The following is a 71,009-nucleotide window of genomic DNA, read 5'->3' on the forward strand; positions in this document are numbered from 1 at the left end:
CAGAAGGGGACTCAGCACAAAGCTCCAGGACAAACTGGCTCTCACTACTTGCAACAACTTTACTGATCTGGTTAATAAGGCCATCACGCAGGAAGATGCCACGCTGGCACACCAAGCTGACAAGAAGAGAAAGGCACCTGCTGGATCCTCCAGCAATGCACCCCAGAGGTACAAGCTAGTTCAGACAGGAAATCAGCAAGCTTCAAACCGTCCTCCACAGCAGGGCCGATGGGTCGCTAGACCACCACAGCAACAGCAGCAGTGGGCACCCCGTTTTCCGATACAGCAGCAGAGGCCCCTCATGCTACAAGCTCCACGCCCCAACAACTACCCATGTTACAATTGTGGTAACCTGGGGCACTTTGCACGTGACTGCCGTCTGCCCCCTCGGCAGAGTAACTACAAGACTCCTGCGCTGAGTCAAGGTTCCAGCTAGAAGGATCAGAAAAAGAAGGTTGTACCTGCCAAGACTGGTCGTGTGAACTACACCACTCTGGAGGAAGTCCCGGAGGGCACTCAAGTGATGGCGGGTACGTTCTCTGTTAATCATTGCCCTGTTACTGTGCTATTTGATTCGGGAGCATCTCATAACTTTATCAGTGAAGTATGTGTGGCACGACTTCACTTACAAGTAACATGCCTAGAGAAACCCTACATTATTCAAACACCTGGCACCCAGTTAAATGCTGGCCAAGTAGTTCGAAATGTTCCCCTTAACTTGGGTGGGAAAAATTTTCCACTCACTCCCATTGTTCTTCCAAGTCAAGGGATAGATATCATACTTGGAATGAATTGGATGAAGAAGCATGGCGTTATCATCAATACCTCTTCTCGTATCCTTCAGTTCAACTCTTCCATGTATGGTTCTATGGATATTCATCTTTCCCAGCATGCAATTCCAGCCACTGTTATGTACCATCTTGAAGGGAAAATTCTAGAAATAATTCCGGTGGTTTGTGAATACCCCGATGTGTTTCCGGAGGACTTGCCAGGCATGCCTCCCGATCGGGATATTGCGTTTGTCATTGAGTTACAGCCTGGCACAGCGCCCATATCTCGAAGGCCATATAGAATGACTCCCAGTGAGTTAGCTAAACTAAAAATCCAGTTACAAGACTTGCTGGATAAAGGCTTTATTCGACCGAGCACCTCACCCTGGGGTTGCCCGGCTCTGTTCGTGAAGAAGAAAGATCACGGACTAAGGCTATGTGTGGATTATCGACCGCTGAATGCAGTCACCATCAAAAACAAATATCCACTTCCTCGTATTGATATTCTTTTTGATCAACTAGCCGGAGCTAAGGTATTCTCAAAAATAGATCTTCGATCTGGCTATCATCAGATAAAAATCAGACCAGTGGATATACCAAAAATAGCTTTCTCTACTCGTTATGGTCTTTACGAGTATTTGGTGATGTCCTTCGGATTAACCAATGCTCCAGCTTATTTCATGTACCTCATGAATTCGGTATTCATGCCGGAGTTAGACAAGTTCGTTGTGGTCTTCATTGATGATATCTTGATCTACTCCAAGAATGAGGAAGAACATGCTCATCATCTTCGCATAGTACTTCAGCGTCTGAGAGAGCACCAGCTTTATGCCAAACTCAACAAGTGTGACTTCTGGCTGAAGGAAGTACCATTTCTCAGTCATGTCATATCTGCTGAAGGCATCTCTGTGGATCCCAGTAAAGTGCAGGATGTACTCGATTGGGAAGCCCCGACTTCAGTCCCTGGAATTCGCAGTTTCTTGGGCTTAGCTAGGTATTATCGAAGATTCATCCCAGAATTCTCCAGAATTGCGAAGCCGATGACTGAACTTCTGAAAAAGGGTGTCAAGTTCTATTGGAGTGCCCAATGTGAGGAAGCTTTCCAGAAATTGAAAACACTTCTCACTTCAGCTCCAATCTTGGCCCAGCCAGACACTACAAAACCATTCGATGTCTACTGTGATGCCTCAGGCACAGGACTCGGCTGTGTTCTGATGCAAGAAAACCGAGTGATTGCTTATGCATCTCGATCACTCAAGCGTCATGAAGAAAACTATCCCACTCATGATCTTGAATTAGCAGCTGTCGTCCATGCTCTGAAGATCTGGCGACACTATCTTTTAGGTTCATTGTGCAACATCTATACTGATCACAAGAGTGTCAAATATCTTTTCACTCAAGCTGATTTGAACATGCGTCAAAGAAGATGGCTTGAGTTGATTAAAGATTATGAGCTCGAAGTGCATTATCACCCTGGCAAGGCGAATGTAGTTGCCGATGCGCTAAGTCGAAAAGCTCACTGTCATTGCATTTCAGCTATACCATTAAGCGAGTCTATTTGCCATGAAATGGAAAAGCTGAATTTAAGCATCGTACCACATGGCACATTGGCTCATCTAGAGCTTACTCCTACTCTTCGTGACCTTATCATCACGGTACAAAAGCAAGATAAAGGGGTGAAGGAAATTCAGAGAAGACTATCAGAAGGAGATCCTAAAGTAAATTGCTTCCACCAGGATGCTGAGAATGTGTTATGGTTCAAGCACCGACTAGTGGTGCCTAAGAATTTTGAGCTTAGAAAACAGATCCTTGATGAAGCCCATACTTCACGACTATCAATTCATCCGGGTAGCAACAAGATGTACCAAGACCTGAAGCAACGATTTTGGTGGACTCGGATGAAAAGGGAAATAGCCAAGTATGTGTCAGAATGTGATATCTGTCGGAGGGTTAAAGCCAGTCATCTCAGACCAGCTGGGACTCTTCAACCCTTGAGTATTCCTAAATGGAAATGGGAAGACATTAGTATGGACTTTATAGTTGGCCTGCCTCGAACTCAAAAGGGTTACGATTCTATTTGGGTTGTGGTCGACAGGCTAACCAAGTCAGCACATTTTCTTCCAGTCAGTACTCGTTTTCCACAAAAAGATATGCTGAGTTATATGTTGAGCGTATCTTATGCCTGCATGGTATACCCAAGACTGTCATCTCTGATCGTGGTAGCCAATTCACTGCTCGCTTTTGGGAACAATTGCATACTTGCTTAGGAACTCGGGTGATTCGCAGCTCTACTTACCACCCTCAAACAGATGGCCAGACAGAGAGAATTAATCAGATTCTGGAAGATATGCTCCGTGCTTGTGTCTTAACCTATCCACAGAAATGGGATCAATGTTTGCCATTAGCTTAATTTTCTTATAACAATAGTTATCAAGAAAGCATCAAAATGGCTCCATTTGAAGTCTTATACGGTCGTCGATGTCGTACACCTCTCAATTGGTCTGAAACCGGAGAAAGAACTATCTTTGGACCCGACATGGTTCAAGAGGCCGAAGAACAAGTCCGCCTTATCCAAGCCAACTTAAAGATTGCACAATCTCGACAGAAGAGCTATGCAGATAAAAGAAGAGATCCACTCGTCTTTAAGGTCGGTGACCACGTCTATCTGAAAGTATCACCTTGGAAAGGCGTGCAAAGATTTGGAATAAAAGGGAAGTTAGCTCCCCGCTACATCGGTCCATATCCAATTGTGGAACGATGCGGTCCTGTGGCTTATCGGTTGGATCTTCCAGCGAATCTTTCTGCAGTTCATAACATCTTCCATGTGTCACAACTCAGACTGTGCCTTAGAGTTCCGACGGAAGCTGTAGAAAGTGACTTGATTCAATTAGAGTCTGATCTCACCTATCCTGAGCATCCTATCGAGATTATTGATCGCAAGGATCGAGTTACTCGTCGCACAACCAACCGATTCTACAAAGTTCAATGGAGTAATCATTCCGAAGATGAAGCTACTTGGGAGAAGGAGGAATTTCTGAAATCCAAGTATCCAGACTTTTTAAACGCTCATCCAGGTACTACATCTTCGAACCTTCTCATCTTATACTTTCTATCGTGTGTGAATCTCGGGACGAGATTCCTTTAAGGGGGGAAGGCTGTAACACCCCTGTGTTAATCGTCTCGCTAATCAGGAGTTAACTCGCTAATCGTGGACTCAAATTCGTCGTTAACGCTAATCGCGTTCGCTTAGTAAACATCTAATTAGCCGTGTTCGATCCTGTTTTTGTCCTTGATCTGAGCTCCAAATCAACTTCCGCCCAAAACGAAAGTTGTAGATCTTTTAATCCTCTGCAACTTCTATTTTGGCCAAATTTCAAGTTCTTATATGAAAATTTGAGTTTCAACTAGTCAAACTCGGGCTAAAATCTTTTAAACGAGCAAACAGTGCCCCTCTTGTGCTCGACACTGTGCCCCGACGCCCATACCGCCGCTGGTCGCCGGCGAGCGGCGCCACGCGTCGGCAATCTCGGTGATCCTCGACGTCTGAGCGCTGCTCGCATTCTCGCGGACGCTCTCGAAGCTTCCCGTTCCATCCCAATCCTCCTTTCTCCTTCCTCTGAGCTAGGTCGAGCTCGAGCGAGCAGAACCGAGCGAAATCGCCGCCGCTCGTCGCTCCGGCCAACCCTCGCCGCCCCACCTCAATCCGTCGCACTCCGAGCTGCGCGACCTCGCCCCGAAGCTCCTCCATCCCTCCACGAGCGCGGCCGTGCCCTACCCCGGCCGAAGTCAAGCCCCAGACGCCGTCCGGCATTGCTGTCCTCGTCAAGCTCCGCCCCAAGCTTCGCCCCTCACGTCGACGACCCTCTTCCGGAACTCCTCCGCTCAAAATCGATCCACGGTGAGCTCGGCCGCAACCCTATCTCACTCCTCGGCTTTCTCCCCACCCAAATCCACGGCCACCACCGCTGAATCACCGCCGCGCCGCCGCGGATGCGCTGAGCGCCGCCTGCGCGCGCCGCCGGGGCTCCCTGCTCCAGCCCGCGACCCCCTACCGCGCGCCCCTAGGCCTCTTGGTCTCCCTGAAGCTCGCGCCGCCCCATTCCTCCGTCGTCGTGCACCGCCGTAGCCGGAACGGCTCGGCCCGCCGCGTGCGCCGCCGCATCCCGCCGCCGCTCCGCGTGGGCAGAGCCCGCGCGCTCTTGGCTGCGCCCACCGCGCGCGCCGAGCCGCCCTGCCTTGCTGCTGCTGCTTGCTCCGCACCCTAGTACCCCGCCTCCCCTTCCCGCCCTCCTGGCCCCGCCCCGCGCCACCACCCCCACCCCTCCCACCGACCGCCCGCCGTCTCCCTGCCCCGCCCGTTCCCCCTGGCCCCCCCCTTCGCGCCGCCTTCCTCCCCACCCCCCCACCGCCGCACCCCCCGCCCGTGCCACGCTCAGCCGCATCCCGCCCCGCTGGAGCGCCGCCGCGCTGCCTTGCTGTGGGCCGGCCGCCCGGCGTGACGAAGTGAGAGGAGGGGGCTGGGGCTTGGCTCCCTGGCAAGTGGGGCCCGGCTGTCAGCCCCCCTTTTTATTTGTTTTTACTCTTTCTTATTTTGGCTGCAGCGTTTGAAAATTCCTAGAAATGCACAGAATATCCTAAAAATACAAAGTAAATTTTGTTAGGTTGCTAAAACTGAGATCTTCATAAGAAAAATACTTGTGCTCGTGTTTTGTCACTGTTGCCCTATTGAAAATTCAGTTTACGTTTAAGGTAATTTAATTTGTACCACTTATTCTGTTGCTCTAAAAATTATGGAAAATTCGCAGTGGCTTACTCATTTCATGTGTAGTCCACTGTAAAATATTCATGACCTGTTGCTTTGTACTTTTGTGTAGATCTATTTATGTTCAATTTACCTTGCTAGGGTTATTTAAATGCTTTGTTAGTAGTTGTTTTCGAAGGAAACACTTCAGGCTAATTTGAGTTAATCTTTTTATCGCATTAGGTTCTCATGCATTGCACTGAGTTCTAATTTGTTGCATGACATATTTTATTCGTGTAGACGCCACGAACGACGTTGTCCACGAGCTAGTTGCTGAGCCGGTCCAGGAGCCACGAGCAGGAGTGCAGTAGGAGGACGCCGTTGAGCACGCCCCCGGAGACCTAGTTAACCTCGTTGACCTGCAAGTCAAGCCCCGGAGCATAACCATAATTTAAATTATTCAATGTTTATTTAAGTATTGTACATTTATGTTCTAGGAGTTGAATGGAACCATAGTATGCATGTTTTCCCTAGGTACCGTGGGCCTATACTAGTATGCAGGTGGTGATAGCAATGCTCTGCTAAATAGGATTTCGGTAGAAGTCGAGTGATTACTATCACTCGCGAGTTTAGGATCTTGATTCCTTAGCTTGGCTTGATATGAGTTGTTGAGTAAAGGGAATTGGAGACCGGGCGGGAATGAGTAGGAATATTGGTATGGAATAGATGAGAAAATGAACTTCCGCCTGTGTCGATTGAGGACCGTACCGTTATTGGCCCTGATGACCGAGTTTGAATAGTACTAACCACATGCCGGAAGTAGGAGGTAGTCGAAACCGGTAAGCTAATTACCTGATTTGCAACGATACTTTGAATTGCAACTTGCTACTCTGGGAGTGGAATGATGGCGGGTGTTGGAGTGTATGTCGCCTCCTAGTTCTCTGGGAGTTTGCTATGAGGGACCCTTCACCCGGGTTTTGGCAGGCGTGATTCAAACGTCGGGGTGATGATGGGAACAGTTGACGTGTGTGGCCCGACGGGGTTTACGCGTGTCGTGTGAGTTAGGTCCACCTTGCAAGGTTAAATCGGATCGATTCGCCGTCTCTCTCGGTTAAGAGAACCTTGGTCACTGCGTCACATCGTAGTAAGAAGTGGAATAAGTATTGAAAGGTAGCGATGGAATGCATTACCTGTTGTTCTGAAGTTTAATCTAATCTACCTTGTGTGCTCTAGATGATTAGGCGAACTTAGTTAATACTTGATATACTAAACGGCGCTAAAATATTGAAAGTAAGGATTCACTCCTAGTAGCAGTTCAGCAAAAGAACTCCAGAACCAAAAAACTTCGCATGTCTAGGTAATGGGCTAAGTATACCCAGAGTCGGGTAAGCCTTGCTGAGTATTAGTATACTCAGGGTTGTTGTTGTACCCCTTTTAAGCAGGTTGTGTCCCCGCTGACTTCGAGGAGATCTGTGTGTCCTGGATTGGACAGCCGCTTCCTCCTGGGTGGACCGTCGAGTGGGCCCCGTCTTCCCCGTGAAGATTGGGCAGGTTGGCGCCACATCGGTGGGCAGGATGTGGAGCTCACCTTTTATCGTCGTCGTAGTTATCGTATTGTATTTCAAACTCAGTTTTAAACTTCCGCTGTGCGTTTGAACTCTGTTGTTTGTATTTAAACCTTTTATGTAAAACCTGTGTTGTAAATTAATTTGAAGATTTCTGTATGCTGGTAACACCTGTGTGCTCGTCTTCGTACGGATCTAAGTGCAATTGTGATCCTGGAGTACAGTAGTTTAATCGGGATTTTACCCGACAGCCTGTCAGGTTACACCGTTTTAAGTGCACAGTAACTTGATTAAGTATTAAGATGATGGTTAGTGCATTTAAGCCGGTTTAATTTGGACGGTGCTGCTACAGCTGCCGCATCAATCCAGCACCGCCACAATTATCCCCTCAACAAGACGACTCAGTTTTTCCGCTCCCCATCACCTGCCGTCCGCCGGAATGCCGCTGCCGCGAGCAGTGCCCTAACGGGTCGCCGTCGGCCGTCGACCATCCTTGTTCTTCTTTGCCACTGGTGAGCACCCCCGTGTGTCCCCCTCATCCTCATCTTCCATTCCCCCACCCCGGAACGCCGGCTGGCTAGCTGGATCCACCGGCAGCCATGGCCATGAGCGCTTTGAGCTTTTGTTTGGGTCCAATCCAATTTCATCCCATGAACACAAGGTGCTTGTGTTTGGGTCGAAACCAATTTCTCTACCCTATGGTGAAGAAGGCTCCGATAAATGCTGCTATAAGGCAAGTTCATCAACTACAAGGATGTTTCAAAATTTAATCTTGTATTTTGCTTGCAACAGTGATGTGTATGGCCTCTAACTATAATTGGTTTAAGACATACCAAACCTCTACTGAGCTTAAATTTCACCACTGGCAACAATGATATGTGATCAGTTGCCATATCATTTTGGTTAGAAAATTTTGGTTAGTAGTTGTGTAATCTGAAAACAGTTCATTCAATGGCATCTCTTGATTAGCATCACTAATTTGGGCAACAGTAAACTTTTGTAGGCAGATTTGAGAATTTAGTGTGGTCTAGCTGATACTGTCAGCAGCTCTTTTTATCAAGATATGTTAACCCTTTCCCGAAATTACTGAAAAACATTTTGGTTTATTGAAGAATGAACATATTGACGTGGTCTCAGTTGTTGCCAGGCTGCATATTCAAGTTGAACAATAGCAGTCATGTATTTTGTGGCCCAAATGTTGGGTCAAACTGATTGCATGACTGACTGAACAGTCTGCGCTTGACGTGAGGTGGTGCTTATATGTCTTCCATTCTTTGTAGACAGATGACCTAATATGTGTATATTGGGCTTATTGGCATCCATTTGCTGCCAATTTGGATAAGTACTAAAATGATTAGTATATTTTTGCATGTGTAGTGAGGCAAAAAAAAAAGGAAACAAGGTATAGCAGGAGCTAGATTCGCATCTCTCAGAAATTCAAGGTTGTTGAACATTTGTATTTCGTATTGTAGCTGAAACAAGTAATCAAACAATTCTCGGCACTTCAATTACAAATCGAGTTGGTTCAAGCAATTTGGAAATTTTGCATAGCCTATCTGACAATTTCTTGCCTGTGGTGGAGATATCTTTCTCTTTAATAACTTGGCTTGAACTAATTCTGTTGTTTAATTTTTATTTTTTTCTGAAACAGAGAATGTCAGCTTAAAGTTTGACTTTTCAAATACTAATATGTCTACTGATTTGAAATGGATGGAGTATTGCAATAGCATCCTAGTTAACCACACAATCCTCTAGCTACTGATTTGAAATGGATGGAGTATTCAAAAAATCATTTGTAAATAAGAAAACACTATTGTATAACAGAAAGGACTTAGCTAGAGAGAAAAGAAGTGATGTGAATGCATCAGTATGTAACTATGTTTGCGAGGTGAGAGTCCGGAGGCGAGCCAAGTTGTTCGGCTCAACTCCAACTTTGTAGTCTCGGAGGAATGAAGCATCTTTGGAGTAAAGTTCCTTGTCTCTCATCGGTATCTTGCTAGCCTTTCTTTTTTACTTAAGTTATTTGTTTACTTTCTGTCTTTGATCTGCGGGATCTCTAGTCTGCGTAAGCAACAAGTTCTCCTTATTTGAGAGTGCTCTCTGTCTTGCCAGGGAGGTAGGAGTACAAACTCGATAGCTGTAGGCGTGGTGCTTAGTCTTGGTTAGTTACCTCGGATTGTGTTCCACCACACAGTACCGCAGTGGTAGGCAGTAGGTGGTGACAACCCTGTTCATCCTTTGTAGTCCACCACGTTCGGTGATTTTCGATCATAGCAGTAGTTGTCGACTGTCGTTGGACTCCCTTCTCATTCCAGTCTGAGTCCTTCTCTGAGGCCGCCAAAGTAGATCAAGATAGTTTAGTCGCAAGTCTTCTAGGTAATGAGTTGACTAACCGACGTTAGACCCTCTACCCCATTTTTACCTCTCTTCTCCTGGTACGTCTGGTTGAACTAGATCTAGATCTAGCCGCGTTTATTGTTCTTTGGATTCGATATCCCAAGTGTACTCCCTAGTGAAAGCTACATCGGTGTCTATGCGCTTGCGGAATAGTTCGCATAGGCTAATGAGTGCCAACAAGCTTTCTGACGCCGTTGCCTGGGAACTGTAGCAACACTAGTTTTTAGAGCTTTTCAGTTGTACACATTTTCATCTTACCACATGGAGTCTTCTCCTAGTTATCCGGCGGTTCCATCCTGCGAGTTATGGAACCTCCACCATCCTACCACCCCATTTATGTGATGGTCACGAGATCAATTCCAATCTCGTAGCCATGGTTCGTGCATAGTCTTTCTCTAGGAAGAAAGACAAGAAATCCTATGCTCGCCTGCGAGAATTCGACTATACCCAATTTGAACCAAAACACCTTATGGAGAAAGCTTTCCCTGTTCTCTCCGGCGAGCTGGGGAGTGGAGGTGCGGAGGTGGGGTAGGCAGAAGATGGGGTGTCAGATCTTAACCCTTGATCTACAAATTCAAAGGCCACAAATTCACGTGTGGGTGTGTGCACACGTGTGGGTGGGTGGGGGTGGGGGGTACCTAGATGTGATATAGACAACCTTGAAGAATTTTATTAGACATCCTGCTTGTAGCATTTCCGTACTGTCATAGAGCTAGAACTACTTGTGACACATGTTTAGTTAGAAACAAAAGCTCATTTTCAATTTCAGAAATTGCTTTTTTATGTAATAATAAAAATGAAGATATCCATTTGTTTAACTAGAATGATTAAACAAAACATCGGACCTGCATTGAATTCAATACTATTTGATGTTATTATTTATTTGATTAAATTCATATATTTACAGCCGATCAATACCTACCAATTTTCTAAGTTCCACTAGTGAACTCAAACAAGCAAAATTGCATAGTGCTAAACTGCTTCCATCTCATGGGACCCGTAAAACTGAAAGGAATTGGTGCTCATATCCTAAGAGGAATTGGTGCTCGTAGCCTAACAGGGGAAGTTGGTGAATTAGACAAACTTAAAACTTTAAATTGTGGTTCCAACTAGTTTGCACAAAACATAAACTAAAACATACTATCTAAATATGCAACTATGGTTCATCTAGTATGAATCATCATCCCAAAACAAGTTTTGCTACCTATAGATAATTCTAGCTTGATGCTACTCTATGAAAGTAAAGGCACACAAATAGCAAGTATGAAATGAGGAAACATAAAGAGACGATGAGATAAAGCAAACTCTCGATACAAAGATTTATTCCATGGTATCGGTAGGCATTGAGCCACCCCTAATCCACGTTGTTGAAGCACTCAATCAAGAGTATTGCTTATTGGCAACCAAGTCTCTTCCGGGAACCCTTGGCTTGCCACAAAGACTAGACCACCAAGGCTCACGCCAAGTTCCCTGATCATCTTGATCCCGTTTTCCATTAAGGAGCTTCTCCACGAAGGATAGGGGGTCTCCACGTCCCCCACATAAGGTTGTCTACGCCGCTCCACACCAAGCCGGAGGGTCGAAGATGTGCCGGTGAGTCCAAGACTCTAAGGGGCCGGCTCACTGAGATACAAATTTGCGATTCACTCAAGCACAACACAAGGCAGCAATACCTTGCTGTCACTGTCCCAAGAGCTAATCTAGTGCTAATACTCTCAAAGATGTGCTAATAAGGCCTAAGGATGTGACCAAATGGCACTCATGTGTCTTGGAGGTGTTCTTCGGTGTGTGCGCGCGACTTCTCCTAACTCCAGCAGCCTCAAATGACCGGGTTTGAGGCGTGGGTGTGTGTGTGTGTGTGTGTATATATAGCCCAACAACTCCATAGAGTCGTTGCTCCAATGGCTAGTAAAAATGTAGTAGCGTTGGCTGAACCGACGCTCTACCTGGGTCGGTGTCAGTTCAACCGGTCACCCCGTTCAGCCACATATAGTTATTGGCTTCCCTTCTGACACGCCTGCTTCTGCATGCGTCATTGCACCGATGCACCGTTGATTCAACCGGTGTTTAAGGAATTTTCCTCGAACTCCTCTGTAGGTCGACATGCTCTCTGGACAATGTTAAGACCAATGCACCAAAGCTTTTATTGCACCGTTGGTTTAACCGGGGCAGCTTTGTTATCTTCACTTGGTCTTCACTTGCATTGTCCAATGCACCGACGCCTACTATTTTCATGTCATGTTTAACCGACGCATGCATTCCTGCTGTACTTGTCCAATTCGTCGTGGTTTTTCACTATGATTTGGACGTCATAGTTATGATTTGGATTATACATCCATGCGTCCTAAAAATCCTACAAACTAGAGTTCACAAACATTGTTAGTCCTATTACTTATGTTGTCAAAAAATCATAAAAATCATGAACTATAACCTAAATGGGGCCATATTCCTTAAAAAATGCTTTTTGGTCCGGTTATGCATAAGCGCCGGGTCGTTGATGCATTGGAACATCAAAAATAGAAAAAGAAAAGAAAAAACAACCCCATTGTAGCAAATCAATCCCGATAAAACGGACAGCTTGAACCTGACAAAGCCAGCAAGTAAACGGGTCTCGCTAATTTACGGTTGATCGTAGGGAGCGGCTCCCTACGGTCGATCTCCCGATCGTTTTTTTTCATTTTTAGTAATTTTTTTGTCGTTTTCTGATTTTGGAAAAAAATTTGTAAGAGAAATTTTGGAGAGAGAAATTTTTTTGACGAAAAAAAGTTTGAAACAAAAATTTGAGAGGCAAAAATTGAGAAATTTTGAAAAGAAAAATTTTACATTCAGAACAAAAAAAATTTTGCATCCGAAAAACAAAAAATACTTATAGAAAAAAAATTGCATCAAAATCAAAAAGAAAAAAAGTTTTGGTAAAATTTTTGGTTGGTAAAAAAATTTTGATATATCAAAAAAAAACCTACCTCCCTCGCCGACGCCGCCGGCCCGCGGCACCGCCTCCCGCCGCGCCTTCCCGCCGCCCGGCCACCGCCGCACAACCCAGGAAGGCGGATCCGGGCGCCGGCGGGCCAGCGAGGCAGATCTCGCAGGGGCGCTGGAGGGGGCGCGCGCGGCGGCGGGAGAAGGAAGCGGCGGCCCAGGGAGGCGGATCCGCGGCGCGCGGCGGCGGGAGAAGGAAGCGGCGGCCCAGGGAGGCGGGATCCGCGGCGCGCGGCGGCGGGAGAAGGAAGCGGCGGCCCAGGGAGGCGGGATCCGCGGCGCGCGGCGGCGGGAGAAGGAAGGGGGAGGGAAGGGTAAGGGGGCTCGCTGCCAGCGCGCGGGGGGAGAGCGGATCCGGCGCGCGGCGGCGGGGGGAGAGCGGAGCTGTCGAGAGGAATGGGAAGGGAAAGGAAGTAGGAACGGGGAAGGGGAAAGAAACGAATCAACCATAAGTTGCTGGAGTTACGGTCACCCGTAGACTCAGCATTGTGCAAGTAACTCAACCTGGTCCATGTATTAGACACTGAGTTGGGTCACGCGCAAAAGCTCTGTAGTGGTTAACAAAAAGTTAGGTACGTCACTGGAAGTAATGGTTAACAAAAGTTGACAGAAATTTGACAAATAGTTTCGATCTCTTGAAAAATTAGGCATTTTAATTTTTTTAGAGGATGAAAGGAGAGACTCTATAGAGTAATTGAGTAAACTCGCATAGTCGCATGAGGCGTGTGAACCCGCATCAGCCCCGCCCCTGCGCATGCATTCATGTACAACTAGTCGGTTACATGCTGAGCACTATGAACGTCATAGAGGTAGGTCATGCAGGTTGTACAACGGTTTCACCTACTGCACCCTATGTGCTCCCGTCCGCGGGCTGCAGCACAGCTAGTAAGACTGAAGAGCTCGCATTCACAAGTTTGACCGCGTCATAACATGGGCACCATCATGCATACCCGCTTGTCTGCTCAGCATTGCCAAACATACATTTCACTTTCTCGCGCAGCATTAGGGGTGCCAATGGGTGATTTTTAAGAGTACCTCCAATTTTTTTTAATTTAAAATTTTGTACTACTTCTTTAAAATAGAATTTTATTTTAAAAGATTAATATACTATTTTGAGCTAAAAAATATTGAAGGTGCACCCCTACAGGTACCTGCGGCTGGCAATCATGCCACCCAGACTCATGCCGACATGCACCATTGTACGCCGCATGACGTACCGAGCATCTGTGACCAGGTCACGGGTCACATTTTGTGTGCGCGCGCTAGCTATCCGCGTATATACAGCCTCAACCAACACAAGGACAAATTCAAGTCACGCAAAGCTCCGGAAAAAGTCAAACATCAGAGACCCCTCATCCATCTGTCTGTTTACATGATGATGCTCTCGTCGTTGGCCTATATAAATGTGGCCATGCACTGAATTGAACTCGATCACCTTTGCCTACCACAAAGACAACGATGGCGTACTCCACCACCACGGTGGCCATGCTGCTCGTGCTCGCAGCAGCAGTCGCCGCAGCTGCCTCCACCACCACCACCGGGTCCGCCGCCCACGTCAACACGTCGTGCGTCACGGGCAGCGTCGGCGCCACCGTGAGCATCGGCTACGGCGGGGCAAGGGCCAGCGCCGGCGCCGGCCTGTCCCTCGGTTCCGGTGTGTACCGGGCGACCTGTCCCCGCGCCGAGGAGATCGTCCGCGCGGGCGTCGAGAGGGCCGTCGCCGCCGACCCGCGCATGGCGGCGTCCCTCCTCCGCCTCCATTTCCACGACTGCTTCGTCAACGTGAGCTCCTGGCAGTCGCGTCGTCCGACCATTGTTTTGACACGTACTACGTGTCAATGTGATGATCGAGTTCGTTTCTGTTTCCTCAGGGCTGCGACGGCTCCGTGCTCCTGGACGACAAGCCGCCCTTCGTCGGCGAGAAGACGGCCGTGCCCAACGCCAACTCCATCAGGGGATTCGAAGTCATCGACGCCATCAAGGCCGAGCTGGAGCGAGAGTGCCCAGAGACAGTCTCCTGCGCCGACCTCCTCGCCATCGCCGCCCGTGACTCCGTCGTTGTGGTAATTGATGAGATCATCAGCACACACGTGCATACAATTATCATCCTATATAGATAACCTCTTCTCGAATCGAAATCACATGCGCCTCTTGATCAATGATCGCCGGTACGGCGGCGCATGATGCAGTCCGGCGGGCCGAGCTGGGAGGTAGAGGCCGGCCGGAAGGACAGCCACACCGCCAGCCTTCAGGGCGCCAACACCAACCTCCCGGCGCCGACGTCCGGCGTCGCCACCCTCGTGCAGAAGTTCACGAACGTCGGCCTCTCTGCCAAGGACATGGTCGCCCTCTCGGGCGCGCACACCATCGGGAAGGCACGGTGCACCTCGTTCGGCGCGCGCCTCTCCGGCGCCGGCGCCGTCGGGGCGGCGTCCAAGGACCTGACCTTCCTGCAGTCGCTGCAGCAGCTGTGCTCGGTGTCGGCGGGGTCCGCGCTGGCGCACCTGGACCTCGCCACCCCGGCCACCTTCGACAACCAGTACTACATCAACCTGCTCTCCGGCGACGGCCTCCTGCCGTCTGACCAGGCACTAGCGTCGTCGCCGGCAGGCGCTGTGCCCGGGACAGACGACGACGACGACGTCGCCAGCCTCGTCGCAGCCTACGCGTTCGACGCGCCCGTCTTCTTCCAGGACTTCGCCGAGTCCATGCTGCGTATGGGGAGGCTCGCGCCAGGCAGTGGCGGCGACGGCGAGGTCCGCGTCAACTGCCGGGTAGTGAACATCTTCAGCTAGATTCAGTGGTCAAGTGTGAATAATTTGGTGCAAGTGCGGCTTGCACCACCTATGCTATCTGCTAATTCTAAGTTTGTGTCGTTTCGCGGTTAGGTTTCAGCTTTAGGTTTCGCCCCCTGTATGTCACGTATGCCCGGCGCCATTGATGGCTCTCTACAATAATAACTGATATTGGGTAGGCCAATTTGAAATAATTTCAAAAAGGATTCTTTCCAGAAAGCATTTTAATCCGGCGGTCCAAGGACTGTACAAATCTTAAGCAAACAATTTTGATCACTTGGGTGAGATATAGCATTTTATCCCTCTCGGATGTTTTCTTTGGGACCCGGCCGACTCAAGTCGCCGTGCGCGCTGCGGTCCCCCCTCCCCTGCGCGAGCTCGTCTATCTCCACGCGCGCACGTTGTGCTACCCGGCCGGCGCCCGCCGCCATAAATAAACCGCGCGCGGCGGCCTGATTCAACGCACACCACCAACATTGTCGTCCCTCCCCTTTCTCGGTCGCCATGCATTCCCAGACGCCGGTGGCGAAGAGCAGGACAAGCCCGTGCCGGGGCCGCCCGACGCCGCCGGCGGCAGACCGGCACGGGCCGCCCACTACGCGACGCCCGCACGCTGTCGCTACCCCGCCGCCGCCATCGCCGCAGCTGCCCGCGCTGCCACCGAGCGCGCCGGCAGCCGCCGCGGACGCGGGTAACAGCGGCAACAAGGCCGCGGCCAAGAAGCGCGGCGTGCAGAAGCTCCTCAAGTCGGCGTTCAAACGCGGCGAGCATGCGCCGGGCGCGTCCTCTAGCTCCTCCGCCACCGCGTCGGGAGGCCACGCGGGTGAGGAGGCCTGCTTGGCGGCGGCGCAGGACCTCAGCCGGTCCTCGTCGTCGTCCGCCGGCGGAAGCAGCGGGAGTAAGGGCCGCAGGGGCGGGGCCGGAGACGACAGTTCCGCCGACGGCGACCGCTCCAGCCACGAGAGCTTCGAGCTCGAAGGTGCATTGCTCATCGCTCTCTCTCTCTCTCTCTCTCTCTCTCTCTCTCTCTCTCTCTCTCTCTCTCTCTCTCGTACAAGCATGCACGTTTCTACATTATATATGTGATGACAAAAATTGGTACAAACAGAAATACATGGTCGCGGAAGATAAAAAGTAAATTGAGCAAATCAGCTGCTTATAGGACCTGCATTTTCTTTTTCTACAATTGAAATATTTTGATAACTTTCGTGAAAACTGAGCCCTTATTATCCACGGATAGAGTAATTAGGATTATGCATGTTTGGAACAGCATTGGTCATACTCCATCCGTCCCAAATTAGTAGTTGTTTTGATTTTACTAAATACATAGTTTTTATATATTATGCATCTAGGAGTCAAAACAACTAATAATTTAGAATAGAGGGAGTACACAGGACGACTATCGGTTTGGAGTTGTATTAGAAAAAAATGTGAAATAGTGTTTCTCAGAGAAACTTAAAACTTTAGAGTGAGCTCTCTACTTACAAAAGACTGTGAAATTTCTATGTTTGGGGAAAAAAAATTAGTTTGTCCCAAGATTATTGATTATATAATTCCCAACACACATATAGAAAGTAGAATAATAGTTTTGAATTTGTCAAGCTTAGTGACACCATCGAAATATAAAACTCATGACATTATGAGTTGACCAACTTGGAATATATTGGGTTATCATTCTTTTTTTATCTGTTGTTTTCTAGATTAGAAATCATACTACCTTATTATTTGTATTGCCACCATCAATGTATCTAGTTGTAACATTGTAATGTTTATTTCTGCTGTCCTTGCTGGCATATACACGTAAGATGGGCACCATGATTAACAGTAGGCTGGAACACCAAGACAATTCTTTTCTCCAAGTAGGGATGTTCTTCAATCGATCTCAGTATCAATGAATATTTAATTCTCTTTTCAGATCCATTTGAATTTACTTGATTATACAATCCCTGATTTCAATGCAAGAGTATGAGAACTTAGCATTGACCGTAATGCCTGTTGAGCAAAAATAACAGAAAAAAAATATTCAGAACCCAATTCCTCTTCTGCCTCCAATTAACTAAAATGTAGATCAGCTTTGCAAGTGTAAACAGCTGGGCTGTATTTGTGGTCCAGTCTGCTTTGCATATTAGTGTGGAAATAATACAAACATATGTTCCTTTCAAGGGTTGTGCTATGTGATTTTCAGAAATAAAATTGTGCCAACAGAAATTAAGCTTAATTAGGTTCTTTTCTCCTTTGTGCACCACTAAATATGGTGCAACTGCTCTATGACATTTGTATGTGTTGACACCAACAGTATCACTAGCAAGAGCTTGGCAACAAACAATGTAAAGTATAGTGGAGAGGTATTGGTTAATACTATGATAGTACCATTTGGTTGTTATTAACAGAATCATGTTATTTCGGATACAATAAGTTCCAGCATATTTTTGACAATGCTATATATTTCTATACCTAACAAAAATATTACTCTACCAATAAAATTGCTAGGAAAATGTATTGTACTGCACATATCCCAAAATGGCAATTCTTTTATTGAAATTTAGATAATGTGTCACTTCAAGTATATAATATAGCTATAAACTAAAAAAAAGATAATGCGTCATTGAAATTTAGACCTTCTCACTGCACATATCCCAAAATAACATTCTTTTCATTTTTCTACTACTGGTACAAATGTTATGACAATATTATGGTTATGTAAAAAGACCACATACTTAGTGATGAAAATATTTACTTCGTTCAATTAATTGGAGGAGCATTTCCAGATACAGTACGGATATTATTTAGAAAACAGCACAAGCAGATCTGAATTTCGCAGTTAGCAACACATACAAGAGGAATAGCACAAATGTTTTATAATTGACATTGTCTTTTTCCTGAAGATTGCCAAAGGGCCTCTAGCTGAATTGGTTAGGAGAACCCAGCGGCACTCCTCAGGTCCTGGGTTCGACTCCCCGTGGGAGCGAATTTCAGGTTGAGGTTAAAAAAATCCCCTCGCTGTGTCTCCCTTCGAGGATGTCCCGGCCTGTGGTAACGGTGCGGCCCAGCCTTGGGGCTGTGGCAGTGGTCGCCGGCCCAGGTTACGGTTCAGGCCTTGGGTGAGGCCGGGATTCGGGGGTTTTCTCGGCCTGGCGTCGAGAGTTCTTCTCTGTATGACAATACCGTTGGGGCGGTCTTTCCCCAGCCGGCCGAGATTTTTTTTCTTTTTCCTGAAGATTTGTAGTGGACATTGTGTTGTGTGACAAATTCCATCGTGCATTGTGTTCTTGCCCCTCTACTTTGGCTGGCCTGCATTATGCTGATGGTTGCTCCTCAACTCCTTTGCCACCACCTTTTATTTGATGATTTCCCTGGAACAGAAAAAGAATAGTCACCCAATAGGCTCTAGTCTTCTGTTGGATCCCAACAGATTCATCGGGTGGATCACGAGCTCTCATGACTTCACATTTCCATGTATAAATATGAAACAGAAGAGGACCACCTGGAAATGCATAAATTGAGTTATGTGACCTTGAGAAGGTCAAAGAAACAGAGTTCAAGGCTGAATCATTCTAACTCAGCCAATGATCAGCAACTACTTTGACTGATATGATGCATTTTGTTCCTGGATCCAAAGATTGGATGATTAGCATTGTTTTCTCCAAATGGCATTTGTTTACATGTTAACACGTTTCCGGCCCATCTTGCAACTTGCAAACACCTTCTAACTTATAAGATTGCCATAGCATTGAGATCAAGTAGCCAATTAGTTGTATCATAATAAGCTGCATAAGTTCTTCAACTCTCCACAGTTGCAATATACTACTACTACTACCACCACCACTAGAAACCCTTCACACACCTGCATCTTTGTGCACATAGTTTCACCGTGCCATATAATCTTGCCTTGTCCCCTGACATCTATGCAATTCAACAATACTCCCAAAGGATCCAAGAACGCCAAGGTGGCGGCGGCTCTGCGCAATGCCAAGATCGGCTCCTCCTACGAGGCGTTCCTGTGGGAGAGGAAGATGGCTGACCTGCTGCCGGTGCGCAACTCGAGCAGTTTCCTCTCCCTGCTGCTTTTGCCACGGGCGGCCGACGAGTCACAGACCAGGTACCTCTGCCTGGAGGACACGCTAGCCAGGGCGGACGCCTGGCTCATGTCCTCCCAGAGCTCTGGTGTCCCCATTGTGCACAAGAACGTGCAGATTGAGCCACTGCTTACAAAGGTACGTCGGATAATGGAACACAATTTTGCCAGAAACTCTGCCAGATTTTTCCCCTTTTTTATCAAATATTTCACCCGCTAAGTATGGTGGATGAGGACCGGTTGCTGTTTTCAATCTGATAAAATTGATTTGAAACGGAAATAACTCTGAATTTATAGCACAAGTACATTAAAGAGCGTAATCAAACATTATCTAAACATGAGCTAAATAGGACATGATATGGTTTTCTTTTTTTCAAAAAAAAACAATGGCAAATAATGTATTACCAGCATGGCGCGTCTTTTGGATTCTCCAACGATTCTAGTCTCCTACGAGCGAACTATGACGGCTTCAGTAACATAAATGTTTTTAAACATGATAAAAAGCTTTATTCTAACAGTGATGAGTGTGGGCACCAAATTGAAAATGCTTTAATTATCCTTGATCTGCTCTAGATATCTGGAGACACTGCATTGTCAACGGTGAACATGGGATCCCTAGGCGACCTTGCAAACTTGGCCACCATGAGCCTCTATGGATTTGAGGACTACCACGGCGTGGACATCGGCGTCGTCAGAGCGCTTCGCCTCTGGTATGCTCCGGTGGCAGGGGAGCTGGCGCTAGAGATCAAGCTGCAACCAGGTGACACCAGGCTAGGATTCGCTATAAGTCGCACAGAAGAGGTGAAAACTCCCCATAATTACTCAGTTTCCAGATACGCTACTATCAATATCAGTTTAAATTCCTGCTGTAAGTAGTGTCTTAACCTTGCGTTGATCAAGAAAATAAGTCAGATAAAAAAGTTAGCACCTGTTCTTTAATTTGTCTTTAAGATTCTAAATTAAACTTCCGTGCAAGAGGTAAGCTGCTGTTCCCACGAGTACGTAGTCACAGGATGAAATACTTTACCGTGCAAGCAGGGCTTCATCTACGTCTCCTCTGTGGCCGACGAGAGCACGCCGGGGGTGGCGTCGACGCGCTCCGGCCTGCTGGAGCTCTACCGCCACGCGCGCCGGGCCTCCAGGCTCCTCGTCGTCTCGCGTGTCGGGCGGGAGAAGGTGCTCCCCTGGGCCGTCTCCGCCAGCGGCGACGTCCGGTGCGCCGACACCGTGTCGCTCAGCCAGCTGCTGTCGCTGCACCGCCACGCGCTGCGACCCGTCACGCTGGCCTTCCTCATGTGGGAGGACCTCAGCGTCGCCGCGCTCCTCAGGAGCACGGGCTCCAGCAGGCCATCGGCGGCGGCGGTCATGCTGCCCACGCAGGCTGCGGCCGGCGACAACAACGAAGCGTCCTCCGACGAGATCGCGTTCGACGGCGACGGACCGGAGATCGTGCTCAGCAAGGACTCTGACGATTGCTCCTTCAGGTTCCAGCACATCGGCCTCCCGGACAGCTGGCTGTGAACCCGTGAAGTGAATCGCCCGATCCTGTTTGGAATTGGAGATGCAAGCTCTTTGCTAGTTTTAACTCTTCGAACAATGGTCAGGAATAATATTGATTATCGAAATGGGATTGCTACCATCAGCCGGATGCTTGATTTGAATACCTACATGAAATATAATCAGTCTGACCTTGCGTTTTGATTAAAAAAAACTTGACCTGCGGGGGTAAGACCGCCCCCACTACATTATTTGAGAGGTAAAATGACATTCTCACAGCAGGCCAAGAAAACCCCCGAACCCCTGCCCCACCCGTACACGGGGGCCGTCGCCGTGTGAGTTAGGCCGGGCTCCACAGTGCTTTGGACATGGGACAAGCGAGGGAGTTTTTTTTCCTGTGCGAGCCGGGGATCGAACCCCCGACCTGGTGGTTTTCGCTGCCGCACTCCCACCAGCCGAGCTAGCGCTCGTTCGCCCTTGCGTTTTGATTAGAAAAACTGACACAAGAAGTTAAGACAATAGTACGACATCTGGTGTACACTTCCGCTGCCGCACTCCCACCAGCCGAGCCAGCGCTCGTTCGCCCTTGCGTTTTGATTAGAAAAACTGACACAAGTTAAGACAATAGTACGACATCTGGTGTACACTTCCCTCGCTTATCAGTTATCACACCATATATATCCTGGCTAAACCTTTATAAAGTGTACCAAGAACAACAGCAACCTTCTAAAGTACATATACATTCTTTTTTTTTTTGAGTTAAAGTACATATACATTCTGGTTCATGATCTCAACTCCACAAAACATATCCAGAGCCACATCTAACAGCACCCATGTCTCAGTTTGCCCCTTCCTACTAATCCCAGTTGCAAGGGGGCAGTGATGGCATCCTTTTAAAAATCAGTGATCACATTATTGACAGGTTAGGAAGTTAGTAATCTTTATGTACAAAAATGGTGACGTGCCTCAGGTGCAAGAGGCAGACATCATAATAGGCAGAAAATCTCTGTTACCTCACCAACCCCCCACCCCCACAATGTCGAGAACTTTGCATCTTTTCTGCACAATTCTACCAAACATATTCCCTCATCTGCCAGCAGTCACCCATGTACTAATGTCAAGATATATTCAACTGGCAGAAAGAGGGCCATTTCTTAGCTGTTGTAGTGAAAGTTGTAGTTGTTTATGGATCATCTCAGCCACCAGTCGCAATCTCCCCTGGCCTGTCTCTCCAGGTGCGGGAGACCCATTTGCAGACTCCATGGCCCTGACAACTGCTTGCTTGCATCTTTCCCAGTCTTCATACTGCAACCAGCAAGCTTTGCCCCCGTGGCTCCCCTCCATTGCAAGGAACATGACATGTCCATTGTCCCCAAAGTTGTACCTCAGTCTAACAGAAACACAATTCGGTAACCAAGCAGCTCCACCAATGTTTGTATGATGTTTAAGACCATGGTCCAGAACAAAAGTCAGGCCAAAATCCACAGAACGGTTGGCTCTGTCATGCTTAATGTTGCTCCTTGATGAAGATGAACTCTCAGCGTGGTCATTTGAATCTGATACATGGTGCTTCTCCAAACAGAGTTCAACCCGAACTCTCTGTGCACTAGCAATGTCCCCATGAGCCTGGGACTGACTTTTCTTCCATGCAATTAGACCTATGAATTCTCTAAGAACTGAAATGGGTAATGTAAGCAAAGCGATAAAAGAAGCAACCCTAGAAGCATCATATGGTTCACAGGCAACACGCCTGCTGAAATAGTCACATATTTCATTTATCTCAGATGTTGCTAGCTCTTCCTGAGCAGGACTCTGAGCTTGCTGCTGCTGTTTGTGTTGTTGATGGTGAAATCGTTTTACATTAAGAACTTGAAGAAGCAGTTGAGCTCGTTGAACACTAACTGCAAATACATAACCACTGCAACACAAGAACAAGAAGCAAACAGGATCAGAAGCAATACAATGATCGTTTAGAAATCTACAGGGTATTTTTTTTCCAAAACAAAAAGAAAAAAGGGGGAAGGGGCTGGTGCGGAATACAGGCCAAATCTTCAGTTGTGAGTATACAACCACATATTTCAGTATCCAGATCAAGCTGCAGTTCAACTAGGAAGCTGGAACTGCTTTCGGATTTGTGAGAATTAAATTTATTTCAATCTACAATGGTCACGGGAAACAAGAAAAAAATAATAATGCCAACCATATATATTCAGCTAATACTCCTTCCAGGCTCAAACAGATATTGTTTCGGAATATGTAGCCAAACGTCAAAATTTTTTACCACTAATAAACACAAAACAGTTGGGACTTGACCAACAAAAAATGGTATCAGGTGATTAGCCATGGAAAATTATTTCAAATTATTATGCTCTTACCAATTCTTACTAAGAAATAATTATAAAAAATAATATCACAGCATATACCAATGTCTTAAACGGCAAGCAAAAAAGAATAGAGGTAACAGAAGAACTACTGGAGAACACAAACATGGCATGCCTTAAAAGCGTAACACCTGCATACTTAAATACCATCAAGCATGCTCATATAAGACATGGCAATATCACACAAACCCAAAGATGAAAACAATACGAAAAATCTAAATGTATAAATATTCAGCACAAGGGAGTTCAAATATGCTGTGTTGTTCCTTTATTGGGTGCACGTGTAAACATTAAAAAACCCCATGGCATTTTTATTAGCATATTCAAAAGGAAGTTCCTGTAGTACGACTCAGAAGGTGAAACCACCAAGTGATATAAACAAATTACTTCTTACCCCACAAAAAAACGCAGTGCTGGCTGCTCCTGATCCAAATTTAAAAGAGCTCCTTCGTTCTCATTCAAAACTGACCCTAGTATTTCTTTCAGAAGTTCAGGAAACTGTGAGAACAACCATAGAACTCCAAGATATTTAAGGATGGCTCGTAACACCTTCTTAAGAGCAGCAAGAGGTACCCAGGCACCACCATAGCCACCATCATCCCCAAGACCAGTAAAAGCTGAGCTCAACTCACCCTTCACATGAACAGGAAGGTTTGTTCCAGGAGAAAGGTGTGCAGGGTGTCCTGCAATTCCTGAAGCAAACTTTGAAGAAGCCACCATGGCACTGCCTGCTCGAGTGAAACCCTGGTTCCCAACACTTGGAGTTGGCCTAGAAATAGCTACACCGTGAGCACCATGAAAGCGGTTCAGAGCAGGAGCTGATTGCTGACTTGCAGAAGCTGTATTGGCATTGGCCTTCAATTGTGCACCACTATGCCTGGCACTCATATAACTGGGTTCAAAAGCATTTAGACCCTGAGCAACATGCTCCATTATGAATGGTCGAAATTGTGGGCAAGGTAAAGACCCACCAACCGAAGGTCCAGCCTTTGGAGGGGTTGCTGGCTGTAGCCACACCTGATCTCCACTAAAGCAGCGTATGTCAACAGAGAAAATCTTGCGATATATAACACGTATCCAATATGGACCACGAAGCACAACAGTAACATCAAAAGGCAATGACGGACTAGGAACTAATCCAGGCCCGCCCTGCCCTGTAGCAGAAAGCATGGAACTCTGAAGATTGTGATTGTTAGGATGGGCTCCTGAAGGGCTCAGTGGGGCGCACACATTTTGCATAGTAGTTGATGATGAGTCATTCGCTGGTTGCCCCTGTGCCCGGAAGTTGTTTTGCTTTGGCAAAGAACTGTAACCAGAAGTTGTCACAGGCATTTTTGCAGGGCGAATTGCAATACTAAGGGCAAGCAAAGGTCCAGCTGTAAGCCTGATGCTGTCCAAGAATGATGCTACCTCACCCACATTCACGAAATCCTCCAAAAACTGCATCATGTAAACTCAGTTACAGAAACAACAAGATCTCAAGGAAGATCAATTCCTAGGCAGCAGCATAAGAGGTTCTGATGTATTAATAAACATGAAATGTCCAAATATAATCTGAACTTGTAATATAGAGAATGCTAGCTGGCAACCAAATTTTCCCTTTCGCTAGCCAACTGCTCATGAAACCAGGCTTTCTGCTGGCCAACAAAGAGTACGGCTTGTGCAGTAAAGTGTGCATCACAATTCTGCTTCTCTACCAAATGCTAACCAAATACATGGCGATCAGATGTCAACCAATACCACACGGCACTTAAACACAGAAAATATAAAATCCAACATAATTTCCATGTCAATCAAAATTCCGTTAACATAAAATTGATTCAATTGGGAATTCAATAATCATCAATTTACTGCAATTTGGATGAAATAAGCTGTTGTTCAGTAAGAACCTATAAAATGTTGCATATCTTCCAAATGCTCGCCAAACACAAGGCAATATAAATGTTGAACACCATACAGCACTAAACACAGAAGAACAAATGCATAATTCCCATGCCAGACTAACATCAGTTTGTCCAAAGTTTATTCAACTTTAATTCAATTAAATAATTAATTTACCATGAACTTGATTTCGCAAAAAGCTGTGGTTCAGTAAGATCCTATAATATGCATCAGAAAATATACTTAATGCAGTAACAGAATAAACTGCACCTTTCAGAACTACATTACTACCTCTGAAGACAGGCTCATTAAAATTGTTTATCACTATCTAGTTTAATAAATGAGCAGTCATCTTCATACACCAGTTGTGAAGGTCGTTTACTCATCCTTGAGTGAACAAGTTACTTAGAGCACCACTTTACGACAGGATGACTACCAAACAGAGGAAGGGACAGACAGCAAGCATGGCTTGAAAGAGACTTGGGTTTTAAACACTGTTGCCATAAATGGCCGTGTAGCCGTGTACACACCGTGTGCATGCTACTCGACAAGCTACTGTGCAGTTTAGGGCCTAAAAGGTGATTACACGGTCCAACCATTTACACGATAAAAAATAGGACTACATGGCCAACATGGTGTACAAAAAAGGCAAATACACGGCTTTACACGAGGAGTAAACCGTTTAAAACAACGTTTAGGCTATAGATAAGTACTCCCTCCATTCACTTTTGATAGCTATATTTCACCTTGACACAATGACCAAGGAAAATAACCTTACTTATCACATAATAAATGCAACACGGACTTTTTTGTTGGTCCTCCAATGCTTTAACTGGAAACTCCTCGTTACTAGTGTTATTTATTGCCACAGCTCATACCAATAGCAAATATAGCTACCAAAAGTGAATGGAGTATCAACTGTGCCTTATTTTTTAAACGGTATGATATTTGTCATTTGTAAATTGTGATTTGTCACGTAACATAAAGGTGATCAGTTGATAACATAAGCATATGATTACATATTTGGTCTATTTAACAGATAAGCTTGGTAATTTGTAATGTTTGGTTGATAAACTATTAGATTTTTTGAATTTCACTTGCATAAATATATTAATTTTATGTCTAACGTACAAACCGTATATCCAGTGTACACACCGGTTAGACGACGTGTACACGACCTGCTCGCTACTTGGGTGACCAAACGACTACCGTTTAGCGTTTAGGTGAACATTGGTTTTAAAGCAGGAAAAGGCATATATACAGGGATGAGAAACTTTGGAGATACTTTCTTACTTAATGTATACTCACTCCGATCCCTCATACAAGTCCATATGGAATTGGGACAATAATTAAGGTGAGGGATGCAATGACCCTATTGCCTATAAATCATTGCTAGAGCTAATAGAGGTGGCAAGTTTACTGCAATGATTAGTGCACATTTAACTAGGGGCAAATATGAACGGATAGCGCAAAAAGTTGCATTGTAGTTACTGTAAGATTGGGTATAATGCGTGGGATGTATTGCATTAATCCTCTAGGGAGAATATATAGGAGTACAAGGCTTGGTGGGCATGTAGCCTCTCTTAGAGATAAGGAGAATGCTTCGACTAGAGTAGCTCATGAAGACAATAGCCCCTTAGTGCCGAAGTAGCTGAGGTCGAGGTGGACGTGGTCAAAGCCGTGGAGGAGGGCGCGAGTCTGAGCGTCAACGAAGGCGCCCGAATACATAAAATCAGCAGCTTCTTGCCGATAGGTTCAGCAAGACGATGAGCCGACTGTGATGGTAGATGGTACAGCTAAAGAGCGCAACTGCATCTTCCTTCAGCAACATCAGCGTCAGTGTCCGCGAGAGTGCGGCAATAGGTGCGTACTTGGACCAAGAGCCAGCTTGACAAGGACCAACAGCATGGGTGGGAGGGAGGGAGGGAGCGAGGGAGGGAGGGAGGGAGGGAGGGAGAGAGAGAGAGAGAGAGAGAGAGGTCGAATCATCGTTGGGAGTCGATTCCTCGCAGATACAAAATGATTCGGTTCCACCTGCTAAGCCTTACTCCTCGAGTGTTTGCAGCTTTTAGAAGAGAAAGCCTGCTCTCTTATGCCTTGTTTCTTGGAGTGCAGGGGGACTTGAGCAAATGCTTATGTGGCTACTTTTCAGACAATGGTTCGACTCACTATTGGAGATGGCCTAAACTAACCATATCCGGAGTTATCTAATATACTCTAACAGTTACCATGGACATAAATTTGGAGCATTTGGGAGAAGGCTATATGGACTAACATTTGGGATCAGAGGGAGTACAAGGGCATTCCTTCTATAGGGAGAACTTGACTTGAACCCTAAGATTATTTAAACTTGGGAAACTTATATCTGCACATGGAATACGAATATATCAATGAACTGAACAGTGCTGCTGGTCTGCTGCAGTATCTAGCAGTGCCACTATGTAAAGAAGCATACTAAATAACTATACCAAACTATCAAGCAATGCATAATTACATACAGTACGCATATCCTGTAGCACTAAGCACGTATAAGAAAACCAAAACATGAGATCATAACATTAAGTATAGACAAACCTTCGTGTGTGGCCATAGTTGATCTGGAGAAACATGAATTGTGCAACCATCATTACCAGCCTCCCACTCAACAACAAAATGGACCATGGGTGCAGAAACATAACTGAACCACAAGCTCATCAAACCAACAGCTTCAATCCTGAAATTTTTTCTAATTTGTTCAGATAGTCTGTGTTTGCTACCTTTTCTTGTGGGGTGTAAGTTCGTCTCCGCAGATGTCACTTCTTCATCTCGCTTGTCATCAACTTTTATACCAATCAATCTCCGCATTCCACATGAAAATGCACGGGTATTTGAAAGTCGTTGTAAATCTGAGACAAGCCTGTGGACACTAGCTGCCTCAATAGTGTGATAAGTCAAAACAACCCCATCATCATCAAAAGTGATATGTGAATCTATTTCGGAAGTGTTCGCTATACGAACACCAATACCCCATTCAGTGGTAGTGCTGCCTCCATAGACTTTCAAGAGTGAACCATAATATGGATCAGTGATCCTAACATCCCAAGACATACGCCCAGTTTCACCTAGGCGTAAGCATACATGTTTCCATGAATCCTCTTTAAGAAAGGGTAACCGCAACCAAAGATTAGAGGATGGTGTCCCCAGCTCTGCTTCTTCTGCATATGGGATGCCAAGAGAATCCATCTGAGTAGTTAGTTGAGCATACTTGATACAAAGTGAACAGTGCTTTATGGCATGACGAAGTACAGAAGTATAAACAGCTGACGTAACACAATGATTTTCTTCTGTAAATATATTTCCATATGTTAAGGGTTTTCCAGATGAATATTCCATAGAAAGAGCGCCATCCTTCATAATCTCTGACGATTTTCTTCGTTTTCTTGGTCCATCGCTTATTCTAGACTGCTGTAATGATGGGATATTCAATAAAATATCCGAAAGAGATCGTTTTCTGGAAGGCCCTCCAAGTTTTGTAGTGGAGATATTTCCCAAAACTGTGAAGTGTAAGAGTGTGACAAAAAAGAGTGGTAGCTTGTTAAAAATCATTATATACAGACACTTATTTGGATATCAAAGCATAAAAACTCAAGTTACTTAACAGGAAAGTGGAAAAAGTACCTCCTTGGCCATCTGAAGAAACAAGTTGAAGAGATTTACTTCTATGGGAAATATCATGGCCTCTTAAAGATCTCAATGAGCTAAGGCCATGACCAGACTTACAGTCTGATGGCATGGGTAAAATTCTGGCAGGGCCTGAACTGCTACTCAGCAGATCACTGTTCAAGCTTACATCATGTGTAACTTCAGAAGTATTAATGTCTGAATCAATAGAGTTTCCGAGCTCAGGCAGGTAAGCTGTGCCACTGAGTCTCCCAGGACCAACTTGAAAAGAACTTAAGTGTCTAGAGGGCAAACTAGAAGGCAGCAAATGCTGATTTTCTATGGTTGAAGAACATGTATTGTGCCCAAATACTTCATCAACAAGAGAAGAAAAAGAAGACGATAATGAAGGTGTTAAGGGCAGAAGCTTCTCATTTCCACTTGGCCTAAGTGATCCACCTTCAATATCTTGTAGCGCTTTCCCAGTATCAAATAAGTTCACAATATACTCATCTTCGCCTATTTGCATACGGCTAATGTCAATCCTATTAAACCTGATTACCTGGTTGGTATCAGCATTAGAGCTGTTACTTTCATCAGACCGTGTCTCAAGCAAATGAAAAACAGGCCTAAGGTTATTATCAAGTTGTATCAAGAAATAATAAGCATTTGCACACTGAGGAAATCCCATGACAATAAAATCTGAACCATATAAGACTGACTTTGGAATCTTCAGAGTAACTTGGGACTGAGAGAAAACCTGAAATAGCAGGAAACTAAGAATTTAGCATATAGATTCATATTAAGATATCAAAAAACTGAAATGATCCAACAAGGTGGTTAGTTGTTTTCATTGAAGAAACAATTGAATGGCAACATATAGCACATAAAAGTTTGCAAGGTACAAATTGTTGGAGGCATTTACGGGATAAATATAGTGATGAGGACATTAACTGTTTTCAAGCTGATAAGATAAGAAAAATGGTGGTACCGAAATTACTTAGTAAACGCATGAGATATTCACCAGTAAAGCATCAAAGTTTTACATCAAATGGTTCTGAAAGAGGGTAATATTTTTCTTTAACTTATTTATCCTTTATGAGTGTGCCCATATACAAACATGCCCACTGATCTCAGATTAGTTCACAATAGGTTCACCTATGATGATTACCTGTTAATGTAATAAGGCATATCAATGATAGATTGTTATCAGATACTATTTTACTTTCATCAAGTACACGCTATTGAATCAGTACACCATAAGAAACTTGAAAGTTCCTCATGCCAAAGATCATAAGCTACAAAGTTCCAAGAAAATGATATAACTGGTGAGATCAGATTCCAAAATAAGCACGGCAGTCCAAAACAAGTATGGCTTAGCTTTAGCAGGCAGTTTACTAGGAAAGATAAAATTTCCATTTCAGTCTCGAGATGATTCAGAAGAGGATTACAAAAACCATCATCCACATAATTCGCTACAACATCATTATGACAATAAGCTTAGAGCTGATAAATAAACACAAGAAAGCATGTTAGAATACAGATATATATGGGAAACAAAATACAGGGAGTATATTACAATGACAACCTTAAGACCCAGAAACCTTCCAGTTGCAGCAAATAAGTGGAGGATGCTCTTGCTCCTTAAGTTCACAAAAATCTCATTTGCTGTTAGACTCCCTTTGTTTAGAGTTTCTTCAGATTCTAACAGCAAAGAAGGTAGCAAGATGTTTTTCGATGATTGAAGGAGGAGGCGACCACTCCTATGGTGGAGAGAAATAAGAAAACAAAATTAGTCAGTAAAGGTCATGACTGAGAAAGAATACAGAAATAGGTAAGAAATTTATCTTAAATATGTAGTGTGTTCCATTATACAGGGACTAGATTCTTATGCATACATATAAAGTTCTCAAATAAAAGGAAGTGGAATTTGTCTTCAGGCTTCCTACGAGTCCAGGTAGTGCCTGGGATGCCATCCAGATACGTTAATAACCATCATTATGGCAGTGCAGTACAAATATTTATGATATAGATACTTTTAGACAATACTCTTGTATTTTTGTGAAACTGCCAGATGTGTAACATGTTAAAAGCTTGGAATGTGTAGAACTCGATCCAGTTGGATATAAAAACTAACTAAATCATAACACTAAGAACCATAGCCAACAATTGGACATGAGCATGCAACAAAAATCCGCAGGATGGTCTCATGATGGACAACTCCATCAAGCCACCAAGGATGGATTGACTCCTAAAACCAAGCACACCAAAGAGGTCTTCCATATACATCATTTAATCATTGACCTCCTATTTTGCAAAATAATTATATATACTAAGCTCTGGGCACATCTGCCATGGTGAACAGGATCTCTTCAAAACTACTCATTTTGGGCATATTTGGTTACATGGCTAGCTCAAGTGAGTAATAGTTTTAGTAACTATTGAACTTTTTCTACAGAATATCTAGTCATTCATCGCTTAACGCAAAAAAACTAAACAACTAACTTTGCTGTTGTCATTTTCTAGAGCTATTGCATATCTGGGCTAGTTTATGCTTATCCTTGCCTAAAAGGCAAAGTGAATAAGGAATCCAAGCATATCTGTAGTGTCTACATGTAGGAAGAAATCATTGTCCCTGATCAAACAATTTGAATCTGACAACCACCATAAAAGAAGTTACAGACTGATCATATGGAAATGCTATCATTAGACCATTCAGTAAAAAAATGTTTACGCAATAGTCAAAGGGTTTACTATACCATACCAAGCCATTTTTTCCTTCCCCAAATCAAAATTTTTTCTAGCCCTCAGATCAAGATCCGAGGGTCACAAGATCATCTTCTTCCTTCAGCTACTCCTCCCGAGCTGCTCACTGATGAGCATGTCCTCCGTGTCGTGCCCCCACCACACCGTCCAGCTCCCTTCTGCTCCCGTCTCCAGCGGCTCCCTGCCGCCAGATCAACCACCACCTTCCACGAACACACTAACCGTGCTTCGCCAGGATGTCACCTCGATGCCCCCACCGTACCTCCTCCATCACCCCAGCTGGCAGTACCCTCACCGCCTTGTCACCCCACCCACAATCCCCTCCACTGCAGGGCTGGTCTTCTGGCCTGGTCCTTCCTTTACCCCCAGGGATGGAGCAAGCTTCGTGAGAGTCTCAAACCCCCCCCCCCCCCAACGAGCAAACCCTAACCCTAGCAGCTCAAAGGAAAAGCTTCCTATCACCAGAGACAAAAGAGATAGGTCGAGGTTGTTGGAGATGGATAAAGAGACAGGTGGGGGAGGGTGTGAATACAAAAATCAAGTGTGGGGAGAGGATAAAAATACCTGATTGGCATATAGCAAACCCGTATGCCAATTGCTTGTAATAAACTAATAGATTACTTAAAAATGATGGTCAAAGTCTTTAATTACATATTAAGAACTACAGCTGTGCAATTAGCTTTTATTATAAAAAAATCACAGCATATACCATGTGGAATGTGAGGTAAGGAAACTAACAATGTAACAAATAAATAACAGACCTGATATTTATTCCCAGGTGAATATACGATTCTCCAAATGCCCTAACCTGAAGTACTTCATTTGTACACGAATTTTGAAAGCTCTTTCCATCCACTTTCTGCATGAGCATGATATATGGACATCATTAAGGCAACAAAAATTACAGTGAAACGAGGCAGTACTACCCGGAAGCAAAAGTGTAACAGCCAACCTATCTAGAAGTCCAGCTAAAAGAATGTAAGAAGGTAAAGAGTAAGGATTTCATCTTATGAGTAAGTCAACCACAAACAGAAGGTAATTGCGCTAAAGACTCATACCTTCCCTAAGCCATCTTCATTAACTTCTCTTTTCAGGACAACATCAGTAGGTGATTGCAAAAGTTGAACATTTTTGCTCAACTCCCTTTGAATTTCCAGAAGACGAGTGTGTCTATTGCAAGCAATTGCTTTCAAAATAAGTGCTTCAATGTCAATGAAGCTCAGATCAATAGAAAGATCAGCCTCTTTGTCAGTAAGAGGATCCAGTATAAATGAGCTGTGCAGACAATTTATCAGCATATCCTTCCCTACCTCAATACTGATAAATGGAGATAAAGCAGGTTCTGCTGAGCCACTACTGTTTTCATCTAGCCAGTAATTCAACTTCAAACCAGGTATCCTAAAACCACTAAGATCAAGATCCCCATCTTGCCCAAGCTGCAGTGGAGCATTCCCACCTTGTGCTGCACTACTATCTGAGATAAGTTCAGATTTTATTGCATCTTTCCATCTACCCTGACGTAGAATATTAGCCTGCCTAATCACAGTATCCATGACAAGAGAGATGCACAATTCATGTAGTACAGTATACAAAATCATGAAGGGATTGTCTGTGTTAGCCATTCTCCGCTCAATATCATCACCCAAAGCATATCTTCTTGTCTCTTCAAGCTTAATAGGTCCAGTCTTTTCACCAACAAGCAACTCCATGTGCAATAACCTCCAAAGTGAGAAATGTCCACGGTAACCCAATGTAAGAAGAACTTGAAACTCTCCATCTACACGTAGATTGGCTATCCCATCAGTCACTGAAACCTCAGATATTTCTTTAGGAACTGAGGTTTCAAGTAATTTTGCCCGTACAAGGGCGTTTAATTTCTTCAAAGTAGGCCTTCGTTCATCTTGAAAAAGCGTACTCTGGGTACCTATTTCTTCTATGCATTTTGGTAATCTCCTGTAACTCCCTGTACGTAGGACTTCTGTAGCAAATGGAACATCAAAAATGGGAGCATGGTCCTGCTGCAGTCCATCATGCATAAAGAACAGCGAGTCTGCTGTTTGGGTGAAGCACATTTCATGGTTAGAGAGCGTTGATGCTAGTTGTCGGCAGTAATTAACCAGAGGAACCTGAAAAGATCCAAATCAAATACCTCAATCAAGGGAAGAAAGCACAGTATCTTCTCTGGCAAAAGAACAAAGGAGAAAAGCCCTAAATAACTAAACATTCTTCTTAGTAGTGCCTCTGTTTTCTCTAATCATGCAAGGAAAAAAAGATACACGACCAAACTAATGCAGAAAACAAGTTATCCCACAAAATAGGTTGTACTGGTTTTAATAAAACCGAATATTTGACTTTTAGCAAAAACCACTTTAAGTAATCTGGCTTCTGTCTCATCTAGTTATTAGCTTGTCCGTAAATCCTGTTTAAATAAATTTATTTTAATGAAAACATGAGAACCAAAGAACCCTTAGGTATTTTAACAGTGGAAGACATATACTGCATCTTGCTCCCCTGTTTGTCCCAGCTTCAGATTGTGGATTTTAGCTTTTACAATCACAAGCTCAAACAAACATGCAGCTTCTTACCTTGGATTGTAACAATCTGGTATGTTGGTTATTACAATCCAAGAATCTACTCCCCACCAACTTATGGATTGTTATTATCTACAAGTTGCTTTTCACAATCTATAAGCTGAAATAAGCAGGGCCTAAACCAGCTTTTCAATATGAAATGGAAACATTTGATGTGCAAGTTTCAAATATTTGCCATCAGGGTGCTGTTACATTAAAAACCTACAAAAAAGATCAATCAACTAGAAAATGAGTCATCAAACGCTACATGATATGTCAACATGCAGCATTAAACTGTGAACAAAAATCATGCATACAGAACCTTGATAAAATTGCACACTATCCACAGCCGAAACAAACAGGGTTTCAGCATAGGTAAAATCATTTGCTACAAAAGCTTCCGTGATCTGGTATGTCAGTGAGGTCTGTAAACACAAAAATTTTGGTATAACTTGCCATCATAAAAGGCCAAATCCAAAATATGCCATCCATTTTGCAAACCTTACCCTTATTTGCCATTGATCGATCAAGCTGTAACAGAGACACGAAACCCCTGCCTTCTTCTCCTTTGTTCCTCTTGTTTTCTCTTTCCCATGCATGAATTGGAAGGAACCAAGAAGAGGCTGCTGCAATGCGTGCATGTCCTCTATCTCATGTGCCTTGACTAAGCAAGAGCATGTCCTTATTTGCAATTGGAAGGTTTAAAATCCAATATGGCAACAGGTGGGCTGGGAGGCTTAGCGTGGAAGGGAAAGGGGATGGGTTATGCAGCTGCCAGGAAGCGTGGTGGCAGGTGGCAAGAACACCAAACTGTAGACACGTTCGTATGTCCCTTTTGTAAGCAAAGGGTTTAATTCTGTAGCAACACATAAAAAAAAACCTCTTCTTCCGCAAAGTAACAGCAAAAGGTTAGCCCATCATAGTGAGCAAAGGAAGCTAAAAATTGAACACAGCAACCACTTGAAAATAATGCTTCATATAAGATGCAAAGGAAATCTAAAACCACCATATCATAATCTTTCCATGCAACATGCACAGATGAATGAATAAACCTACAAAACCAGAAGACTATGCACAGTTACAGAAGGGGCAGAACCAAAAATGAGATATGGCTCAAGCTTGGGAAAATACATCAATGTGTTTGTCTCTTTTTTTTATTTTTGAAAAGAGCTTCCATGGGCTTTTGGTTCTAGGACCAGGGCTTAAGACCTGCCGCTGCATACACTGGATAGCAACCACCTAACCATCTATCATATCAGTAAACAGGATAACGCTAGATACAGCCCTATGGCTATATCCGCCCCACCCACCACCCACACCCGATTTGAAAATAAGACTTGGATATTTTACAGGGAACCTTCAAGATCCAAAATTGAGCATTGCTTGATTTTAAATAATCATCTTCATAACTAGAAATGAAGTTACGATATTGTGGTCCAACATGAATCCAACTGTGTCACTTTTTCATGCTCATGGGATATATTATTGAAAAGGTTACTGTTAAAAGTTACAAAGTTTGGCGAAACAAATGTGGTCAGATTCTCAAATTTGAATGGAGGGGATATTCTGTGGAAGAAGTAGTTCAGTATATGTTTCTCTTTTTTATTATTTTTCAAAGAGTTTCCATTAGCGTTTGATTCTAGGCCCAGGGTATTTTACAGGGAGCCTTGACCTGAAATTGAGCATTGGTTAATTTTACATAATCATGGTCACAACTAGCAATGAAGCAATGATATTGTGGTCTAACATGAATCCAATTGTGACACATTGGCATGCTCATGGGATACATTATTGAAGGGGTTGCTGTTAAAAGTTCGACAAAAGAAACGTGTGTGGAGGCTCAAATTTGAAGGGAGTGGGTAGTTCGTGGAAGATGTGGTTCAGTATGTTGCATGACTCCAGATGTTGCAAATATTTCTTTCTTGATCCAACTATATTCTAGAGCCATCAGCCATGTTGCCTTCACTATAATAATGCATACAACAGACTGGAAAGCCAGAAGGACTAAGCAAGCCTAAATAGTTATTGCGCTAGTGACACCAAGATCCCGATGGTTCACTGAAGCCTTCAAAACTGAAAACTGCATCTCTAATTGAACGGTAAGGAGTACAATTAACTTGCAGGAAGATGGAATAATTGACTGGGGCTGACCTGCTGACACCACTTGGCGAGAACATGGAGCCGGAGCATGCGCTGCCGCGTGCGGTCGACGAACTTGAGCAGGTCGATCTTCTTCTCGGTGTCGGACCTCAGCCGCACGCCCTCCTTCCCCTGGGCCTCCGCCTCCGCCTCGGCCCGCGACCTCTCCACGAGCTCCCGCAGCGCTAGGTACGACTCCTCGGCCGCGAGGCGCACCATCGCGCCCAGCTCCACCGTCTGCTGCCCCAGCTCCGCCGCCATCGACGGCCCCTCTCAGCTGAAGCTCCCTGCGCCTATCAGCACGCCAGCACGAGTCCAGCTAGACAGATTAGAGCGTCCTTCCTGGAGCTGAAGATTCGGGTTCTGCGGACCGGAGGGAGCGGCCCATCCAGGCAGGCTAGGGCTACCTCACCGACGAGGAGACGGAGGGAGGAATCAGTCCAAGCTCGGACGGATCTCCGCTCCGTGGCGGTGAAGGATTGAAGCGAGGACGACGGGCACTGCGGGACGAGGTGGGGAGGTGGAACGGCGGCTGAAGGATCGGTGCGACGGTGCCTGATCTGGAGGCGGCGTCCGGCGACGGACTGACGGAGGTGTGGGAGAGCTTCGCGGTCGCAGGGAGAGTTTGGGCCTTTGGGAGAGTGGCAGCGCGTTTCGCCGGAGCCACCTTTGGAAGGAGTAAAAAAAATTTCGCAAAAAGAAACAGCAATTTTTCATTTACAGTGTGTGTGTGTATATACCACACGAACGTTGGACTTTTAGAATCCACGAACGTTACTTTCTTCCCTCAAATATGCACACACACAGGCCATCTCCACGCACCATCTGATCACCGCTGCTGATCTGGGCAAGGGTTAACACATAGGGTTTGATTGGTTTCATGTAAGCATGCTCGGCTTGACCCGTGGAATGAAATGTTCATATCATATCATTGGTTGCCTGGAATGAAATGTTCATATCATATCATTGGTGGATTGAGATTCAGCGACTGAGCACTGTAGCGGTGACTTACCATCACTTGAGAGCCGTCCATTTCGTGATCGACGGTGAGATTTGTGTGAACAGTATCCATGCTACAGTATCAAACAGTATCCGTGCTACAGTGTTTTTGATGTATGCTACTGTGCCATCGCTACACCGATTATTTTGTCCTGCGGCGCAAGTCTCAACGGTCACTGAATCTCGATCCATCATTGGTTGCCTGAATCAGGCCCTGTTTGGAGGGAGCTTGAACTTCTCCAAAAGCTCTACTTGGAAAAGCTCAAGTTGATTCTCTAGGAAGCTGTTTTTCACAGAAGCTAACAAGGCTTGTTTGGGGGAGATTGTGGGTGTCGGCCGTCACTGAGGGCGCACGGCGCGAGGGAGGAGCTGCGACAGATGGCGGCTCGGCGCAGACGCCATCCGCCCGCAGTCCTGCCCCCGCATCGCGTGAGCCCGTCCACCCCAGCGTGCAGCCCCGCCTCCACCGCCTCGGCACCCGTCGGCCGCGCCGGCCGCCGGCGGATCCCGCAGGCCGCCGCGGGCGCCTGCAGCCCGCCTCCACCGCCTCGGCCCTCGGCGCCCACCGGTCGCTGAAAGCATCTAGGCCCCTAATTCGAGTTTTGGTAATTAATGACAACGGTTTGTGGATTAACGATTTCATTTGAGATAATGAGCATAGGTTGATCCACGGATGAAAGAGATTTGGTTGTGAACGTGTGGAGTTTGGAGATGATATGCAAAGATCGGGCTCAAGGCAAAGGTATCAAATAGGGCTTTTGCATTTTACCGGTCACAAGGCGCTTAGTGGATGAAAAGTGACCGGATTTGTTGGATAGATAGCCGTACTATCAAGAGAGGTCGTATACTCGTGTTTGACGGGTCTTTAGTGCAATTTTGCTCAGAATGTCTAGTTGCATGCATGAGGGCTAACGGCGTTTTGAAAATGTTTGAAAAAGATCAAGTTTGTGAGTTGACTGCACAAGTGCGGACAGTCCGCCTCTGTGGCGCGGATGGTCCGCACCCGTACCAGAGAGCCTGTTGAACTCGAGTGGGAATTTAAATTGGCTGGCGGACAGTCCGGCCCAGGTGGGAGGACGGTCCGCCGCTCTAACTCAAAATGTACCAGATATGGTGTTTTCTCTGGTTGAGGCGATGATCTGTGCGGCGGACGGTCCGCCCCTGGGGTGCGGACGGTCCGCCGGCTATTTGACAATTTGTACCAGAGACATTGTTGTCTCTGGTGGATTTCAAGGATGAACGGCGGACGGTCCGCCCCTGGGGCGCGGACGGTCCGCTTGATAATTTTAAAGTTGTACCAGAGACGATGTTTGTCTCTGGTAGTGTGGAACACATAATTGCGGACGGTCCGCCACTGGGGAGCGGATGGTCCGCCAGGGCTGTAACGGCTAGTTCTGACACGCATTAAATGTACTCTGACTCAATGGCTCATAACTACGGACGGTCCGGTTTTTGAACCGCGGATGGTCCGCGACTTCGCAGAAAAGAGTGTAACGGCTAGTTTTTGAGGGGATGTCTATATATACCCAATGCCTGGCCATTGGGAGGCTCTCTTGGCCATTTGGACTGCATACTTGACACTATAGAGTTAAGTCATCCCTCTCTCACACACACACTTGCTAAGAGATTGCATTTTTGAGAGTGTGAGAGCATCCTGGTGCATTGCATCAAGAGTTTGAGCTTTGTGGCACTAGGGAAACTTCAAGCAAGCGTCATCGACTTATTACTCTTGGGAGTTGCCGCTCCCTAGACGGCTTGAAGAAGAGGATTTCATGGAGCACCTCCAAGGAGATTGTTGAGGAGCCCCGATTTTCGGTTGTGAGAGGTCTTGTGCTCATCTCACCGGAGTGGTGAAGACCAACTCTAGTGGAATCGAGGTGTGGAGCGGTTCCTTGATTCAAGCCGGCTCAAGATCAAGATGTTCTTGATAGAGGAGCGATTGATTCTTGGAATCCACCTCAACGTGGATTAGGAGTGACCGGCAAGTCATCGACACCACGGGATAAATTCTTGTGTCAAGTTTGGTTACTTCTCTTGCTCACTTTAATTCTTGCCTTTACTTTGAGCAATTTACTTTTCTAGAGCTTGATTTGTATCTTGTCACCCTAGGTTGCAAACCCAACTAGAGATAGTAGTAGCATGACATAAGGATTTCCTTTGTTACTAATTAAATTTCTCTAGTGTTGTTGGTTTTAGATTTTAAACCGCATATTCACCCCTCCTCTAGTCGGTGTTATTGATCCTACAAGTGGTATCAGAGCTAAGTACTCCATTAATTGTGGATTTAACCATCTTGGAGTAGAACAATGACTAGTGATAATGGGATTCATGTTGGGAAGCCACATTTCTTCGATGGAAACAATTATGATTATTGGAAGGTTAGGATGACGGCTCATCTCAAGGCAATGAGTAGAAAAATTTGGAGAGTTGTCAATGATGGATATGTTATTCTTGATCCCAAAAATTTGACACCTCTTGATGAGGACAATGAACTACTCAGTGATCAAGCCATTAATGTTCTTTTTAGTGCTCTTAATGTGAGTGAATTCAACCGAGTGAAGAATCTTGACACCGTAAATGAAATTTGGAAAAAACTCATGAAAAATCATGAAGGCACATCAACTGTTAAGGAAGCAAAATTATATGTGCTCAAAGGAAAATTTAGTGAGTTTGTCATGAAGAAGGATGAAAGTGTGCCGGAGATGTTCAACCGGTTGAATGATATTGTCAATGAGCTCAAGGGTCTTGGCTTTGAAGTGCCGGATGTAGATTTCTCTCACAAGTTCCTTAGGTCTCTTCCGAAAAGATATGACACAATTGTGACATTTATTGTGAGATCCGACTTGAAGACCTCCACTCCCACACAAGTCTTGGGAGAAGTTCTCACCCATGACATATTCAAAAAATCACAAGATGAAGTACATGGTGTCACAAGTGATGAGAAGAAGAAGAATGTGGCATTCAAAGCTCAAATGAAGAGTGTGAAAATGATGGAAATGATGATGAGTCGGATGAAGAGTTTGCTCTATTTGTGAGAAGATTCAAAAGATTTATGAACAAGAAAAGCTATGGCAAGAAAGGGCAATTTTCAAAGAAGAATCCTTTTGAAGATAGAAAGTGCTTTGAGTGTGGAGAACTTGGCCATATTGTCATCAATTGCCCAAACAAGAAGAAGAACAAGAATGAAAATGACAACAACAACAAGAAGAAATTTCTCAAAAAGAAGAAAAATGGTCAAGCCTACTATGTGGAATAGGATTCCGATGCAAGCTCTAATGAAGATGATGATGATGACAAGTCATCCAAGGGAGTTGCCAGAATTGCCATCAAGAGAGATCCATCATTCTTCACTACACCACATTGTCTCATGGCAAAAGGTGATGCAAAGGTACAACAAGATGGTGAACTTGATGAACTTTCATATGATGATCTTGTTGAAATGCTCAATGATGCCGATGAATTCATAACTAAGAAAAAGTCTAAGTTGAAGGACTTGAAGTTGAAGTTTACTTCTCTTCAAAATTTCTATGATGAGCTAAAGACCTCTCATAAGAATCTCAAAGAAACTCATGAGAAGCTTGAGGAAGTTCACAACACGTTTAGTGTTTGCATGTGTGCACGATTTGAAGCCGCACCTAGAGAATGTCATTTGACCGCTGTCAAAAGGATCTTGAGATACTTGAAATATACTCCTAATATTGGCTTATGGTATCCCAAGGGTGCTCATTTTGATTTGGTTGGATTCTCGGATTCGGATTATGTGGGGTGCAAGGTTGATAGGAAGAGTACTTCCGGTGGTTGCCAATTTTTTGGAAGATCTCTTGTTTCTTGGTCTTCAAAGAAGCAAAACTCCGTGGCTTTTTCAACCGCCGAAGCGGAATATATTTCGGCCGGAAGTTGTTGTGCACAACTATTATGGATGAAGCAAACACTTCTTGATTTTGGTGTGAAGTTTGATGAAATTCTGTTATTGTGTGATAATGAAAGCAATGATCCCAAATTGAAGTTGGAATTGAGAAAGTTGGCAAAATTTTGGGCTGCCTGAAATTTGGTACAGCGAACGGTCCGCGGGTAAGAGGCGTACAGTTCGCCGTTCATGAGACTTGTTAACCAGAGGCTCTGCAGAGAAGTTCTCAACCGCAAAATTACACTGCGGACGGTCCGCTTATCATCGGTTCATCTGGCAAGCTTCGGATACACCGGTTGTTTGCTACTGAGCAATGCGCGGACGGTCCGCCATAGGTCCGCCGACAGTCCGCATGTGTTGGGAAAAGTTCACTAGAGGCAGTTCCAGTCGGCTGTTGGATAAATTTTTTTTCTGAGGCGGACGGTCCGCAAAGGTAGCACGGACAGTCCGCGCCTGGACAGAATGGTGGGGTCGGCCAGATCTGACTTATATGGGAGTGTCCCTTTCCTTTTCCCCCACCAACCCGCACCAAACCTCCAAAAGGCTCTCTCTCTTTCTCTCTCAAGCACGTGGGGGAGACGACAAGGTCAAGGCTTTTTTGGCGTGGTTCCCGGACGGTCCGAGCACATCCCCGGACTCTTCTCGTGGTTCTCCATCATGTCCTCTCGGTATTTCAATGATTCCTCTCCTTATGTTCTTGGATTTCATCATGAAAGAGGTTAGGGTTTGGGGTGCTCCGATATATTTTTGGACCATGGATTCATGAAAATAATTGGGGGATCTTGTTTCTAGTGATGAGGAGATGCTATGGTTAAAATTTAGTTGGTGGATTTGATTTAGAACTCATATAGTGATTGAATCAAGTTTTGGGGCGATTTTTTACTCTCTGCGCATGAACAGATGCATCGCGGACGGTCCGCGCCTGGCTGGCGGACGGTCCGCCATTAGCCAGAATCAGCAATGGACGCGGACGGTCCGCGGCTTTCATGCGGACGGTCCGCCAGTGCACAGAATGGCTGATTGTTGTTCTCTTGTGATGATCTTGCTTGGCTTGGATATTATACTTGAATATATAAATCTTATGATTAATTATTGATCTCAGGCCACCCCGGAAGGTTCTCAAAGCAACCACATCCAAAATCAAAAAGGCTGGAGCATCAAAGAGGCAACGAGACAGTGATGATTCCGATGATGTGGATTATGTTCCTAATCTCAGTGAGATGGATGCAGCATCCTTAGTCGGTGGTGTTGGAGATGACTCGTCAGAGGAGAACATTGAGGGTGAGGAGGATGATATCACAGCCCTCATGGGGCTGAGTCTTCCTAGCAGACAGTGGACGGCTGAGTCCTATTCTAATGCAAGGTCAATCAATCAATTTCATCAGCAAAGTGACACAAATATCTTCTACTTCCATACTCAGGTACAACAAGATGCCTACTTTGGTCATATGGTTAGCACAACAGTCTTTAATCATCAAACCATAGACCTAACTTATATGAGATCTCAACCAGTTATGACTGAGCTAGTTGATAGGTTTGAGCAAATGTGATTAGTCAATTTTCTGCAGCATAGGTGTGATTGGAATGAGACCATTATTCGATAATTCTATGCAACTCTAGAAATTAGCATGGAAAAAGAAAAGATTTGGTGGAAAACTGGGATGAGGATATATTATGCCACCTTTGCTCAATTTGCTGCTGCAAACCAGTTAGACTATGATTTTATCACAAATGAGCAAAGTATGAACATCGTATTGAAAAATCCTCTAGATGAAAATGACTATCATGTTTATTATGAGCCTGCTAATGTGGGGATTGATAGAGAGTTTGGACGCACCCAAGGTCTTAAGCATCATCCAGCAGTGATCAATAAAATTGCAAGAGTCACCTTTATGCCTAAAAGTGAAAATAAGGACAAGGTTAGAGGTCTCTACTGGAATGTGATCACACATGTTATGAATGGAAACAGAATCAATGTGATTGCTCTTATCATGGATCAGCTAGCAGATCTGAGACTCAATCTTGAGATGAACCTGTATTTTGTACCTTACATCATGTCAATCATCAAGGCGAAGACCTCTTTTAGAGGAATTTGTGAGTGCAAGCATCAACCTTTCAGGCCTTTCAAGAATGACACAACTTTTCTCTTGAGGCCTTTGACTCCTTTCTCTAGAGATGATATGGATGCTGAAACACAGGGGCAAGATGGTGGTGATGATAGTGATGATGATACTCACATGGGAGCAGCTGCAGCTCAGCATGCCATGCCACCACCACAGCCTCCAGTACAGCAACAGTGGGCTCCTCCAGCTGCCTACTTTGACCCTTACTTTGCATCCATGCAGGAGAGCATGTCCTCTCAGATTGCGGGGTTGGCTAGTCGGATGCAGAGTCAGATGAACCTCAACTTCCAGAACATGCAGCAGCAGATGTTCCAGCCCATGATGGCTCAGATGCAGGGGGTTCAGGAGAGTTTACACTCAGACATAGCAGCCCTGGACTCCCGCTTTGAGGATTTGCCTTCTTCTGAGCAGTTTGGGCAGCTTGAGCAGAGGCAGCAGCATCTAGAGCAGCGCTTTGACACTTTCAGCATAGCCTTCACTGGTTTTTCTGACCACTTCTACTCAGTGTTCCCGGCTCCAGTGTGTAGGGTCGAGATGGCGGACTAGAGGGGGGGTGAATAGTCCTTTCTAAAACTAATTGCGTCGGCTAACCGAAACTTATGCGGAATTGAAACTATTCGCTTAGCCAAGACTACAGCCCTCTAACTATAACTTTAAGGCACCTCCAAAAAGATCCTACACAAAGCAAATGGAGTGCCAAGCTAGTAAGAGCTCTCTTAAAAATTCTAAAGCCAAGTCACACAAGCCTAAGCACTAGTACTACACAAACCGGGGGAGCTCCTACACAATTCTAATGAGCAAAAGCACAAAGCCAACCTAAGCTCACTAGATGCTCAAGGACAAGGATACACAATCCAAATCCAAGAGCTCAACTTGCTTAGTTACACAATCTAAGCAAGAGCAACTAATTAAGCTACACAAGCTAACTAGATACACTAGGATCTCTACTTCTAGCTACACAAGCAAGAAGTTGATTAGCAAACTACACAAGCTAACTAATCACTAGAGAGCAACTACACAAGCACAAGATATAGAAGAATATAAATACAATGCTTGTGATTTGGAGAATGCAAACCACCGAGAAGAGTAGACAAAGTTGACACGGTGATTTTTATCCCGAGGTTCACTTGGTTGCCACCAAGCTAATCCCCGTTGAGACAAGCTCCAAGGTTGCCGCCGATCCTCTTGCTAGTGGTGACTCTCAAGTCACACTCTCCCACGTGGAGTGCTCACACCGAGCTCTAGCACATGATCCGGCCGGACCACTTGTTGCTCTTCACGTCTCGCTCAACTAGAGTTGCTCTTCGCGGCTCCCGCGGGGTGAGCACAATACCCCTCACAAACTCTTCTCCGGAGCACCGCACAAACTTCTTGCGGGCTTCAACGGAGTCTCTTGCCACCAAGCCGTCTAGGAGGTGGCAACCTCCAAGAGTAACAAGCACACCGGCTTGCAACACGATCACCTAGTGCCACTCGATGCAATCTCTCAAAGCAATCGCACTAGAATCGCTCTCTCACTCGATCGGATGATTACTATCAAGTTAGAGTGAGTAGAGGGCTCTCAAGCACTCTCACACATGGACACCAAGTCCCCAAGGTGCTCTCTCCACTCAAATGGCCGGCCACACCCTCTATTTATAGAGGGAGGCCCTAAACTAGCCGTTACACTCAAATCCCGTGAAAACTGAGTTTTCGCGGACTGTCCGCCTCACAAAAACCGGACCGTCCGCCATTTAAAACCAATGGCTAGAACTGCAATGATTATGTGTCAGAGTCGACCGTTAGAGCCCCGGGCGGACTGTCCGCGCCCCTGGGGCGGACTGTCCGCGGTTCAAAACTTCGAACCAACCGATTTGCAAACGTCTCTGACTAAATCTGGAAGTTACCGGCGGACTGTCCGCTCCCCAGGGGCGGACTGTCCGCAGTTCAAAACGTGAGCACACACAGAAACCGCAGTGTTTCTGTCCCAGAAAATTCAGTAGGAGGCGGACCGTCCGCCCCCAAGGACCGGACGGTCCGCAGGTCATTTTGGGCACCCAAGACAGAACAACCAAGTTTATGCGCCCGTTTCAGCTTTTAAAGGCGGACCGTCCGCCCCCATGGACCGGACGGTCCGCAGGTCATTTTGGACCACCCACAGAGCCAAAAACGGTTCTGTTTGAGCTCAACTGAGATAACGGCGGACCGTCCGCCCCTCAAGGGCGGACCGTCCGCAGGTCTAGGGCGGACCGTCCGCAGGTCTATTTCCAGCAGAAATGTACCTCGGTAAAACGGCCATAACTCTTAGCTCCGATGTCCAAATTAGGTGATCTTGGACTCTATGGAAAGCTAATTCAGAGGGCTACACAACCCAACTGAATTCTTGATCCAAAACACAATGGATCAAAGCAGTATTCCACTCCAAGAGACAACCTAATTTCCGGAGAAAACCAAAAGACCTTTCTTGCTTCCCAAAGTTGATCAACATCAACTCCAACTCTTTCTCCTTTGCAAATGTGCCAACACCACCACGTGAACAACACCATGTGCATGTGTGTTAGCATTTCACAATCATTTTTAAAGGATTTTCACTTGATCTCACCACGCCACTCGATCCTAGCAACATCGCAATGTTAGATCGCTCAAGTGGCACTAGATGACCGATATGCAAACAAGTTTGCCCCTCTTGATAGAACGGCCATCTATCCTAAATCCGGTCATGCACTTCTCTACACAACCTTTGACCGGTGAAATGAAATGCCCTACAAGTCATACCTTTGCCTTGCGCATTCCATTTCATCTTCCCAAATGTTGATGCCACACAAGCACCAAACTCCATCAAGCCTTTTGATCATCATTATGAGTCAACACTTGGCTTGATCTTTCTTAAATGATATGATCCACTCCATATCATCACATGACCTCTTTGGTCCATCGATCTTGACCTTGCTCGCTCTTCACCGTTGCCACGGTCCATCGGCGCCAAATCTTGCCCAAGCTTCACCGCCTCGCGGTCCCTCGCTTCAAAGCCTTGACTTGCCCTTCTCCATTGCAACCGGTCCATCAAGCCAAGCATTGTCTTGATCTTCTCCACTTTGGTCACATAACTCCATGTCATGTCTCATATGCAATGAGCTCCTCGATCACACTATATGAGCATAGCATCAACACTTAGCCATTTCTCCTCCATGGCATATGTTGCTCATACTAGTGTCTTTGTGTGGACTAATCTCCTGTGTATCTCAATATAAACACTTATTAGTCCACATAAGTTGTCGCTCAATTACCAAAACCAACCAAGGGTCTTTCAATCTCCCCCTTTTTGGTAATTGATGACAACTCTACAAAGATATGGAAATTAAGGATATTCCAAGCTAGCACTTCACACATGTGTAAATAGCTAACTTGGTTTGGATTTTATGTTTCTTATCCACCATTAAGACCACTTGTAAAGATTGGATAAGCACCATAAAAATCCAACTTGGTAGTGATAACTCCCCCTACATGTGTGCTCAAGAGATTTGGTTTTAAACTCACACATGCATAAATATGAAATTTGTGGGATTGTTATCACTACTAAGTGATGCTAAGGTATATAGGATAAACCTTTGAAGCGTGATACCAATTTGAGTTGCATCCTTGGAGTTCATTCCTTAGCATCAATGAGTAACTAGACATTCATCAAAAACTCAAGATACCTCATGAGATCAACAATATTAGCAAAGCTCTTGATTCACTTGTAAAAAAAAATGTCTAACTACAATCTATGCATGCTAGTTGTTAAATCATCAATCAAGTTCTATGACTAGCATACATCACACACAAGCAATGCATATATAAATTTTAAAACTTATGCAAATGCAAGCAAGCGCATAAATATGCACATATCAAATGCAAACAACCAAGTTCATGAGCTTGCTCCCCCTACTTGTGTGCTCCTCTTGTCCAAGAATATTGATCCTCCTCAATATTGCTCCTCTTGATCCATGTCCATGATTGCACTCTCATCTCATCTCCCCCTTTGTCATCCAAGGATAATTCATATCTTTGTTCATTTCTCTCCCCCTTTGTCATCAATGACCATAAAAAGGCCGAAACCACATGAAATTGGCCATGTGAAGATCAATGGCTACCACTTGAGGTTGTACCTCTTGTACTTATAGGGTTACCACTTGAACACCCCTTGTAGGCAATCATATGAAGCATTTGTGGTTTGATACAAAGAGTTGGACTTGGGTAGATGGTTGAGTCTTGAATCTTCTTGATGAGGATAGCTTTCTTGATTTGAATTGATCACTTAAAGTTGAGGATCACTTGTGGAACCAACATTATTGCACTAGATCTACTTGAATGAATACTACTTGTATGACCATGTATATCACTTGTAGAGATACAATGATATACCTTTTGTTGAATCTAGTATCACTTGTAAAATCATGATGGACCACTTTATTGAATTTGACATTGATAACCAATTCTTGAACTAAATTGTTTCCATGAGCTTCTTTCTCTTTGACTTGATCTAGACTACTTGCCAAAATAATTCAACTCGGTTTGAACCAATGACAAGCTTCTTCACACCTCATTCAAAGGGTTATCTTGACAATGTTGAGTTAAACACTTGAAAACTCATTTTCTAGATCAACTACTTGGGTTTACTAGCTCATGAACATGTCATATGTTACCACTAGATCATATCAACCATAGAAGCAATAGTGGCATCATAAAATATTTAAAAATATTTTATTTTTCATGAATGATCACTATATATGACTACATGCACTAATCATGTCCTTAGCATATAATGAATGCATATGTCAACCAATTTCACCTTGCTATGTTGGAGTAGAGGATAGTCATTAGATTCCGATTTAGTTCTCCAACTAGCATCATGAAATCCAATTATAATAGCTTGGTGAAGACAATGAATACCATCCTTCACCCATATGAAATGAATATCACTTATCATCAAATGCATTATCTTGTTGTGGTTGGCTTGCTTCATCTCTTTGATCCTTGCTTGCATGAGAGAATACCATTTGAATATACTTGAATTATCATGAATCTCTCTATATTGGGTATTGCTTGCTTTTCTTGATCTTCCAATTTTAGTACCAAAAATGTGATAAGCACACTCTACAATCAAATGGCCTTGTACCTAATACTTGTCATGCTTCTAGCTCCTCTCAAAACCAAACCTAAGTTCTTCAACCACTTGTAACGATGATTCCAACTTGAGGACCTTTCAATTTAAGTGACTCAAGATCAATCCAACATTTGTCACTTTTCTGGCAGATTTTGTACTTCTCAAAGAATATATCAAATCTCTCAAAGTACATGTTGAATTGCCACAAAAATTTGTGGAGATGTGTGGCACTAAGTCATCTAGTAGCCATAAAAAATTGAGCTTCAATGCTTTTCTAGATTGCTACCAGATTTCACATCTTCACTCATGGGTGCATGCTGAAAACTGCTGCACATGCATTGACAAGATCCACTCCAAAACTAAAGTATTTCTCATCATATTCTCATGAAATTTGTACAGCAACTAGTACCATAAGTGTAGGGCATGCATACCAAATTTCAAGCCAATCCAAATAGATTTGATCATCCACTTATGGCTATCTTCTCAGCTTACTCAGATTTTCAATAAAGGATAGATTTTGAGCAATTGAGCTATACTTCATCAAATTGAATCAAACTTGATGTCAACTTGTTTGAATACTCTCACAAGACATATATTCAATTATATCGCATACTAAAAGTCATCTCATGATCATATCCATTCAAATTAACTCAATTTTGAATACTAAGCATTTAATCCATTCAAACATCTTATAGCAAGCAACACGAGCATATATATCCAATTCAAACATCTCATATGCACCCAAATGAATGTGATCAACTAGGGATATACCTTTGTAGTTCATGATAAGTTCAGCTGTCAGGATCCTCCTTTTTGTCCATTCGCGGACTGTCCGCGATATCCTAGCGGACCGTCCGCCTTTGAATTTTCACACTGCCGCTCGACTGAAACTGCCTCTGGCAAATACTGCCCAACACAGGCGGACCGTCCGCGGTTCTTTGGCAGACTGTCCGCAGTGTATTTTTGCGGTTGAGAATTTCTCTGCAGAACCTCTGGTGAGCAAGTCCCACGAACGGCGGACTGTCCGCCCCTTACCCGCGGACTGTCCGCAGTACCAAATTTCAGACTGTCCAGAATTTGTTCCAAACTTTCTCAATTCAACCTCAATTTGGAATCATTGCTCATATAAAAATCCAAAAATCTCAAATATTGCATGAAAACCTTCAAAAGACTCATATGAGCAAGTTTCAACAAGAATTCAAAAATAAATCGAGTAGAATCATGAAAACTCATAAATGGCTTAAAAATTCAGAAAAATGAAACAAGAAGTGCATATATGAACCAAATGCCATAAGTATTAGTTTTCAAGTCATATTTGAGAAGTCAAATGACAAGTAGCTCATTTCTCAACTTGCAAAAAGATTTTCATCCAAAAACGAGATTCAACTCAAATAAATTTGCAAGCCATCAAATATTTCCAATAAATCTTCACAACTAGAAACAGATACTTGTATGTTGTGGAACTTGGACTTCATTGTTTTGACTTGACATTGGGATGAGAATAGCACTAGGCTTCGATTACTTGACTCAATCACATGATGAACAAGATAAAACCAATTGAGTCAAGCCTCCAATGTCATTGGTACCTACACACATTTATCCACGTTTTGATGGTACCCAAACTAGGTTGGGTCCTCTCAAGTTAGGAGCAACATACTTTGGCAAAGCCTTAGTATGAATAGCGGGATGTTTTGCAATAGTAACAAATGAGGTACCATTACCATCCTTTCTAAGCATAATATTTGCATCAATTGAAATAAGCTTAGAATTGTTACCTAAGGGACATGAATAAGCCATGTGTCCCCTTTCCCGGCATAAGTAGCATCTTCTCTTTTGTTGAGCCTTTTCTTTCTTACTCATTTGATGCTTCTCATTGCCTTGCTTCTCATAGTTTGCTTGAGCCTTCTTCTCAAGCTTGTTTGGGCAACCCGAAGCTTGGTGACCCAATTTTGCACAACTATAGCACTTGATGTGAGCATGTGGATTCTTATCTTGAATCATGTCTTTGCTTAACATCTTGGCATCTTGAATATGAGTTGGATGCCTTGCTCTTGCCTTGCCACCCCTTCTTGTTCTCTTTTTCATCATCTTCAAGTCATCAACTTGATCATCATGGTTGATCTTGACTTGAGGTTGGGGTGCCTTCTCTTGCTCAACTTGTGGCTTTGGTTGAGGTTCTTGTTGCTTCACCAATTGCTTGGTTGGGCACATTGAGGTGAGGTGACCCCAAGTGCGGCACTTGAAGCATTTGATATGTTTAAGCTTCTCTTCTTCCTTCTTTAACTTTAGCTTTTCTTTGTTGGGGCAACCATTTGCAAGATGTCCCATCTCATGGCATTGAAAGCACATGAAATGAGATAGCTTCATTTCTTCTTGATTCTTCATCTTTCTATTATATTTATTTTTGCCCCATTTCTTGCCTTTGGCTTTGCTCTTGTTGGAACCAATGCCACTCATGTCACCGAAACTTCTTTGATTTTTGATTATGCTTTCAAGGGTGACTTTTGATTTTGTCCATCTCTCTATCTTGTTGCTTAAATACTTCACTTGACTTTGGAGCTCTTTGTTTTCTTCTACAAGGTTAGTCTCATATTGCATAGTAGAAGAAGAACAAGCATCTATATGTGAAGTACATGGCATAGACAATAAATCATCACAAGAGGTGGATACATGTTTCTTGCCTACATCACAAGGGTTAGCAATATTTTGCAATTGATCATTTGACCCATGTGATGAGCTCTCACTAGTTTTAATTCCTTTATTACAAAGCTTGCTAGTGAGTAAAGCATGGTCTAGTACCAAGTTCTCATGAGCAACACTAAGCTCCTCATGAGTCAATTTTAACTCCTCATGTGAACAACTCATGACATAAAGTAGATGCTTTTGTTGTTCACATGTGTCTTTGAGAAAAGAGTTTTCTTTTTCAAATTTGATTGTTTTGGCTAACACTTCCTCAAATAATTTGGTCATGCTAGCATATCTATTCAAGAGCTCATCATATGAATTAGGATCAATCACATTGCCATTTGATACCTTTGTGTCACCTTGTGACATGAAGCAATGTGATGATGGAGATAAGCTTGACGTAGCAATATCATCCGTGCATGAGCCAACTTGATCATCAAGTGTGCTTGGAGTAGAATCATAATTTGCAACACTTGAATCATCATCAATCATGTCAAGTGAACTTGTTGTAGATTGATTATCATCGTCATCACTTGACCATGAAGTGGAGCAATCTTCCACAACTACCATGTCATGGATGTGCTCATCATCCTCATGCACTTCCTCCTTGGTCTTATAATCATCATGATCATCGGAGGCCGCCCCATATTTCTCATTTAGATAACTCCAAATCTCATGGGCGGTTTCCTTGTCCATGATCTCACCAAGAATGCAATTATGCAAAGATCTAAACAAGATGTTAGTAGCTTGGATGTCTAGATCTAGGCATTTCTCTTGTGTTGGAGTTAGATTTCCTTCATCTAACACATGAGAAAAACCTACATCCACTATCCACCACATTTGAGGGCAAATAAATTTAAAATTGCATATCATCCAATTTTTCCATCGTGCAAAGTGTGTGCCATCAAAAATATGTGGACACTCAACATCTAGCCCATAAGTCGCCATCCTCTCGGGTCGGTAAGGACCACAAATGAGAGACCTCAGCTCTGATACCACTTGTAGGGTCGAGATGGCGGACTAGAGGGGGGGTGAATAGTCCTTTCTAAAACTAATTGCGTCGGCTAACCGAAACTTATGCGGAATTGAAACTATTCGCTTAGCCAAGACTACAGCCCTCTAACTATAACTTTAAGGCACCTCCAAAAAGATCCTACACAAAGCAAATGGAGTGCCAAGCTAGTAAGAGCTCTCTTAAAAATTCTAAAGCCAAGTCACACAAGCCTAAGCACTAGTACTACACAAACCGGGGGAGCTCCTACACAATTCTAATGAGCAAAAGCACAAAGCCAACCTAAGCTCACTAGATGCTCAAGGACAAGGATACACAATCCAAATCCAAGAGCTCAACTTGCTTAGTTACACAATCTAAGCAAGAGCAACTAATTAAGCTACACAAGCTAACTAGATACACTAGGATCTCTACTTCTAGCTACACAAGCAAGAAGTTGATTAGCAAACTACACAAGCTAACTAATCACTAGAGAGCAACTACACAAGCACAAGATATAGAAGAATATAAATACAATGCTTGTGATTTGGAGAATGCAAACCACCGAGAAGAGTAGACAAAGTTGACACGGTGATTTTTATCCCGAGGTTCACTTGGTTGCCACCAAGCTAATCCCCGTTGAGACAAGCTCCAAGGTTGCCGCCGATCCTCTTGCTAGTGGTGACTCTCAAGTCACACTCTCCCACGTGGAGTGCTCACACCGAGCTCTAGCACATGATCCGGCCGGACCACTTGTTGCTCTTCACGTCTCGCTCAACTAGAGTTGCTCTTCGCGGCTCCCGCGGGGTGAGCACAATACCCCTCACAAACTCTTCTCCGGAGCACCGCACAAACTTCTTGCGGGCTTCAACGGAGTCTCTTGCCACCAAGCCGTCTAGGAGGTGGCAACCTCCAAGAGTAACAAGCACACCGGCTTGCAACACGATCACCTAGTGCCACTCGATGCAATCTCTCAAAGCAATCGCACTAGAATCGCTCTCTCACTCGATCGGATGATTACTATCAAGTTAGAGTGAGTAGAGGGCTCTCAAGCACTCTCACACATGGACACCAAGTCCCCAAGGTGCTCTCTCCACTCAAATGGCCGGCCACACCCTCTATTTATAGAGGGAGGCCCTAAACTAGCCGTTACACTCAAATCCCGTGAAAACTGAGTTTTCGCGGACTGTCCGCCTCACAAAAACCGGACCGTCCGCCATTTAAAACCAATGGCTAGAACTGCAATGATTATGTGTCAGAGTCGACCGTTAGAGCCCCGGGCGGACTGTCCGCGCCCCTGGGGCGGACTGTCCGCGGTTCAAAACTTCGAACCAACCGATTTGCAAACGTCTCTGACTAAATCTGGAAGTTACCGGCGGACTGTCCGCTCCCCAGGGGCGGACTGTCCGCAGTTCAAAACGTGAGCACACACAGAAACCGCAGTGTTTCTGTCCCAGAAAATTCAGTAGGAGGCGGACCGTCCGCCCCCAAGGACCGGACGGTCCGCAGGTCATTTTGGGCACCCAAGACAGAACAACCAAGTTTATGCGCCCGTTTCAGCTTTTAAAGGCGGACCGTCCGCCCCCATGGACCGGACGGTCCGCAGGTCATTTTGGACCACCCACAGAGCCAAAAACGGTTCTGTTTGAGCTCAACTGAGATAACGGCGGACCGTCCGCCCCTCAAGGGCGGACCGTCCGCAGGTCTAGGGCGGACCGTCCGCAGGTCTATTTCCAGCAGAAATGTACCTCGGTAAAACGGCCATAACTCTTAGCTCCGATGTCCAAATTAGGTGATCTTGGACTCTATGGAAAGCTAATTCAGAGGGCTACACAACCCAACTGAATTCTTGATCCAAAACACAATGGATCAAAGCAGTATTCCACTCCAAGAGACAACCTAATTTCCGGAGAAAACCAAAAGACCTTTCTTGCTTCCCAAAGTTGATCAACATCAACTCCAACTCTTTCTCCTTTGCAAATGTGCCAACACCACCACGTGAACAACACCATGTGCATGTGTGTTAGCATTTCACAATCATTTTTAAAGGATTTTCACTTGATCTCACCACGCCACTCGATCCTAGCAACATCGCAATGTTAGATCGCTCAAGTGGCACTAGATGACCGATATGCAAACAAGTTTGCCCCTCTTGATAGAACGGCCATCTATCCTAAATCCGGTCATGCACTTCTCTACACAACCTTTGACCGGTGAAATGAAATGCCCTACAAGTCATACCTTTGCCTTGCGCATTCCATTTCATCTTCCCAAATGTTGATGCCACACAAGCACCAAACTCCATCAAGCCTTTTGATCATCATTATGAGTCAACACTTGGCTTGATCTTTCTTAAATGATATGATCCACTCCATATCATCACATGACCTCTTTGGTCCATCGATCTTGACCTTGCTCGCTCTTCACCGTTGCCACGGTCCATCGGCGCCAAATCTTGCCCAAGCTTCACCGCCTCGCGGTCCCTCGCTTCAAAGCCTTGACTTGCCCTTCTCCATTGCAACCGGTCCATCAAGCCAAGCATTGTCTTGATCTTCTCCACTTTGGTCACATAACTCCATGTCATGTCTCATATGCAATGAGCTCCTCGATCACACTATATGAGCATAGCATCAACACTTAGCCATTTCTCCTCCATGGCATATGTTGCTCATACTAGTGTCTTTGTGTGGACTAATCTCCTGTGTATCTCAATATAAACACTTATTAGTCCACATAAGTTGTCGCTCAATTACCAAAACCAACCAAGGGCCTTTCACAGTGCCGCCTCCAGAGTTCTACCCGCACCAGCTGTTCTACCCACTGCCACCTCCTCCACCGCCGATGGATTGACCTTCTTGGCAATTGATGCCAAAGGGGGAGAATGAGCTTTGGAGTGCTTGAATCTAGGGGGAGCTCATGGACTTCACTTGGAGATCATTTGCTTTCGGCTTCCACTTGCTACTCGTGTTTTTTTGTGTTGAACTATTGCATTACATGTTTATGATTTGTGTCTTGCATGAACTCGGTTTGTGATTTGTGGTTGGATTTGAACATTTGGTTTGTAATGTGTGATGAACTATGTTGATTTGTGTTACTCTTATCTACTTATATTCATCTTGTGATTGTGAGGTTGTGCTAACCAAGCTAAAATTCATATCATATATATATCTTGTATCTTGTATGTCTCGATTTCCACTTATAGGGGAAACTCCGTCAAAATTTTCAAATATATATGTGCTCTTGGTATTCATTCAAATTTATAAGCACATATCAAGGGGGAGTTCTTTCTACTCATCGAACTTAGGAAAATTTATTCATACCATATTCTGAAATTTTCAAGAAAAATGAGTAAGTTCTTCCAAAGTTCAATTCCAAGTCCACCTTATGCCTAGTGTCTAAAGTTGACTTGAACACTTTTATCACTCTAAAATTTAGAGTTGTCATCAATTACCAAAAAGGGGGAGATTGAAAGCATCTAGGCCCCTAATTCGAGTTTTGGTAATTAATGACAATAGTTTGTGGATTAACAATTTCATTTGAGATAATGAGCATAGGTTGATCCACGGATGAAAGGGATTTGATTGTGAACATGTGGAGTTTGGAGATGATATGCAAAGATCGGGCTCAAGGCAAAGGTATCAAATAGGGCTTTTGCATTTTACCGGTCACAAGGCACTTAGTGGATGAAAAGTGACCGGATTTGTTGGATAGATAGCCGTACTATCAAGAAGGGTCGTGTACTCGTGCTTGACGGGTCTTTAGTGCCATTTTGATTAAAATGTCTAGTTACATGCATGAGGGCTAACGATGTTTTGAAAAGGTTTGAAAAAGATCAAGTTTGTGAGCTGACTGCACAAGTGCAGACAGTCCGCCTCTGTGGCGCGGACGGTCCGCACCCGTACCAGAGAGCCTGTTGAACTCGAGTGGGAATTTAAATTGGCTGGCGGATAGTCCGGCCCAGGTGGGAGGACGGTCCGCCGCTCTAACTCAAAATGTACCAGATAGGGTGTTTTCTCTGGTTGAGGCGATGATCTGTGCGGCGGAAGGTCCGCCCCTGGGGTGCGGACGGTCCGCCGGCTATTTGACAATTTGTATCAGAGACATTGTTGTCTCTGGTGGATTTCAAGGATGAACGACGGACGGTCCGCCCCTGGGGCGCGGACAGCCCGCTTGCTAATTTCAAAGTTGTACCAGAGACGATGTTTGTCTCTGGTGGTGTGGAACACATAACTGCAGACAGTCCGCCACTGGGGAGCGGACGGTCCGCCAGGGCTGTAAAGGCTAGTTCTGACACGCATTAAATGCACTCTAACTCACTGGCTTATAACTGCGGACGGTCTGGTTTTTGAACCACGGACGGACCGCGACTTCGCAGAAAAGAGTGTAATGGCTAGTTTTTTTAGGGGATGTCTATATATACCCAATGCCGGCCATTGGGAGGCTCTCTTGGCCATTTGGACTGCATACTTGACACTATAGAGCTAAGGCATCCCTCTCTCACACACACTTGCTAAGAGATTGCATTTTTGAGAGTGTGAGAGCATCCTGGTGCATTGCATCAAGAGTTTGAGCTTTGTGGCACTAGGGAAACTTCAACCAAGCGTCATCGACTTGTTACTCTTGGGAGTTGCCGCTCCCTAGACGGCTTGAAGAAGAGGATTTCGTGGAGCACCTCCAAGGAAATTGTCGAGGAGCCCCGATTTTCGGTTGTGAGAGGTCTTGTGCTCATCTCACCGGAGTGGTGAAGACCAACTCTAGTGGAATCGAGGTGTGGAGCGGTTCCTTGATTCAAGCCGGCTCAAGATCAAGATGTTCTTGATAGAGGAGCGATTGATTCTTGGAATCCACCTCAATGTGGATTAGGAGTGACCGGCAAGTCATCAACACCACGGGATAAATTCTTGTGTCAAGTTTGGTTACTTCTCTTGCTCACTTTAATTCTTGCCTTTACTTTGAGCAATTTACTTTTCTAGAGCTTGATTTGTATCTTGTCACCCTAGGTTGCAAACCCAACTAGAAATAGTAGTAGCATGACATAAGGATTTCCTTTGTGACTAATTAAATTTCTCTAGTGTTGTTGGTTTTAGTTTTTAAACCGCCTATTCACCCCCTCTAGTCGGTGTTCTTGATCCTACAGCCGCGCCGGCTGCCGGCGGATCCCGCGCACCGCCGGCGGGGGGAGAGAGCTTCGGTCGGCAGGAGCGCGAGCCGAGGGGAGGGACAGCGGTGGCCCGCGCTGAGGGGAGGAACGGCGGCAGCTGCTGCGGAGGGGAGGGGAGGGACGGGGGAGAGAGAGCTCCGGCCGGCGGGAGCGCGAGCCGAGGGGAGGAACGGCGGCGGCCCGCGCCGAGGGGAGGAGCGGCGGCGGCCACTACGGAGGGGAGGGGAGGAGCAGTGGCCGCCGGCGCGCAGGGAAGTGAGGGCACCGGCGGCGGTGCATGGATGGGCAGTAGCGGCCAGCGCGAGGATGAGAAGGGGAGCGACCGGTTTAAGTGGAAAAGCTCAGGAAGCTCCTCCCAGCGAGCTTGTTCTCTTGTAGTGTAGCGGGAGGCTTTTGCAGCTTCTCATCGCTTGAAGAATCTGGTTCATTTGCCGGAGCTTCTCGCTTTTTCAGCTGGTTGGAGTAGCAAAAGCTGTAGGAAGCTAAAACAAACAGGGCCTCAGTCTTTGGACAAGGCTCGCGCAGTGCAAAACACCTCCCGTACCTTGGCTCGCGCGGTGCGGGACATGTACCCAGTGAGCGAGCGTAGGCAAAAATAGCATTGGCTGCTGGTCAGACACGGCTACCAAACAAATTTTTTGAGTAAAATTCACCGTTCCTGAGCTTGGCAGCATGTGTCAAACTCCTAAAATGCACATCCAGATCCTCAAACTTGTTAATTGGTTCACGTAAGGTCCAAATCACTGTTAACCTTGTTAAACCGTCAATGTGTTAAGCTAACTGCATGTTGACATGTATCTGACATGTGGAGCCCACATGTCAAATCCACCTCCCTCCTTCATGTGCCCCCTGGCACATCAGCTTTGGCATATGTTGGTCAACTGCAGCAGTGGACCTAAAGGGTGGCCAGCGTATGCCACGGCCCACCCGGGAGCATGGAATCGGCCATTCGGCCTGCGGGGCGCAGGCGTGCTGCTGCTTCTCGAGGCGACCATTCTCGTGGAGCGGACGCACGCAGTGCGCCGCCTCCGCGAGGAGCCGAGGATCACGAGTCTGCGACCTCCCGTGCCGCGCCTCTCCGCCGCTCGGCGTTGCCCAGCTCGCCCAGCGGCGCAGGTCGCCGACTCGGCGGTCGCCCCCACCCCCGAGTCCCCAACTCGCCCAGCCCGCCTCTCGCTCAGTTCATCGCGCCGTCGGCCGTCGCCTGTCACCTGGTGCCCTGGTCCGTGGTCCGCCAGCCAACTGTGAGCTGCCGCCGCCCGCCGTGGTTGCCGTTAGTGATGGATACAAGCTACTCCGCCCATGCAGCGGCGTTTGGTATGACGGTCTCATTCATATCAGGCGACCGCAAGGTATTCGTGGAAATGCTCAAGCCAGCTGCTCCTTGCTTCTCAAGCAAATTTGGAGAGCGACGGATTAAGGAGTAAGGACGACACATTTTCAGACACGGCACATGGCGGAAGACAACTTAAAAATCTTAACAATCTTGTTGACCTCTCAGTTAAGTTAGTTGAAATAGGGAGGTATAAGGTTTATGGCATAGTTTATGATCTTCACAAATTGGTCTTTGTTCTATCGTTGGCAACAAGTATTCAAAGAGTCTTCTCTACAATAAATTTTGTGAAAACTAAGCTGAGAAATAAGACAGGAGATAGTCTTTTGAATGATTGTCTATTCACATCATCAAGCGAGATATCTTCTTTCAAGTAGATGAAGATGATATAGTTAATTATGAACCTTAGGAAGCATAGGCCCGATAAGAAAAAGTAAGATAGTCTCTTTGAATTATTGTAGGTGAGTAAACTTATTTATAGATTTTTAAGATTTAAAGTGCTTGTACTATTTATATTGTAATCTATTTAAGTATTGAACCTAATAGTTTACATACCGAATTACTCGTGGATTTTTTATTGTGTACCGTTTTTTTTATTGTACCAAATACCGAGTTCTATGTTGAAATTTTTGATACGGCATACCCTAAGTTTCAATCCTAGGTCCGCCATTGGCAGCAGTAAAAACAATGGTGGATGCTCCTTGGGCACATTTCATCAAACACATGACATGCAGGATGTTTCATTGAATCTTCTGGTAGCAAAACGATTGGCCGAGCTCATCATTCATCAAGCTAGCTCCTTGCATCCTCCGCCTCCAGTCCTGTGGCGATGGAGCAGTCTGCAGCATCGACGTGGAAGACCTATTGCCTCACGGCCTCACCTCCGCCGCCTCCTTGCATCCTCCGCCGTGCCGTGAAGAGGAGAGACGAGCGAGCAGCCGCCGGCGCGGAGGTGCTCAAGCTCGGGGGCGCCTGAGTTTGCTGCTGCCGTTGGCTCGGGCCTGCGCTCGGCCGCCGCCATTATCCACTCGAGCCGCGGGCTTGGCCCCGTCTGCGCACGGTCACCACCGGCGTTCGCTCGGGCCGCGGTCTGGTTCGCATCCACGAACGGCCGCTGTCGACATCCGCTTGGGCCGCGGCCTTGATCTCTGTCCGCTCAAGCAGCGCACGACCGCTACCGCCCATCCACGCAGGTGGCCTGCTGTCGGCCACCGCCGTCCGCGCTGCCGATGTCGAGGAAGAAAGGGGCGGGGAGGCATGAGATCTCGGTCGCCGGCAAGGATCGGGCCGCTAACACCTGTGAGCGCAGTGGGTGGGCGATCTCCCGGTCATAGCGGCCTTCAAGATTCTCCATGCGGCGTCGATCTCGCCGGTGCCACCGCCCTCGGTTGAGCCCGGCTTCGGCTGAGCTGACGCCTACGCCCGAGATCCATTGTCATGCGCCGGCCGCCGCGGCCCCGTCGGAGATGCGTGCCGCCGCTCCACGAGCTGCGCCGGAAATGCACCGCCGCCTCCCATGGAGCTCGCGGGAGATGATGTTGAAGAGGAGGCAAGAAAGGCAAGGCAGGGAGAGAAAACAATGAGCAGACGGTGGTTCTGACATGTGGGGCCCCATATTAGGTCCACGTCAATGCCTGGTTAACTGGATATGCTGGCGGTTTAATAAGAGTAACAGTAATTTGGACCTTACGTGAACTAATTAGCAAGTTTGGAGATATAGATATCTATTTTAGGAGTTTGAGTACCCGAACGACACCCGCTGCTAAGTTTATGGATCGGTGGTGTATTTTACTCAAAATTTTTAATTGGCCTAGGTGGGTGCGTACGTGAACCAAACAAAGTATTGCGGCATCTGGCAGGCCTGGCCAGCGAGAGCCGGCACGCCCGATACGAGCTAGGCCTGGCTAGCTAGTGCGGAAACCAATCACTCCCTTGGATTTACAGTAAAATGGCTGTTCGCACCGGGGATCTCTATATGTTACTGCAGTAAGGGTTTACAATAAAATGGCCTGCACCGGTATACTGTAAAGGTTACTGTACCATTCAGTAAGCTCCGGTTTCCTCTATGTTCAGAGGAATCTCGTATCCTCCACCGGACCGCCATCATTAACTGCCTCCTCCATTTGCCGGGAGGCGGAACCCGCGCCAAGGCCCCAGTAACCACCTGCGCGGCCGCCCTCCGCCACCAAACTCGTCCGCCCGGTACTGGTGTCGCCGGAGGCCGAGGGGGAGGGTGGGGCGCAGCGCGCAAATGGAGGAGGACCGCGTGGCCGGCGCACGCGAGCGCCTGCGTGATGCGGCTAGTGAAATTCCGATGTGAGAAAGCAGAGCAGGGAAGGAGGAATGCGGATGGGCCAGGCGCAAATGAGCGCGACATCCCCGTTGCCGGCGACAAGGAAGGGCGGCGAGATATCGGCGCGGATCTCCTCGCGCACAGCCCACGCCTCGACGGCGGCGCCCTCCCGCGGCTTCGCCTCCAAGATGCGCCGCACCCGAGCCACACCACCTCGGCATAGTTCATGCTCGCGCGCTGCCGCAGCGAGGAGCTCGGCCTCCCTCGCGTCGCCGCGCGCCACCACATCCACCAGCCGCTGCTCCGCCGAGAATCCAATATTCCCCAGCTGCCGGACCGGAACCACGAGGCCAATCGAGCAGCGGCGCCGGGGTGAGCAGCGGACTGCGCCAGCGCGGAGAGGAGCAGGTGGGGAGGAGCTCTGGCCGCCGCCACCGCCGAGTAGAGAAGGGCGCGGCAAGGGAGCTCCGGGAAGGGGGCGCACCGGTGAGGGAGGCCGAAGGAGGGCCGCCGCCGGCCTGGGAGAGAGGTGGGAGGAGAGAGAGAGAGGGGGACGGCGACAGGGTGGGTGTGGATAAAAAAAATAGAGTGTATGGCATGTGGGCTCGCGTGGTGCTAGTTGGTAAAGAGCAGACATAAACAAGATAGATGGGTGCAGGGGAATGTGATATAGAAGAGAAAATTTTAATGACCAGAATAAAATATTCTTTTTAAGAGATTGATATAGAGTAGTCTGAGTGGGAACAGCATTAGGAGGGTGACTTTAAAGATTTACGCTGTAGGTCCGAGGCCCAGGCGCCCAGCAATCTGGGATGACCGGTTGGGCCAGAGGAGAGGAGTTATGAAGACTTCTTGCATCGGTAGTATTCTATATCACTAATTACTTAGCTACTTTTTCGGTTTCAAATTGTAAGTCATTTCAACGTTTTGGAGAGTCAAATTATTTTTTATGTTTGACAAAAATTATAGAAAAGATTACAAAAATTTATAGCACCAAATAGATATACTATGAAAATATATTTATTGAAGAATCTACTAATAATTATTTGATATCCTAAATGTTATTATTTTATTGTATAAATTTGGCCAAACTTGAAGTGTTTTAGTTCTCAAAAAAATATGACTTACAATTTGAAATGGAGAGAGTATGACTTACTTCACCCAATATAATGCTTAGTAGCATCTCGGCCGCCGTCCTCGGGTCTGCCTCGGGCTACGGTCGCGGCGATCCGCTCTGGCATTGAGATTGATTCCCTGGTGAAAACCATGTTCGGTGCTCGGACTAACGACGTTGGCGCCTAGCGCGTCATGGTCCCTATTGAGGGCGTCGTCTTGGGACTTCTTCACACTCAGGGTGGTCGGCCTTTTGGATGTTACCTACCGTGCTTCATTGATGCTTCATCACCTTGGTCTGCTTACGCTACGGCTACCTTGACGAATGCTTTGCCGTCGTTGTGATGGCGGATGCTTTGCCGCCCCTATTTCGCTCGGTCCGGTGGATACTTTGCCGCCCTTGTTACTCCTACTCTGGCGGATGCTTTGCCGCCGTGTGTTGCGCTGCTGATTGGTCGTCTCTGGCGGATGCTTCGCCGCTGTGGAGCTGATTATTCTAGTGGATGCTTGGGCATCCATTGGTTGTTTTCGTGGTCAGTTGGCGGCCTCGGTGATGTTGTTTTTCATGTAGGTTCATCTGTGTTAGGTTGTTTAGTGGGTCTTGGCGGGTTGGTGAGGTCTTCTGTTATGTGGTCGTCGTTCTGCTAGGGCTGTGGCTGTTTGTTTTCGTTGGCCTCTTTTCAGTTTTTTTTTCTGTTGTTACTCCTTTGTGTGCTTGTGCCGGTCAACTCCTATTTGGCTAGCATCAAGTTATGTTTGTAATCTGCTTTCCTCTTAATGAAATACGTTCTAAGGCACGTTCGCGGAAAAAAATGCTTAGTAGAATCATTGGGTCCACACCACTGAGTGTAAGTTAAGGAGGACGCTCGACCGAGCAAGTAGTGGAGAAATTGACCACTGGAGCAACGAGACGGTCGTGGTCTGGCTTAGGTATAGTGAAGGATGACCTCAAGAGAGTTGAGATCGGAGAGAACTTGTCAAATGGGAGTGGCGATGCACTGATGCTATGGGCGCCATAGACTGGCGGTAGAAGAGTAGTGGGAAAATTCCCTGTAAGGCCCCAGAGCAAATGACACTCCCTTCTGTGGCCCTATAATGTTTAAACTTCCTTCTTTGACCTTGTTTTTATCTTTTATCCCTTCTATAACCCTGCCGTGACCTCCGTTGGCCCAGCCGTGACCTCCGTTAGTCATTCAGTGGCACTGGTTCCCGAAACCTCAAAACAACATCCAATCCAATTAACTGAAACGAGATTGATGCCTCTCTGCCTTCAGGAAGCTTGCCGAGGTCGAGCTCGAAGCTTGCAGGCTGGCAGCTTCCAGGAAGGTGACGGCATAGTGCTCGGCGAGGGACGGCCACGGCGCGGCGCTCGGCAAGGGATGGCCGCTGGGTGACGACGGCTGTTCGGCGAGGACGGAGAGGCGCTCAGCGAGGACGGCGCGTCGCCGCTCTCGGCGAGGATGCCGACGGGACGGCAAGGATGGTGCGGTGCGGCTCTCGGCGAGGACGGCGACAGGACGGCGAGGATGACGACGGCACGGCTCTCGGCGAGGACGGCAATGGCGCGGCAGAGGATGCGGCCGTCCACCCTCAACTAGAACTTCAGAAGATGGCGGCATCGAGCGGTCCGTGCGCCCGCTCCCGCCACACACGCACGCGCCGGCGCCCATCCCTCCCTACTACGGCGGCGCAGCCGGCGACGACTTCTTCGTCCCCGCCCAGCCTCCGCGGACCTGGACGGCTTCGCAGCGGCCCTCGGCGGCGCACCGGGCTTCCAGCCCGGGATCCTCTTGCCCGTTGCTCTAACTCCGGTGGCTCGACGGTGGGTGAGGCGGCGACGCGGCGCTGACGCGGGCGCAACGGGGCGGTGTGGCGACGCAGGCCGGGACGAGGTGGCGACGCGGCCGGGCGCAGGGCCAAGGGCGACGGGCCAGCGCGACGGAGCAGAGACCAAGTGCGGGCGGGATGGCGGCGAGGGGGAAAGAAGGGCCGAGACCGAGAACGGGCCGGCCGGGCTTTATAGCCGCGGCGGCAGCGACGGTTGGCAAGGGCGGGGCTCGGCATGGCCACGGTGTGCGCAGGGTTGAGGGCGCGTGCGCGTGGGCGGGCGGTTGACAGGCGCGCCAGCGCGCGCGGGCGCTCGCCGGAGGGTGCGGGCGTGCGTGAGCCAAGCGGGAGCGAGCGCTCGCCGGGATGAGGTGGCGCGGTCGGGGCCAGCGCGCGGCACGGGGCCGGGGCTTCCCTGCGCGAGGTTGGGGAAGTGGCGGGCCCCACCCGCCATGTGGACGCCGAGAGCCATGTAGCCGCGCTGGAAGGACGGCATTGGCCTGCTGCTAACGGAGCATGTCACGGAGGTCACGGCAAGGCCCTACAAAAGATGCAACATAAAAACAAGGTCAAAGAAGGAAGTTTAAACTTTATAGGGCCATAGAAGGGAGTGTCATTTGCTCCAGGGCCTTATAGGGAATTTTCTCAAGAGTAGTAGACCGGACATAGAAGGACAAATGAAACCCATCTCTATCTCTTCTCTATCTCTCTCTACTACTAAAAAAGGCTAAGGTCACTTTTTTTTCCCTTCTTCATCCCACCTTCGTACGTCGCCCACTCCCCTTCGTGCGTCGCCCGTCAACCGCGTCCCTTGCCCAATCCCGATCCCGATTCAACCGCGTCGCTCCCCCAAAACCCGGCCACAAATCACCGCCGCGCCGAATCGCGGCCACGCCCTATCGCCTCGCCCCCGCCCCAAATCTCCGCCGCGCCACCAGCGCCGCGCCGTCGTTGCTCCCTTCGTCGGCCTCCTTCGACGGCGCTCGGACGCCGCCTGCTCCCTCCATCACTCTCACACCCCGCCGTCGCACACTTGGTGCTCGTCGTCCTGCCGAATCTGCCGGGCTTTGCTAGGCCTCCCTGCCGTACGATCCCCCCCCCCCCCCCGGCTCTCTGGATTTGCTGCATCGGCTGCTGCAGCATCCCCTACCCTCGTGAATGAGGGATTGCAGGACAGAAGCCGCGTGCCTCCGCATCATCCACACCTCGATGACCTCGCCCCCACACGTCGTCCTCCTCGGCGCTGCTTGGCATGAGATGCAAGCGACCGTGGCCTTAGGTGAGTTCGTTAATCCTTCTCCTCAGCACTCGTTGTGTGATTTGGGTGAACAGGATTGTTGGATGTTTCTTCCAATATGCCAATAATTACTGACACCACCACTCCACCCTAGGATTTTTGGGGACGTACTGACGTTCGCCTCCAATGCTAATGAAGCATTCACTGACCACTGCATACCAGGTGCTTGTGTTTTTGCCAACACCATTGATCTTTTATATAGGATAATCACTGTAATGTTTTGTTTTGTAGAATGGACACTTTAAATCAGCATGTTGAATGTGCGGATATATCTACACACAAGCTTTGGTATACTTGTTCTCTGCTGCTATTCTAAATTAATTCCATATTTCTTCTCTTATCTATACAACTAAAAAGAGGCTAAGGGTGACGATTTTCTTCGTCTTTCATCCCCCGTCCGAGCGGCGCCCCATGATCCTTCGTCGTCCGTCCTCGGGGAAACGAGGAGCGTCTGATCATCTCCCGTGCAATCTGAGCGCTCCCACACCCTCACCCGACCAGCCTCCCACACAGCACGCCACCTTCCCCATCGGCTCTGCCTGATGCCTTCCCCCTCACAAAGGAAGATGCTGCTACTCGGGTAGGTTGTGAATCTCAGATACAAACATTTTCTAACCTGCCTTGAAAGTTCTGGATAAACAGCTTAGTTTTAATGTACCATTTATTTGTCTACAAGCCTGTTAGCATGTAATATATGTATTTTTTTATGGGCACCAGTAACATATGTCAAGTCCAGGATTAGCTGTCGATTTTCCTGTTTGGGTTTACCGTTTATTTTGATGTTGTCTGCTACATTAAAGTAGAGTGTAGACAGTGCTGCATAATTTATTACTATTTAAAAAAAGAAGAAATTTTAGCATGCACTATCCTGACACGGCCTAATTTTACTCAGCAGCTTCTTGCTGGCTCTTAAATGAAATGTTTATAGTTCTGTGTTAGTATATAAAAAGCCCTGTTGGTAGCTGTATACCAGCATTTTCTTTTTTGAATGTAAGATAAAATCTTGGTTAAATCTTTTCTGTAGCTGTAAAAGATGGTGTTACGAGTATGAAAGCATTCAATTGTTTGAACTCATTCTGTCTTGCTATAATCAACATTTCTAAATTGTGGATATATTAACCACTTTATCTTGAGATCCATTAATTTACTACCTTCTTAACACTTTTATTTCTTCTTAACACGCCATTATGTTGAATAGTAGTAGCTTAACCATGGTATTCCTTTTCTCTATATAAACAGGAGGAAAGGAGTGCAGCCACTTAACTTGCTGGCAAAATGATCGAGTCTTTGAAATTCCAGTATGTTCTGGTTAATCTCCCCCCAGTTTTTGTCTTACAAGATTTTTGCAAGTCTTGGTTAACTTCCCAAGACCTCATTTTCTTCGGTCATCACAGGTTCATGTTTATGAAGAAAAAGAACCCATTTAAATATTCTCAATATTTCAGAACTTGGTTACATACAAGGTTAGTTTTAACCAAATTCATGTGAATAAGCTTCTGTGATTTCTTTCTCCTTATAGTGCCAATACGATTGTTGCATATGTGTATTTTACATTTTCCCACTGATACTATGTGGTATTAGTACTGGTTATAAGAGATTTGTCTCGGAAAATGACATTAAGGATGCTACCTATATTCAGGAAGTGAGTATGTACTTTTCCGAGTTCAGAGCGCAGGTCCAGATAAGATGCAAATGTACTAGTCAAATTGATAGGGTACTTTCTTAGTGGACTTTGTTACTAGCTACATGGCAAAATATAATGTGATGATTCTTATTACCAGACAGCAGCACTGTTCCATGTATTGAGGGATTTTTTGCAGCTGGGGTACAATGTTCTCCGCTTTGGGGCAATTCCCTCAATGCCATTAAAATTTTAGCCAATCTCTTGATTGCCATTGACCCCACATGTCATAGACACAAAAAAAATCCCTTCAATGCTATTTTAGTGGCATTCAAGGGATTGGCGAAAATTTCAATGGCATTCAGGGAATTAACTCCTCCGGTTTCTGACAGAATCCCTTTAACTATCTTTGCAGAGATTCTGATGTAGTGCCCATGAGTTATAGCCACAACAATATGATAGCTTATGGATTCAACGATGTAACGTTTGGAGGCGACCTCACAGAAGCCATGATATCCTTAAGACCGTTGAAATTCACACGCTGTGGGTGCCCGAATTCAGAAAGGCCTGTTGGAGCAATATTTTATTTGATGAAGATTATGTATGTATATGGAGTAGGCTATATCCTCAACTGCGCTATACATATCCTGCATTGAGCGCACGTGTTTAACTCTTCTCTGAAACGTTATTTGCTTGTAATAGTTCACTGTGGAGAATTCACCAAGGGGAATCTATTTTGTTTACTGTATTTTTTAAATAAAAAGCTATCACGTTGCATTTTGTATGTGATGTATCACATGCTGGTGTATCCTACGAGCAACCAATATGCCATTAATAACACCATATTTTCTATACTTTGTGAATTGTTATGAAAATTATTCTTGCCACCCGTAGCAACGTACAGGCATATATCTAGTTGAATCTAAGGTTTCCAAAGTGTATTGTAGGTGTTAGAACCAAATACTCAGGTATGCTTATAAGGCTGTGTTTAGTTTGTGAAAAAGTTTGAGTTTTGTACTGTGGCAAATTTTGTTGTTATTTGATAATTAATGTTTAATTATGGACTAATTAGGTTTAAAAGATTCATCTCATATGTATCAGTTATACTGTGTAATTAATTATTTTTTCAACTGCATTAATTGCTTCATGCATGTGTCGGAAGATTGAAGATTCGATGTGACGGATAATGTAGGAACTTTTTTGCCAACTAAACATGGCCTAACTTGTTCCATCCTAGTATGTAACTTGCCTTTAATGGTACATAGCATGCAATCGTAATTAGTAATCATTATTTTGTACAAGGTAGCACTAAAGTTATCAATAAAATGAGTTGTTATGATGATAAAACTCATGTCTGAAATGACATAATCATTATTTTGTACAAGGTAGCACTAAAATTTTCAATAAAAAAGAGTTGTTATGATGATAAAACTCATGTCTGAAATGGCAACACTAATATTCTCTGTCTCGCTCCCAGCCACCATCAAACACGCAGCACCTCTCCCTCGCTTTCCTTTAACATACCACGTCCTCATGTTTGTCGCATTTCTCGCATCCTTGTGTTTTGTGTGTCACCATTTTCCATTTTACATTGCAATCGACCAAACTTATTACTGATGCAAGTTCCATTGCATAAATTGATTTTCATCTTTCATTTTTCAAAGTTGGCTTTTTTGTTTAGCAAGAAATAAGATAAAATATAGAGATTGAAAGATGTGTGTATACTTACCACTACTAAAAAACGATTTGTAGGAACATTCTATTTTTTTTCTGGAGATGGTCCAAAAGCTTAACCTTTCTACTTTGAGATTTCTACAATCTTAACTTTTATATAAACTAAAATATATTTGGTATATTTTTATGCATCTATAAATCTATAATTCATAGTAACCATAGTACAGAAGTTTCACTTTTTTATTTGTTCTGCTATATTTGAAGAGTTAAATAAATTTTTGGAATAAAATAGAAAAATATTTTTAGGGGCGGCGTCACCCGCTCCTACAAATCGATTTCAAGTTAATAGAAAAGAATAGCATAACTCGTAAAGTCATAAGTAATTGTGTAGTGTGATAGAAAAGAAGGCACGCGCGAGGCTTGAGGTAAGTGATTCGTATCCCGGTTTACACAACTGTGCATATTTCATAAGTTCAAACTTTTTTCTATTTTTCATTTTCTTTGTAAGGAAAATGGCCCTTGAGCCATTATTTGTGATTTTGGTGATTGAATAACAACAAAACCATTGAGACTAACATTTTGTCGAGAAAAGTGTTTGTTAGGTACCAAGGATGTAATTGAGGCCATTCAAATGATCAAGTATAGACTCATGAAGAGAACCTCCAAAGCCGGGACAATGAAATGTCCCATGGATATCTATATTTCTACTGATTAAATGGGTTATCTTTGTACTTTACGATTGGCTACAATCCATGACATTTGGAATCACATGAATGCAATCTTATCAATTTAGTAAGAAGAGTTCTATGAAATTGGAAAGCATACGAATCTTCGATGACGACGGGGGTGACCAATTTCGGCGCCGTTCACGGCGTGCTCGTACGTGTCCGGCGACGACTGCACCAGCGGCCACGTCACCAGTGACATGGCCGTGTCCGGTGGCGTCCCCGCCATGCAGTGGCGGAGCTAGAAATGAACAGTAGGGGGGCTATTTTTCCCTGACTAAGAACCGAGGAGGAAGAAGCCTGCCCTTGGTAGGTGGCGCTAGTGATTGGATGAACCACAAATTGATTGGAATTGGTGGATTGTGACAACCGGAGTCCGATTCATCTCACGGCCGCGCTGCGGTGGAGGGCGAGCAGCAGATGATGGAGACCGCAGACTAAGGGGAGGGGGCGGTAGGGGGCTGATGAGGCGATGAGGCGTAAGCGACAATGCGGTCATCACTCCGGTTTTGGACAAGGGGGGCCATAGCCCTCTTTTACAAACATGTAGCTCCGCCACTGCTGCCATGCGCATCTTGGGCGGCCGCGTCTCCGCTTCGTGCGCGTCTAGTGGCAGGTTCCGGCGGCTTCCCCGCCATGCGCGTCTCCGAGGACTGCGGCGCCGGCGGTCGCGTCTCCGCCCGGCACCGCGGCAGCCAGGCCACGTGTAACGACCCAGTCCGGGATAATGGCTAAGATCTACTATACACGTTGAGTAGAAACACCTACTAATTAATTTTATTGTGCTTTCGTCCTCGCTTCGCGCAAAAAGATCGATTCGGAGTTAATAGTCTTCCCAGTCCAACTATTTAAGCTGGCTCTCCCACCGATTGGAAAGCAAGGTGGTACTAAACCCGCTGCTCTCGGAGTGATACAGTGTTTTCGTGTGAACAGTACCGCGCTACAGTACCCCACAAACTCAGCCCACACAACGCGTCCCAGCCCATTTGACGCTACAGTACTACGGCGCTACAATTACCAGCCTACAACCCACGCGAAAGTGGCCCAGCCCACTTAGCTCGTCTTCTTCCTTCCAACCTTTGCGCCCCTTTGCCTTCGAGCCTCCTCGCACCTTGCTCTCCTGCGTAGATTGCTCCTCGCCTCGATAGCGAGATGGCATCCCTTCCTCGTCCCCGCCGTTTCCAGACTGAGGAAGAGCTGAACACGGTGCGCCGCCTGCTTGGGTGGAGTGCACAGGAGACTGCTTGGGGGATTCGAGCAGGCCCGGTTCCCCTCGGCAACCTGCGCGCCAGGGAATTTGTGCTGTTCATCTCGCACATTTCCACCGGCTTGGGGCTGCCGATCTCCTCATTCTTTCTGCTGCTGTTGGAAGATTTCGGCCTCCAGCTTCAACATCTCACGCCGCACTCCATCCTCCCGACGGCCATCTTTGTATACCTGTGCGAGATGTTCATGGGTGTGCGGCCCTGCGTCATCCTCTTCTGCCACTTCTTCGTCCTGGTGAAGTCCGGGAAGGGCAAAGACGAAGTAGGGGCATACTACTTCCAGACGAGAAGCGACCTGCGGACGCCGTACATCCCTGGACTCATTGGCGGGAAGTGGGAGGAGGGGCGCAGGGAGTGGGTGATCGCCACCACCGAAACCAACGAGCGCCTAGTCATGTCGACCGGGGGGCCCGCCTCCGACCGTCTGTCCAGGAGGGCCAAGCCGTCCCTGGCGCCGGATTTCGACTCCATGCTAGGCAAGATCAGGGTGCTGGCAGAGGGCGACCTCACCTCGCTACATGTGCTCGGGGACTTCCTGAAGCGCCGGATCACCACCCTGAAGCAGCGGCCGCGTCCTACTTGGAGCTTCACCGGCCCCAACGATTGCAGCAGGACCCACCACGGAGAGGGGAGCGACCTGACCCAGGAAGCCCTAGAGGTCCTGGTGCGGGCGGT

General features: G+C 46.0%; 3 protein-coding genes and 1 long non-coding RNA gene across 13 annotated transcripts; 3 read left to right on the forward strand and 1 right to left on the reverse strand.

The window, feature by feature from the left end:
• The first annotated feature begins 13,910 nt into the window (after nucleotides 1-13,910).
• Nucleotides 13,911-15,441, forward strand: LOC120713340 (peroxidase 40-like). Its single transcript, XM_039999322.1, has 3 exons — nucleotides 13,911-14,245; nucleotides 14,305-14,515; nucleotides 14,642-15,441. The coding sequence occupies exons 1-3, from the start codon at nucleotides 13,911-13,913 to the stop codon at nucleotides 15,245-15,247; spliced, it is 1,152 nt and encodes a 383-aa protein (XP_039855256.1). The 3' UTR covers nucleotides 15,248-15,441.
• Nucleotides 15,442-15,751: 310 nt separating this feature from the next.
• Nucleotides 15,752-20,887, forward strand: LOC120639137. The gene is made up of 4 exons (XM_039915165.1): nucleotides 15,752-16,226; nucleotides 19,178-19,461; nucleotides 19,896-20,123; nucleotides 20,361-20,887. The coding sequence occupies exons 1-4, from the start codon at nucleotides 15,752-15,754 to the stop codon at nucleotides 20,841-20,843; spliced, it is 1,470 nt and encodes a 489-aa protein (XP_039771099.1). The 3' UTR covers nucleotides 20,844-20,887.
• Nucleotides 20,888-21,482: 595 nt separating this feature from the next.
• LOC120712063 (mediator of RNA polymerase II transcription subunit 14-like) lies at nucleotides 21,483-36,897 on the reverse strand. 7 transcript variants are annotated; one of them, XM_039997768.1, is made up of 9 exons: nucleotides 36,608-36,871; nucleotides 36,208-36,482; nucleotides 32,545-33,612; nucleotides 32,248-32,345; nucleotides 30,309-30,483; nucleotides 28,739-29,480; nucleotides 27,656-28,614; nucleotides 23,595-24,640; nucleotides 21,483-22,737 (listed from the first exon to the last, which is right to left on the reverse strand). In XM_039997768.1, the coding sequence occupies exons 2-9, from the start codon at nucleotides 36,454-36,456 to the stop codon at nucleotides 21,948-21,950; spliced, it is 5,127 nt and encodes a 1,708-aa protein (XP_039853702.1). In that variant the 5' UTR covers nucleotides 36,457-36,482; nucleotides 36,608-36,871; the 3' UTR covers nucleotides 21,483-21,947. The 7 variants fall into 7 exon arrangements, with proteins under 7 accessions (XP_039853702.1, XP_039853701.1, XP_039853700.1 ...); XM_039997767.1 differs by having other exon boundaries at nucleotides 36,208-36,488; XM_039997766.1 differs by having other exon boundaries at nucleotides 36,208-36,488; nucleotides 36,603-36,871.
• A 27,611-nt stretch (nucleotides 36,898-64,508) lies between these two features.
• Nucleotides 64,509-67,454, forward strand: LOC120712065. Of its 4 annotated transcripts, none has more exons than XR_005690653.1 (7): nucleotides 64,509-64,837; nucleotides 64,893-65,031; nucleotides 65,144-65,211; nucleotides 65,281-65,629; nucleotides 66,289-66,347; nucleotides 66,444-66,512; nucleotides 67,086-67,454. It is a non-coding gene; the product is annotated as an uncharacterized LOC120712065 (long non-coding RNA). The 4 variants fall into 4 exon arrangements; XR_005690654.1 differs by having other exon boundaries at nucleotides 64,510-64,837; nucleotides 64,925-65,031; XR_005690652.1 differs by having other exon boundaries at nucleotides 64,512-65,031.
• The last annotated feature ends 3,555 nt before the right edge of the window (nucleotides 67,455-71,009 follow it).

This window comes from Panicum virgatum, chromosome 6K (assembly GCF_016808335.1).
Source record: "Panicum virgatum strain AP13 chromosome 6K, P.virgatum_v5, whole genome shotgun sequence".
Taxonomy (NCBI): Eukaryota; Viridiplantae; Streptophyta; class Magnoliopsida; order Poales; family Poaceae; genus Panicum; species Panicum virgatum.

Bases quoted from the DNA above. Each gene is read 5' to 3' on its own strand.
- LOC120639137 (XM_039915165.1), top strand. From the start codon at position 15,752: ATGCATTCCCAGACGCCGGTGGCGAAGAGCAGGACAAGCCCGTGCCGG. The intron at 16,227-19,177 runs GTGCATTGCTCA...ATACTCCCAAAG, and splicing joins CGAGAGCTTCGAGCTCGAAG to GATCCAAGAACGCCAAGGTG. The intron at 19,462-19,895 runs GTACGTCGGATA...GATCTGCTCTAG, and splicing joins TTGAGCCACTGCTTACAAAG to ATATCTGGAGACACTGCATT.
- LOC120712063 (XM_039997768.1), bottom strand. From the start codon at position 36,456: ATGGCGGCGGAGCTGGGGCAGCAGACGGTGGAGCTGGGCGCGATGGTG. The intron at 33,613-36,207 runs GTCAGCCCCAGT...GGATCTTTTCAG, and splicing joins TCGCCAAGTGGTGTCAGCAG to GTTCCTCTGGTTAATTACTG. The intron at 24,641-27,655 runs GTTTGTCTATAC...TACATGATGCAG, and splicing joins AACTATGGCCACACACGAAG to TTTTTGGAGGATTTCGTGAA.
- LOC120713340 (XM_039999322.1), top strand. From the start codon at position 13,911: ATGGCGTACTCCACCACCACGGTGGCCATGCTGCTCGTGCTCGCAGCA. The intron at 14,246-14,304 runs GCAGTCGCGTCG...GTGATGATCGAG, and splicing joins TTCGTCAACGTGAGCTCCTG to TTCGTTTCTGTTTCCTCAGG. The intron at 14,516-14,641 runs GTAATTGATGAG...CGCATGATGCAG, and splicing joins CCCGTGACTCCGTCGTTGTG to TCCGGCGGGCCGAGCTGGGA.